A 72,089-nucleotide genomic window follows, 5' to 3' on the forward strand; every position below is an offset into this window, starting at 1 on the left:
AACATGCTACAGCACCCCAACATGAAAACAAAAGGCTTGGACATGATGTACAGGTAAAGCACAACAAAACATGAACACTAAGCTATCTCCAGAAATCACTAGAACATGCTCAAAAGGACATGGCAAGATTGCAATAATAACAGGTTCACAGACTATGCAGAAATTACTGGACATGGTAGAAATAACATCAGGTTGCAAAGTTCAGAGCACGAAATCAACATGCTACAGGAACTTAACATGGCAAAACAAGGCATGGTATGAATCTACTCAAAGCATATAACAAAAGTCCCTTACTGACCATAAGTCAAAAAGGACCAGAAGATATGATGGCAACCATGTGAACATAGCAAGTTTCGTTAACAGGTTTCAGACTTAAACAGAAAACAGAGCATGGCAGATATAATAATATGAAGGCATGTTGGTGAGCCTGATGCACTCACCACAAAGCAATGCATGATAAAACAAGCATATCTACAGCAAGATGGAATGTTTATGAAGCTATCCATGACAAGAACAAAAGCATAGCATGTATGGATCAACTACAACAAGCTTGGCAAAATTGAATAACACGTAAACAATCTGCCAGGAACATTTTATAGCAACAGTAGAGCAAGATTAAGACATGCTATGGCACTCCATAATTGCAAACAAGGGCAGGAATGGATCAATTACAACAATATCTACAAAACATTCTTACTGAACATCTCCAAAATATGCATGGATCTCTCTGTAGCATCAAGTTTACATGGTAACAAAATAACAGCAGACAAAGACTTAGAGAAATTACTAAGTCTCTGAAATCAGAAACATTACGCGGCCTAGTTTGCATGCTTGTGCTAGTCACCACAGAGATCACAAAAATACATGGCATACACCACTGGAAATATGGCATGGCATACAACAAAACACATGTAGAGCTCATGCCCATATGCACAGATTAAATGATACAAAAATAACAAATCACCAAGTTCTGATAAGTAACAGCAGATAATAGCAACTAGCACTCTTGCAACGATGATTTGGGCATCAAGATGGACTCTAATGAACATGGTGCAATGGAATAAAATGAAGAGCATCACGAGACGAACATTTCAATATATTGCACGCGCAAAACGGAGCTATATGCGTGAAGTTATGATAGGTCAAACATGCTCACATAATGCAAGAAACTGGGGACTTGGGGAAAATAACGACCTCGAGGGGGGGCGAAGTCAACCCGGGGTGTTGACCCGACCGGGATCCGGCGCGGCTTGCCCTCGAGCTCGGGCCCGATGCTCGCCGGAGGGAGGAGAGCTCGGGGAGGCGCGGTGGTCGGCGGGAAGAGAGGGCGGCGCCGGAGGGAGGCAACGCCGTGGTGCGCGGCGGCAGCGGCGAGGTACGGCGGTGAGGCGGCGGCGGCCATGGCGCGGGGCGGCACCGGCGGGCGGCGGCGCGGCGGTCGACGCGGCGGCGGGGCACGGCGACCGGCGGCGGGGCGAAGGGCGCAGGGCGGCGCGGAGCTCGGGCAGGACAGGGGCGCTTGGGCCCGGCGCGGGGACGGGCGGGCCGACCTCGGGCCTCGCGGGCCCGCGGCGGCGCTTGCCACGCGGCGGCTGCTGATTGGCGCGGGGGCGGCGGCTAAGGGCGGCGGACATGTCCGACGGCGAGAGGGGAATTTTTAGGGTTTCATCCGCAAAATCGGGGGAGGGGGACTAATTTATAGGTAGAGGAAGCTAGGAGAGTCCAAACGGGGTGCGGTTTTCGCCCACGCGATCGTGATCGAACGACCGGGAGCATGGCGGAGACTTAGAGGGGTTTTGGGGCTGTTTGAAGGGGGGGTTTGCTGCAACACACAAACGGACTTTGTGGTTACCCGGTTAACCGTTGGAGTACCAAACGACCTCCAAATGGAACGAAACTTGACCGGTGGTCTACCGGTGGTATACCAAGGCCACTTGACAAGACTCGGTCCATTCCGAGAACGTTCAACACCCGCTCACGAAAAAGAAACAAGAAAGGAGCGCCGGAGGAGTCGGGAGTGCCGGATTGCAAAACGGACAACGGGGAAAATGCTCGGATGCATGAGACGAACACGTATGCAAATGCAATGCACATGATGACATGATATGGGATGCATGAAATGAACAAAAATGCAACACGTGAGCAGATGACAAGGCAAGGACGGGGAATAACTGGGTGACACCTGGCACATCGGACCCGGGGCGTTACAATATGCCCCACCAATAACAAGCCGTAGCACTTTTGGCTTTTACCAAAGACAAGAAAAAACAACAGAAGGCCCTCACTTCCCAGCCTGCATACCAGCGCGCACGACAAACAGAATATAGCGAGCCTAAAAAACCACATGGCCATACCGGCATACATCTAGCCCTAAAATAAGATTGAAAAGTATGTGGAGAAGAGGGGTTGACCTGCAGATGACCCAAAGGTCCGTGAACAAAGATGCAATCGGCACGGATCCCATGCCCTTCTCCTCCATCACAACACAGCATGTTCGTCTCCTGCAGTTCCATGATGATGGGTGGACCAGTGGTCAGAGAGAGAGAGAGAGAGAGAGAGAGAGAGAGAGAGAAGGGGGGCTGTAGTAGAACTGCAGCCGAGCCCCTCCTGACAATGGAGAGGGAGGAGCGACGGGGGAGCACCTGTAGCGAACGTAGAAGGAGGAGTGACGGGGGAGCGCCGCATCGAGTGCCTGCTGCTCGCGCTCCTCGGCCGCGCGCACCGTCTAGCCTCAGACTTGGCCGGGCCCCTTGAGCATGTCAGGGTCGCCCAGGGCGCAGCCGGTGGCGAAGGTGCGCCTCCGCCTGTTGGCCTCCTCGCGCCGATCCGCCTGGCCTCCTCCCATCGACGGCGCGGCGGCGTGCTCCTCCGGGAAGAGAAGCACCGGATTCCTCTCGCCCAGACAACGCGACGCGCGAGCTCGAGGTACCCCTGGATCTACTAGTCATCGCCTTTGAGCTGGGAAAAGCATCCAACTCCCGGCGTACCTGATAGCTATGCTCATATACGTCAATTCATGGAAGATGCTCAGGGGAACGAATCCATATAGGAAACCCCTCTAGGGGAAGGGACAACTGGTTAGTTTGTGTTAACATATCAAGGGATACCAATCATTGCCAGGTATGGTGGGAAAAAAAGCAACCTATTGTATTTTCCTTACTCCAGTGGGCTTTAACTAGACCTGTTTACTTAGCTTGATCTTTGTGCTCTCGGCATAGGTAGGATGTATCTCTGGATTATCCATGGTATGCTTCCATTGTTGCACCTTAGCCCGGTATAGTAGAAGGCGATCCATGCTATTCATGAGTTGATAAGCTCCATTCCATCGATAGGGATCAACCCAGCTGCATAGCTTTAAGATCCTAAGCTACACCACAGCTAAATCAACCAACGTCAGGGATTCTAGCTCAAGATCAGGAAAGAGCTTCATTCCCTCCCGCCTGCTGGCTAGAGTTATACCATCCACTCTTGCTGCTGACTGTGAAGTAGCGTAAAACCCTCTATCGCGTCTGTTTGTTTGCCGTTGTACGAAAGTCTATCGATTCAAGAATTTGCAAATCCCTTGGGTTCTTTGCCGAGGTTAGCCTAGCATTGGAAGCCCTGGTGGATAGCCTTGCTTTGAAGATGAGGATTATGATGTAATCACTACAAACAATATGGTAGCAACCACTTTCCATTTCACCAGAAAATTACAGTACTGCTTTAACATTCTTTAAAGAGAATTTGGAGAACCAACCCTTTCCCCAGATACGAATAAAGGAGACTGCTTTTTGTATAATTGTGCGTGCTCTTACCTACCGTAGGACCTCCGTCCCCGAAGCGAAGAAGGAGGAGCAGGAACAACAGGTTGTCCTCTCTTGGCCCAGTAGTTCCGCAACTACTACCGTGGTTATTGCCAACGGGGATCCCCCATTCCGAAAGGTAACCGGACCAGCCCTTAGGTCCAAGGGTTGTTTTTAGGTGCTGTCCTCGGCAGACCACCACAAAAGGTCCGAATCAGGCGAAACTTCTTTTGGTGCCAGCGAGAAGTAGTAACAAGAACTCCTCCTCTGTTCAATATCAGCCTGGTTTAGGTCTAGGTCATAATGAATTTTCTGATACCTTCCTTCGTCCATAGATCAGCGTTATGCGGATTCCGACAATACGAGCAAAAGCTATGAAAGCATTAGGAAAGGGACACCCGCCTCCATTTTGGATTCGGTCTGTTCCATCTTTTACCTTTGGAAAAATAAAGGGATTGGAGCCGCAAATCCTTGTTGAAGAGGATATCGAGCACAAGAGTGAAGAGTAGAGGGCGCATTGGATAGGCAAAGATTGACCTTTGTAGAAAGACTGATTCATTCGGATCGATATGAGGACCCAACTCCGTTGCATTGCCAGAATCCATGTTCCATATTTGAAGCGGGTTGACCGGGGTAGCTCAGTAATTCTGATTCTTTTCTCTTCCAGCCCCCGGGCGGGCCCCTCTTTCTTTTCTCTTCCAGCCCGGGCAGCTGGCGGCGATGGCGTGGCGGCGGACGGGAAGGATGGAGGGAGGGGAGCGGCGGCTAGGGTTCAATCGGGGTGGCGGCGTGAGGCGCGGGAGGAAGAGAGAGGGGAGTCGGGGTGAGGACTGAGGAGTGGGAAAGGAGAGAGGCGGCTAGGGTTTTCACCACGGGCGTGCTGCTTTTATATGGATGTGTGCGAAATGACGAGAATGCCCTCGGTGGCCACCCAATTTTATAGGCGGTGGCATGAACGAGCAGGACTATTCATTGTAGCAGTGTCACCGGGTCGATCCGACGGCCGATGTCATCCGAAGGCGAGATCGGACGGTCCAAAACGCATCAAACAAGAGATCTGACGGCCAAGAATCGCTAAGCTCTGAGAAGCCTCATGTTCTCCCTAGATACTTATATCAGGATTTATCTTCTTCACCAGTCACCACAAACCAAAGCTATCTGGACTAAGATGCTAGCGCTACTTACACCAGCAGATTTTTAGCCAATTAAGAAAAGATTGATGACCGGTACATCACCACCGAAACAAATCACCACAAATACCACCTTGAGCTCGTCTACCTGCAGCTAGTACTGCTATCTATACTGTGCCGCAGACGTCATGATTGACTCCCCTACCAACATGGACGGTGCAGAATTAAGCTCGAGCATTACTTGTGTTCACTAGGAAAAGCTTGAGCATTACTTGCATGTCGTCGATCGAGCAACCACTCCTCGCTAGTCCATGATAGCTCCATTGCTCCTACAGCTTTGACATCGACAAGATATTCTCAAGCCAATCCGCTATATGCTCGTATTTTCCTATCCATCCGGCCGGCTGTAGTTGTTGATCCGATGCTTTCGCGGGATGAAAGCATGGTAAAACTTTGACGATTTTTTGTGTCCAGTAGTTTATTTGCACGCCAACTATGCGGACGCCTCCCGTCGCCCCCGACGGCCCCTCTCGTCCTCCTCCTTCCTCGCCCCGCCCGAGGGCGCGGCCGGGCAAAGCCTTGCCGTCGCCGGCGGCGGCGGGGACTAGGTGCCCTCCCGCTCGTGAGGAGCTGGCGCGGGCCGGCGCCCCCAGGGCCGGAGCGTGGCGTGCGGCCGGACGTCATGATGGGGGCTGGCGGCACTCCGGCGATCCCATTCCCTATGGCAGGCGGCTTCAAGATCTGGGGCGCCACGGTCGTCAGGCGGCGGCGGCTTGACCAGATCGGCGGCGGCGCGGCCGATCTGGGCTCAGGCGTGAGCTTGGTCTCCGGGTCACGGTCGGCGCGATGGCGAGTGCGACACGTCGGCATCTGGCCCTTGACAACCCGGGCAACTCCGGGGGAAACCCTAGATCTCTATGGGATCGAGCGATGGCAGTGCTCTTGCGCCGTAGTCCCACTTCAGGGCATCGTTTTGGAGTTTGCTACGGTCGAAGGAACCAGCGAGGCGGGCGGCGTACGCCTGGTGGCGCAACTGCCGATGAAAATCGCGACGACTACGGTCATGGCGGACGATGGCGGCGTCTTTGATGTTGTTTCCTTGTCGAGGCATCGTTGTTGCAGTTGGCGTCATCAGGCTCGGGATGCTCCGGGGGAAACCCTCGATCTGGGTCTCCTGGATCAGACGATGATGGCGTTCTTAGTAGCGCCTTCCCTCATGGGTGCATCGTTTTGGAGCAAGTGTGGCTGGAGGTGACAAGAGGAGGAGCGGTGCTTCATCACATACATTGATGGTGTCGGATCTCGATGGCATGGCGCTCTGGAGATTAGGCGTCTGATGTGCGATGATGGACTCGCGCAGGAGGTCGACGCTGTCTGGCGTCGTGGTGGCGTCGGCGGCAGCTAGACCGGGCAACGTTCATGTAGCAGTACAGCTCTGAAGATGGATTGGTGACAGGTGGCTGCGGTGGGCTCATACCCGGCAGGCGTCCTGGTTGAGGAGCATGCCGGACTGGTGGGTGCCCATACCCGGCAGGCGTCCTGGTTGGGACCTCAGGTCTTAGATGTTAGGTTTGGCTGTGAGGTCTGTTTGGCTAGGCTCAGACTATCAGCATCCCTTCATCAATTGGATTGGAGTAACGACACTTTTGTTGTCTAGACGGTGATTTCAGTCTTACTGTTATATGATTTTGTAAGGTCTTGTACGAATAATTAATAAAGTGGCTGCATGCATCGTCCAGATGCAGAGGCCGAAAGTCCTCCTCCATTTCTAAAAACAAAATATGCGGACGCGTGAGGTACCAAAAGATGAAAGAAACACAGCATGGTGTCCCGTCGATAGCATCACTATTTCACCTCCTCGTGTTCCACATGAAAATTTGGCCGCTTCTTCTTTTCAACTAACGGAATCTAAATTAAGACTTCAGGACATGTGCATTGTTGGACTGGTCTAGTTAGAGCATCCCTATTGATTGTCACTGAGGTAGATAGATTTATAGAATTATATTCCTTTTATGTAAAAGAAGGATAGACATCACACATCACTCTTGCTACGATGTTCTTATAATTGGAGCCTTGTCAGCTCCGAATCCTTCTTCAGATCTGATCGTTTCTGTGGTACTGAAACCGCAGCGTCACCACTCTGATATTTTCGTTACATTGCACAAAACATTATTTTGGAAGAGAGCAGCGATTCGGTGCCCAGACTCATCTGTATCCGCGATGATGGAAAAATTCAAAACAAATACTAAAAAAATTAAAAAACTACTTTTTGCATGGTAGATAATTTGATTCGGGAGGCGCGCTTCAAATTTCAGATCATTTGGACATCTGAGTAGCTCTCGGCGAAAAAGATAAATTTGGGATCTGTAAAAAAGTTTACTGTACATGTATTATTCTGACCCAATTTGTCTTTTTTTGCTGAGAGCTACTCATATGTTCAAATGATCTGAAATTTGGAACGCACTTCATGCATCAAATTACCTGCCATTAAAAAATTGGGTTTTTTTATTTCTTTTGTATTTTCATGAATTTTTTCTTGATCGGGTGCAGATGAGGCTGAGCTCAAAAATGGATATCCGATTTTGGAAGCATATTTGTAACATAAATAAATAGCTTTATTTTGTGTGAACAAATCCAACAATTTGGGTTACGTCGACACTTAGCGTATGGCAAAAGCTTAAGAGACATCAGATCTGTAACCAAATCTTTTTGTGTAGTTTCACCGAAGCGAGCTATCTGTTTAAAGGAATAAATTAACAATGCAATGTAGATTCAATTTCAACATATCATTTATTAGCCAAATCCAAAATTGCAAACAATGGCTACATATCATGTTAGAAATGAGGTCCACGGCAAACATCAGGAACCGTTAATGTTATGTCTGCACCTCAATGCCTTCGTTGACGAAACAAAAACATGTGGTGACAGAATAACACCAATTAGGATCGAGTGGTGTTTCTCGTGCATGTAGTTGGGAACCTAACTATATTTTGTACAGATGCAAACTGTGGTTTATCACATAGACAAGTTCTAACTTATGCATACCATGGTTAGCTATTACTGTATTTTTTAAAAGAAAAGAAAAAAGTTCCGAACCATGGTATGCAAAACAACATGAGACAACATGATTTATTTGGCTTATAAATCTTCAACTTGCTATTGTAGTGTTAGTAAATGACGGAGATAATATTAAAAGATTGTGATATGTCATGGACGTTGGTCCTGCTCGGCGGAGGTGTTCAGTTGTCGGCGTGCAAGGCTCTAGAGCATGGCGTCTCATGTGCTAGTGGGGGATATCAGGTTGGGAGGTGGCGTGCCTTAGAGGGGTCTGTTCTTGGCCGGATCCGGAGGGCCGGATTGGCTCAGTGGAGGTCTACTACCTCGGCTGCACGACATGTGACTAGGGAAGGTAGCCCGTGACGTGGTGTTGCCTACCGCCAATGATCCCCATCCTTGGCGAGATTTGGTGTGGAGGCTGGATCCAGAGGTGATCTAGGTCTTGGACCAGGTATTTCTCTAATCATGGGCCGACACTGGTGATGTTTGATCCTGGCCAATGTTGTGTTGCAAAGTCGGCCTTGGATGCCCGGCGACAGCCCCGGTAGCTGAGGCTGAACGGTTAGCTCTGCGGTGAGTAGCGCTGCAATGGTGGTGTCATCTCTCCTTGGTTGTGTGGATGGCGAGGAGTGGGGTGGAGGGTGATCCAAGTGTTGTCGGCGCTTTGGCGGTGGTGGCTCCATGGTCTTGTTATGGAGTCCTTGTTCAGTGGTCCTTCCCTTGGGTTGGGTTCGTGAGCTTGGTACCTTGGTGTGACTCCAAGTGAAAGCTCCGTACGGCACCGCCGACAATGCTTGTGGGTGTCGTGTCCCTCTTGAAGGTGTCGTCATGGTTCCCCTCCTCGTGGCAGGGCTCCGGTTGAAAACCCAATCCTTCTTTGCAGCCTCCGCGGTAGCGGAACGTTGCATCGCAATCCTCTTGGGGTAACGTGGAGCTCAGGTAACTTTAGGTTGCAACGTGCCGGCATCTTCCGGGCATGGATCATGAAATGAGGTTTCTTCGATTCTGGCATGCGGCTGTCTTGTTGGTCTCCTACCTTTAAAACATATCAGTTGTTACCGTTCTCAGTCATCGCTATCCGCATGTAGGTTGGCGCTCCACGACTCGAACCGGGAGGGCGCGGCATCACTCTCGGGCGGTTTGCTTGGTGTGTGCGTGTGGCGTAACAGTTTAGTGGTTTCCCAAGGAGGAGCATTTTTCGTTCCTAGCTGATGGTCTCGCATACTTATTGTTGGGTGTGACTTCTCATGTTTTCTTGCTTGGCTTTGAGTTTGTGGCTTCTTCGCTCCTCTCTCAGATGTCGATTTTATTTTAACCTGCTTTCTAAGAGAATTTTCTCATCACCTTGTATCGGCTCGGACGTTTGGGCTTTATTTATAAAACGGGGCGAAAATTGTTCCGACAATATGTTACTTATCAAGTTTTGAAGGAAGAAAGGAAATAATTTAGGTATGTGTGAAGATGAAGTGGGAGTGAACAAAGAACGAGAGAAAGTTACTGGACTAATTTAGACCTGAAATAACAGATTGTGTACAATATGAGTAGATGATGTGCGAGCTTTAGCCACATGAATTAAGAAAGAAATTAATCCTCAACACTTACAGCTAAAGCTAGGCACACCATTAATGTGGGAAAAGGTATAAGTACCATCGCTGGTTTATAACAATAGCATCTTATCTTATGAGTGCGGCGTTTTGGTGGGCAGACTCATCTGCATCCGGTCAGGAAAGAAAAACAAATACTGAAAAATTCAAAAAAAATCAATTTTTTTGTGTGGTAGATAATTTAATGCGTGAGGTTTGCTCAAATTTTTAGATTATTTGGACATATGAGCAGCTCATAGCAAAAAAGACAAATCGGGTCAGAACAGTGCGTGAACAGTAAACATTTTTACAGATCCCAAATTTGTCCTTTTTGCCGAGAGCTACTCAAATGTCCAAATGATTTGAAAATTGGGCGAACCTCACGCATTAAATTGTCTACCACACAAAAAATATGGAATTTTTTAAATTTTTCTAGTATTTATTTTGAATTTTTTTCGTCAGAGCGGGTGCAGCTGAGCCTGGGCTCAGAAGTGGATTACTGCTTATTTTCTTTTTTTTTAAATAAGGAACAATAGCATCTTATCATTTAGCAAAACAGTAGCGACACTGCATATTATTATTTATTTATTTTGCGGGTGGACACTGCATATTATGGCATAGATTCTTTTCCTTACATATATGCTACCAAAGTGACGCCATGGTCCATCTCCATAGTGTTGTTCGATGGCTTTATTATAATTAACGATGGCCATCACCACGACACTGCCTTTTCCTGCACGTACATAATTACCATTCCTTTCCTAGAAAATGGAAATATATCGTCATCAACTAATGAGAATTGCTACCACTACCAGTTGGCACGGTAGCACCGTCTGCGTCCTATATAACTCCTCGCTGTTTTTCCCGCAACTCATCTCAGTAGATCGTTCGCCACTTGTACTAGTTAACATATACAAGTACTACGTACTCGGACGTGATGGCTAACTCGACCGCCTTGATCCTTCTGATCTCATCGGTCCTGCTAGCCGCAGCTGCCTACATCCGCCGTGAGCCAGGCCACGCGGACGGAAGCTTCGCCGACGCACACCTCCACTTCTACATGCACGACGCCTACGGCGGCCCGCGCCCCACGGCCGCGCTCATCGTCACTGGAAGGGAGCCGCTCCCACTACCGTCTGACGACGGCGCCACCGACCAGGAGACAACCTCCTCCTCCCCGCGGAGGTTCGGCGACATCGCCGTGATGAACAACGCGCTCACGGAGGGGCCCGAGCGCGGCAGCGCACGAGTCGGCACGGCGCAGGGGTTCACCGTGCGCGTCGCGGAGCACGGCGCCGTGAACGACCTAAGCCTGCACCTCGTGCTCGAGGCCGGCGGGTACGGGGGGAGCTCGCTGGCGGTGAAGGGCAGGGTGGACACGGGCGCCGCGGTGCGGGAGTCCATAATCGTCGGCGGCACCGGCCGCTTCCGCTTCGCGACGGGCTACGCGCTGAGCAGGAGCTACGACTACGACGTCGCCAGCGGAGGAGTCGTGGAGATCGATGTGTACGTGCAGCTTCGACGAGTTTAATTATACTACTCCCTCCGTTCCTAAATATAAGTCTTTTAAAGAGTTAAATACACCACCGGTGTCTTAACTTGTTTGGTGCGGTTACTTTGATGCCTAAACTTGTAAAATACATTAAACTGGTGCCGTAACTTGTTCGAGCGTGCAAATACGGTGCCTCCGTCCGTATCCGGCATATGCACTGCCCACATGGCATGGCAACGTCGCGTTGGCCCACGTGCCAGTGTCTCTGTGAGGAGCGTGCTGGTTGTTTTACAGAAAACTCCATGTACTTTAATTAAATTTTGCAAAAGCCCCTCACATTTTATTTAAATATGCTGAACTGCATTGATCCCACCTGTCAGGTCTGGGTCCCACATGCCATCACGTTGGATGAAATAGTAAAAAGAAAGAAAAGGGCGTGTTGGCAGGATTCGAGCCCAGTGCACAACACCAAGAATAGATGTATGTGCAACATGGAGATGCACTCCTATTTATAATAAGGCTACTGGGCGGAATAATAAAGAAAACGTTGATTCGTGGGAATTCAAACTCAGGAGTTCAATTTTTTTGTTCTTTTAACGGTACCAGGAGCTCTTTTTTTTTAGGTTTTCGGTTTTCTTTTAGGGTAGAACACTGTAGCGAGTTAGCCGATAAACCAAACAAGGGGGGCGTATCTGGCGCACCGGGGTATTTGTTGCTGCCTATGCACCGGACCCCCGTTGCACATTCAAATTTTTTGAAAAAAAACAAAAATAATTTTAGCGCCATTCGGAAATAATTTAGTGCATTAACATAACCTTAATGTATGTTGTCACAAATAATCAAATAAAAACAACATTGGTCGAGATACAAACACTCCAACCAGACAAGACAGCCCGCCCAAGCTGACAACGCTCTCAGCCTCTCCGAAGTGAACAATTATGAGCTAGATGTATATATATCGTGTTGCTCTTTACCTCTTCAAGCATTTCTATTTTTTATTTTACTATATGTGGCACTTTTATGGGCCCGCACAATTGTTTTTCAATTTCATGTTTAATTTTTTGATATTATTTTCCCTGTTTAAAAAAAATATGTAAGAAAATATTACCACTGTATATGGACGGAGGTACCGTATATGCACTATGCGACAAGTTATAGCACTACTTTTATGTATTTTGCAAGTTTGGGCACTAAACTGATCGCAGCGGACAAGTTAAGGCAGCTATGGGGTATTTAACTCTCTTTTAAAAGATTTCACTATAGACTACATACGGAGCAAAATGAATGAATCAATACTCTAAAAGGCGTCTATATACATCCGAATGTAGTTTCTATAGTGGAATCTTTAAAAGACTTACATTTAGGAACGGAGGAAGTATGCTGCATGCATGTCTGGCCGGCGTATGCGTCGAGTGAGCATACTGAATTTCAACCGATGACATCTAGGGGACAAAATGAAAAAAAGAGATAATTGCGTGAGCAACCTCACAGTTTCAAGTATGTGTGTTTTAGACACATGTGTTGCAAAAATATGCACCTTTATGGCCTTTGGTTTTTTGTTTTCGAGAAGATATCCAAAGTGCTGATATGTATCCTATACCCGATATTTATCAAGGAAAACAAGAGTTCATACAAAGGAATGACAACTCATCACAAAACGACTTGTAGAAAGTAAAGTTACCTCGAAAATCACATTTGTCGTCTTCCTTTGATTGTTATCCGCCTACCAGAGCATGAAACTTACTAAACAAATAGCAAGGAAAGGGACATCTGCTACACTCCCACCATACAAGACTTTGAAGACGCTATAGTCACTCACTGCGAATAACGAGATCTGGTAACCGTTGAACGAACATCAGCTGGACAAGCACCCCAAGCAGCACATGCTTGCAATTCTTCACCATCAATCCAAAGGGTTGGAGAAACCGAATCTTGCCGCTGAACAAAACAAAAGAAGAATTCGAAGTCGCAACACTAAAATCCAGCCAACTACTTCTCCTGATGGGCACACCAACTACCAAGATCCAAATAGAGCCAATAAATCTGGCAGCATCTACCCTCACTTGCCCTTTGGCAGGGTTGAGATACTCTGCAGTACTGTACCGTGCTGTAGTGCGGATGACACATGGGACCGGGTCCACATGACAGCGACCGTACTGCACGCTGCGCTACAGCAGAGGATCCTAACCCCCTTTGGCGGGTGCGGATCAAACATCATTGATGTAGGAAGAAACCGAAGAGACTTTAGTCCAACATGCCATCGTCGCCACCATCTAGTTGATGCCACCACAGGAACAAAGTTTAAGAGAAACACGAGGACATGCAAGGACTAAAATCTACGAAAAAGCGGGTACCCACTCCCCTAGCTTTAACGAGGCTGCCAGACATGAGATAAGAGGGGGACCAAGGCGGTGGTATGGAGGGAACCCTATGGTCTCCGATGTTGATGGAGCTTGCACTCGCAATCCATAAACATGTGGTGCCATGGATGACACTAGCCCACCACATTATTCATCGTCTTTTTTTCATCGAACAACTATTCTGGTTAAATGAAGTTATACACATGCCGGAAGATAACCGAACATAACAGTTTTAGCTTGTCGGAGCATATACAACCATGGCACATACATACACCCATAAAACTCACACCAAGTGACTTCAACACTTTATTGAAACTAAAGTTACATATATATGCCCTGATGTGGCCAAGCCGGCATATCGCTTTAGCTAGTTATGTTCCCTTAGATTTTTCGTTACAAACTTAGGCATTGCCCTTATTTACTTATAGCACACCATCAATATCAAACTCACAACATTAAGCATAGCCCACACCATCGAGGCACTTGGCACACAATCTTATGGATATACCTCGATGACACCTCGAGGTCCCAGTTTCTTGATGATTTTATAGTCGCTAAATCCTGCTTTTGTAAAGATTGTGCTCCAGTCATTTTCATCGCGTTGCCGTCCTCTTGTACATACCAACATGAGCATATCCACCAACAGTTGGGTTTCTAACATTTCTTTGGATGATGAGCCGACTACTATATCTATGACAATAACCTTTCCCCCCATTTCGCGGGACGGAATGGCCTTCTTGCATTGAGCCAGGATATTGATGCAATCTTCATCGCTCCAGAAGTGCAGAACAAGCTAGCATGAAAAAATAATGGTCAAGCAATTATTAATAATTTTGGACATTAAATGTATTTGTGCATACATCTTAATAAGTAGTTATTACATAGCTGAACAAAGTTACTCTCAAAATAATGAGAAAATGAGACTAGTCCTACAGTTAGTTCCCCAAGAGTGAAAAATTGTTTTGGAAAAGTTTACAAAGACAACACTTCATACCTTAAGCATCACAGCTTGAGCAGGTGGAATGGTATGGAATAGGTCACCAGCGACATAGTTAACTATACCATCACTTGGGACTTTCTCGATCACCTTCCGAAGGTCCAACACATTGCACTTGATATGCGGGAAGGCCTTGACAATAGCCCTAGCTGTCGTTCCATCACCACCACAACAGTCTGTGAGTGACTGCACCCCCTTGAATAAGTCATGGCATTCCCGCAATATGGTGTTGATCCCCAAATGGTCATGGGCAGCCAAAGCTTCATGGAACACCTTGTCTGACTCTGGGTCTAGGAGCGCCATACTCTCCTCGAAGAGTGTGGCACCATGCACATCTTCAAATGGTGATGGCGGTGGTGCAATGTCCTTCTTGAACCAGTCAGCTAGCCCCAAGGCCGCATCTATGTAATGTCTTGAGGTCGTGGCAAGCACAATGGCCTTCTGGCTGGCCTCACCATCAATGAATACACCATCCACCAGGAGGTATGATAGCGGGATGAGGGTGTAGGTCCCCTCCTCAGGGGACGCTAAGGCGCCTGATGTGGCCAACAACCGCAAGACATGGCCAAGGTATGGCGTCTTAGATGGTGGGAGGGACAGTGCAGTGACAAGATCAGGCAACTTGTGACGCCGAGTCGGTGAATCGCAGTAGGGATACCGAGCTGGACGGCGCACCTGAGTGCTATGGCTGTGAGGTGGCACAGGCTATGGCGCCATAGGCCAGCCTGCGCCTGAATCAGCTGGGTGTCCGTAGGGACTGCCATTGTCGGGGCTTGAGCTGCCATTGTGTTGTATATCTCTGAAGGCGGTGTTGTGTGTTTGTTAACTGCTTGAGCCAGAGCACCAATATATATGAACACCATGCATTTATTATTTTTAGGTAGTACATCTCTACTAGCAACCAACTGCATTGAAAACACGTGGTGTGCCCGTTTTGACGCTATCGATTGGGTCATATGTCTTGTTGTTTTAATTAGGAGATCTATCCATAAGTCCCCATTTGGCAATCTTGCTCAAACCCTTGAAGGACCGTATCCAAGATGTCCCATCTTGCATTTACTGTGATTATTTCTAAGGGGATCCTTCAAAATAAAAATCTGAGGTACCATTCAAATTGGAATTGTTTTGTTATTTGAGTTAAATTTATTTTGAAATATAGCTTTCTTTATAAAACTGAAAAATAAAAGAAAATGTTGGTACGTATATAACCCTTAATTATGTATCATATAATATGAGTATTCTTGTTGTTTAGTTGGCTTTGTAGTTTTAAATTCTCAAATTGAAATTAAGGACCAATTTGAACTCATATAATAGAAGAATATGGAAACAGTAACCCATCCCTTATTGGTAACCCCGTTTGGCCCACTACCGCCAAAACATATGGCATAGTTTTAAATAGTGCGCTATTTCAATGCTACACCGTCGCTATAGCATTTGGACGGACCTCGCACTACACGCGTCATGTACAATTTAGCGTTAATTTAGCACGCTATAGCGTTAATTCAGCGCCAAACCTAGGTTGCTGTAGCCCATTATTTAAACCAATGACATATGGTGAGAAATTATGTTAGTCTGGTTAACCCTCTTATGCCGACAGTAAAGACTCCAGCATAGAATGTAGTTAGCATATAACCGTAATTATATAACCAACTCTATATCCTTTCTATACGCGCAGTGTCTATTCTTTTATTGTAATTTCATCTGACCATCTGAACTTGATGGTCTTCTCCATGTATGTAGATACGATACAAAGAGCTCTCGCTGTTATGCATGTGTTTGTTACTTTGAGGGAAATTAAGCACTACAGTTCTGTTGGTTGGGGCGTTGAGTGGAACACAAACGCCCTAGCTGTCATAACAGAAATCCGCAGACATCATCATAAACGTAAACAGCATAGATGACCCGAAAACATTAATGCTCGGACAGAGAGTTACTACCTACAACAAAAAAATTTGATGAAGTCCTTTTTTTTAGAAAGGGAGGATGATCCCCGGCCTCTTCATCTGGACTATGCATGGTGGGTTGTTTCATCTGGACGATTTGGTAAAGATATCGATGAGAGGCCATGTAGGAGTACATGGTGGGTTGTTTCATTGAAGCCGTCCTTAGGAACTGAGTTCTGTATTTGTGATCCATGATCAGCTACTACCACACATTGGGATCCTTAATTGACTCTCTCAGCTTCTTAACTACCATTGTCCTCTGTCCAGGAATTGCAAGTAGTTTCTGGTGTTTTTAATATGCTGGAGGCCATGCGGAGCGCTGACCCGACGGGTGGGCTGTGATGCGGTAGGCACGTGGCCGGGCATGCCGGGCGCCCGTTTGGTGTCTCGGAACCCTGTACACATCGTTCGGGGCCGTATGTGGAAACCTCGGCCGGACTCCCTGCGGATGGAACCTGAATAGGCGATAAACCTGGACTAGAGACTTGAGTGTTTAGGTAGGCCGTGGCCGACACCCTCGCTGGGCTTCCGCTTGAAGGTTGCCGAGTACATGTCGTGCAAATGGCGATAAGTGGTGAGAGCGTGTGTGAGGAAGTACACCCCTGCAGGGTTAACATCATCTATTTGAATAGCCGTGTCCGCGGTAAAGGACTTCTGGTTTGCCTTTACAGTTCATAGACAAGTGAAAGTGGATACTCTAAAACTCGCAAGATAAGCGTGAGTGCTATGGATGGCCTTCTCGTAGGGAGACGGGAGCGGATCCATAGTGGTGTATTGATATGGTGAATATGTGGACTCGTGTGCGCCACCTCAAAAGAGTTACTTGCAATCATACTTTAGGTTAGCCACTGAGTCAAAGCTGGCTTGCTAAAGTTAAACTCCACTACCCCCTTTGTTGATACCGATGCATATGTAGTTAGTTCTGATGTAAGTCTTGATGGGTACATTTGTACTCACGTTTGCCTATTTTATGTTTTTGCAGAGAGACGTCAGTCTCGCTAGTAGTTCCGCGTGGACTTCGACGTTTAGCTTGTTACCTCAGCTACGATCTTGTGCCCTCGGCAGGGTCTTATAGATAGTCAGGCTTCTCAGCCTTCTTCATTTATAGTTGTCTGTACTTAGACAAGTTAAGCTTCCGCATGTGCTTGTTGCTTGTATGCTCTGTATGTTGGGGTCATGAGACCCATGTTTGTAATACTTGGCTCCTCGAAGCCTAATGAATAAATACTTGAGTCGTAGAGTTATGTTGTGATGCCATATTGTATTTACATATATCGAGCATATTGTGTGTATGATTGAAATGCTTGGTATGTGTGGGATCCGACAACCTAGTTGTTTATCCTTGGTAGCCTCTCTTATAGGGAAATGTAGTCTTGTGCTTCCATTAGCCATAGTAGTCCGCTACAGCCCGGTTCATAGGAGTCCTGCTAGCCCAGCGCTACTGCTCCGGAACACTTGACTGGCCGGCATGTGATTCACTTCGTTCCTGTGTCTGTCCCTTCGGGGAAATGTCACGCGGTGACATCCGGAGTCCTGCCTAGCCTGCTACAGCCCGGGTTCCCGGAGTCCTGTTAGCCCAGTGCTACAGCCCGGATTCGCACGCTGCTGACCAACATGCTCGATGTTGATTCATGTATGCCTGTCTCCGTAAGTTAGTGCCACTTTGGGTTCACGACTAGTCATGTCGGCACGGGTTCTCTGTCATATGGATGCTAGCGACACTATCATATACGTGAGCCAAAAGGCGCAAACGGTCCCGGGCCATGGTAAGGCGACACCCGTGGGAATACCGTGTGTGAGGCCGCAAAGTGATATGAGGTGTTACAGGCTAGATCGGTGTGACTTAGAATCGGGGTCCTGACAGCTTTGGTATCAAAGCCTGACTGCCTGTAGGATTACCAAGCCAAACTGGTCGAAGTTGAGTCTAGAAATGCTTTAGTTATATAAGGGAATTGATTGTGGAAGGGAACGTAAGGCTCTTTTTACTCCTTTACCTTATGCCCTTCTGATCTGAGTCATCCTCTTCTTTTCTACGGTGTTTAAGAACTAGGCTTCTCATCTTTCTATCAGGATCACGTGTTGCTAATCCGTAGAATCTTAGGATTGTTGGTTCCAGGCCTCAGTTCAGTTTCTACTACTTTTAGTATGTTGTCAGTTGAACCAGAACCTTGATATGATGTTGTTAAGTGACTATGCAAATCCTCGTGAATGTTTCGAATCTTTTTCTGAGCATTTACAGTCGTTATGCTGTCCGAGTCATCCCATGTTTCTAAACAATCTGATGCATTTGCAAATCCTTTCCATGTTCCTGATGTCCATTTGGGCCAGATTAATCGCACTAATCGGTGAGTTGAGGTACTCTGTTGCCTCGACATATATGTTGGAGCTATTATTATGACCCTAGGTGTTTTAGGGAGTCACCTAGTAATCTGGCCATGTTTTGTGTTCCCGGTGTGATGATTCTGGCCACCATTCTTGAAAGCATCCCATGATGCCATTTAGTAGTAGGTATTCTATTCCTGGGTTCTTGAACCCGAGATTCACCCTACTTACCTCATGTTGATAGTGTTGCTAGTTCCTTTAGGATATTAGTAACCTTTGCGATAGTCCTCGAGGTTCGTGGTACATCCTTCTTCCAATTACCATGAATCATTCTTGGCAGGAGTTCTTTTAAACCAAAAGGTCACGACCAGAGTGCTCTTGATGAGTTCTCCATTCTATATTGTGAATCTGCCAGTTCTGCCCTTTCCGCATGGGTTATCCGGAAGAAATGTTGAGCTTCGCTCGACATACTAATCTATGCATCCACAACTCAGAAAAACTTATGTTCCTTTGAGTTGTCCCTCTTTAGTTGTATCCTGATCTTCGCCTATCAATTTGTAGTCAGGAGTAATCGTGCACTCGCGTTATCGATGCCTATTACTCTTGTGGTTCGTCAAGCCATTCTATTCCAGAATGACTACGAGAAACAAACTCCAGTACCTCATCCATATCTAGAATTGGGTCAAAGCAGTTGTATTCCGCAGATCAAATGCCAATCCAGCTTTTGATTCTGTTCTACCCTGAAGTATTGCCCTCTTGATGTAGGAATGTCATGATAATTGCACCAACTCTTATGAATTCTTGATGCAGTGATACTTCTCGCCATCATCATTCTCTCCTCGGTTCCGTGTTGTTGCAACCGGAATACCGACAAGTGAACCGTGATGTGTGAAATCAATACTCCTAGCAACTAGTTGCTTGGTAGTAAATGGACAATATTCTCATTCTTAGCGTGTTGGTTATTGACTCATCATTCTAAGATAGATTGTGCTACCTAGTCCTTATTTCCAGTGCACTCTTCGACCAATGAGTTAGGATTATTCAATCCCTTGCTTATTTGTTCATATCGTCTTGCTCTGAAAAGCAAGATTGTTCTCGAGCTTAGTAACATATCGGTGGTTCGTGATGTTCCGAATATCTTCTCAGAAGTATTACCAGGTTGTCACTTGACCGCTATGTTGAGTTCGTGATCATGCTGGTTTTCCTCCAAACCACCCATTCTCCAAGAATCTGTGTTGGATACCCCTGAGCTAGTTGGTTAAGCCAAACAACAACTTGGAGAGTTGGAAGATAAAAGCTTGTCTGACTTAGTTCATGTTAAGGGATATCTTTTTGTGTGTGTGTGTGTGTGTGTGTTGAAGAAAGATGATATCTCCATCGATTGGTCCTCGTGATCAGTTGTTGGATCTATTGCCTTGTCAAAACTTTGACTTGAGTATGGGCTATCGTCAAGTCAAATCAGAACCAACGATGTCCGTAATGTTGTCTTACTCGTGGTTGTCCCTCGAGCATACACCATTACATCTTTTGGTCTGACCAATACTATCACCGTGTTCACATGATGGTGGAAGTCCAGTGATATGGAAATTCCGATGAGTTGCTGTTGAGCCCATCAGCAGCATTTTGTCTCCCCCATGATTCATGTTGAACATCAACCTAGTGTTGGGAAACTTTGTAAGCAATGCCTTCGTGTTCCGTTCATGAAGCTTATGCTTGGATGGAAGAAGTGACTTCCTCGAATTCATGTGCATTTGGTGCAAGTGGCCGCCGTGAGTTCGAGAAAGATTGTTTTTGTTTCTGGTACCATCCCAAGTCAGTTATGCATGTGCGAATGTATTCTATGGTTTGGTAGATTAATTACCTCCACTCCATATGTATCCCCTAGCACACCAAGCCACGGATTGATTTGTTCAAGGAAAAGAAGCTCCTTCTTAAGAGCAAGACTTATACAAGGACTTCGATATCCTCGATGATGGTTCCCCACCTGAACTCGGTAGTGTTTTGTTGTAAGACTTCTACGTGATCATGCTTGTCTTGGACATCATGTTCACATGTATGTAGCAGAATCAGCTCATGTTTTGGAGCTTGCTATCGTAGTTCATTTCCTGAGAATTTCGCAACATCATCCCGTCGGTTTGTGTTGCAAAATTTCTTTTCCAGACATGATGTCTGAAATATCCTGTTACCAACCAGATCTGAATCTCGGGCAGATATGATGGTTGAAAAACTCCCAACATTTGCATTTTGTTCCCAGCTTGCACCGCCTTGTGCCAATCTCCCTTGGACTGCCCTTCTCAGCAATTGTTGTTCAGGATCATCTTCAGAAGTGGTCCTACCATGGGTCCCATCCATTTCCGATGATAAGCAAATCATCCATCGCGTTGTCTTCAACAGGGTAGTCCACATCATCCATTCTAGCCCGAGTATGTCGTTCTCTCGAACTCCGTCAAACGATCGTTTGTGAATTGCCTTAGGTTGGTATAAAGAGTTTCAATGATCTCTGAATCAAAAGTAATTCTTTTGCCACTTAAGGGGATATTTCTACGAGTCACCCCTCCCAAGGTGCCCCGTTATGGAATCATGGCAAATTTTCCTCGCTACCTTGAAACCCTTGTCCAATTGTTTCTTCCGTCCCTCCTGATGCATGTTTTGCCTCTTAGCTCCAGAGGTGTTTCTATGTCTCATTCCGTGAATTGATCTTGTGACCATTAAGATGGTCCTAAGCTGCTCGAACCTTAGGAAGATCGATTCTTCTAAAATTCTCCCTTTCTACTCGTTGTCATGTTGGATGTAGTTCTCAAAGCAAGACGTCGAGATCAACATGATGCAATGAATCAACATCCTCGAGAAAGACATCTGGATCGTGAAGATGGTGTTAGCTGGTGTCCCTCTGTCGTCTTACCCTACGCCTGAATCTCGGGACGAGATTCTTGTTTAGTAGGGGTGAGTTGTCACATCCCTAGTTCTGGTATGCACTAGGCTAGCCCTTCATGTGTGCATCATGTTTACTTTTCACAAAAAGTTGAAATGGGGATGACAGAACCCCCGGCACCTCCTCTGAAACCAACTAGGGTTTACTAAAATCATTTTCAATGAACCTGAAATGCCCTTCTAAAATGTCCATCATTTTTGTCTTGGGTTAGAACCTCAAAATTGGTTCACAATTTTCTAGGTCATCTTAAGGTCACTGAATTAAATCATATGCTATTTGCATTTGGGCATTTAAATGCTATATAATAATTTAAATGTCCAAATATTCATGAACTACAATGTTTACTGTTGGAATTATTCCAAACAGTAGCCTTGAGCAGTTTCATGAATTTTGAGATTGTTCTGGTATTTTTATTAAAGCCCTAAAAGTATAGAATAATAGAAAACAGAAACAAATAAAAAGAGAGAGAGACTCACCCGGCCTTACCTGGCAGCCCACTAGCAGCCCAGTAGATAGCCGGCCTGCTAGGCCCAGCCCAGCCCCTCGCGCGTCGTCTTCCTCACGCCTACTGGCGTTGCGCGTGGCGCGCGCATAGCCGAGCCACGGCCACCTCCTGCTAGCCACGCAGCTGCTCCCCCTCGCCCTGGACATCGCCACGCGACCCCCTCGATCCCCTCTCACTTTCCCCTCTCTTCCTGGACTTCCTCCCCTTCTCTACCTCTCGTTCCCAAGCGAGACAGAGAGCCGTCGTCGCCGCCGCTCGCCGCTGTCGTGCCCTGAGCCTCCCCCTCACCTCTTCGACATGCCCAGGGGCTCCGCCACCGTCGCCTACGCCTCTCTGTTGACTCACGCGACTCCAAACGCCGCCGAACGCCGTCTTCGCCTTCGTCTTCAACCTCGGGTACTCGAGCCCGTCTCCGGTCGATTCGGCGCCGCCAGGACCTCCCCGAGCTCGCTGACCCCCTCTTCGGCATCGCTGTGAGCTCCTGCTCCCAACCCTTCTCTCCCCACCGTCGAATCCCTCCTCTAGCCCCCCCTGCCCACCGCGGCCGCAGCCCATCGCCGCCGTGCCCCGTCGCCGTCGTGGCTAGAGCCACTGTCGCTCGAAGCTGAGCACACCACCGTGCTCAGCGTGTCTTCGCGCACCCGTAGCCACCACCAGCTCCTCCTCCCGAACACCCTAGCGAGGAACTCGAGCACGGCCGAACCACGGCCACCGCAAACCTCGTCGCCGACGTCGATTCCGACGACCATCTAGTCCAGCTGCACCACCCACAGACGTGGCTCAGCCCCAGCTCTCCATAAAACCCAACCACGCCCCAAACTGTGGCCTGTAGCGCAATCCCGACGCGGACGCCGCCGCGATCTGAGGTCGCCGGCGGTTAAACGCCGGCAGCTGACGTGACGCCATTAGCTTAGGCGCTAAACTCGTTTAGTTAGTGCCTGTGTCGATGACATGTGGGTCCCCGAGCCCAATTAGTTTAGTCTAACTTCCTGTTTAGATTAGTGCTAATCTGTGTGGACCCCACGTGTCAGCTTTGACTTTGGTCAAGTCAACGTTGACCAGTCCCACCTGTCATCCACCCAAACCAGTCTGAGACACTGACGTATGGGTCCCACAGGTCAGGTTTGACCTGGCCGACCCAGTTGACCTGCTGATGTCACACCTATGTCATGCTGACGCAGTAAAGCATTTTCTGGATTTAAGTTTATCCAGGAAATTCCAGAAAATAGTGCTAACTTCTAAAAATCATAGAAATTCAACCGTAGCTCAGAATAAAATAATTTATATATGAAAAATTATCAGAAAAATCCAATCTATCCATTTGTACTAGTTTCATGCATGTTTAAACAAGTTAACTTGTTGTTTAGTGCAAAACATGATAAAGCACTATTTAAGATCACAAATGAGTTTGAACTTTGAATCTTTGGTTCAAAATAGCTCAAACCCATCTGGTTGTAGTTGCATTAGCCCAACACACTCATTTTACCATGTCATGATCATGCATCATATTGTGCATTGCATTGATTGTGTTTCTTTCTCTGTTGTCGGTGTTTGTCCCCTCTCAGTAAATGTGGTTCCGACGATTATTCGATGACACTGATGGAGAACTATATTATCTTCAGAAGTGTCAGGCAAGCAAAACCCCCTTGTTCATTCCGATACAATCCCACTTTCTCGCTCCTGCTCTCTTTTACTGCATTAGGACAACAACGATTCAACTGTTACATGCTGCAGTAGTTGAACCCCTTTTTCCTCGGCATGACCTATCATTGCCACAGTAAATAGATGAAACCCACTAGCATGAGTAGGAGTTGTTTGAGCCCTGATGTGCCTACTCATTCATGCTTGTTTGTCATGCCTGCTACTGCTTAGAGTTGAGTCAGGTCTGATTCATCAGGGATGAATTGGAGGTGTGTGAACATGTATTACTGTTGAGAGCTAAGTGTGTGAACACGATTTGGTAAAGGTATCGACGAGAGGCCATGTAGGAGTACATGGTGGGTTGTTTCATTGAAGTCGTCCTTAGGAACTGAGTTCTGTATTTGTGATCCATGATCAGCTACTACCACACATTGGGATCCTTAATTGACTCTCTCGGCTTCTTAACCACCCTTGTCCTCTGACCAGGGGTTGCAAGTAGTTTCTGGTGTTTGTAGTATGCTGGAGGCCGTGCGCAGCGCTGACCCGAGGGGTGGGCTGTGATGCGGTAGGCACGTGGCCGGGCATGCCGGGCGCCCGTTTGGTGTCTCGGAACCCTGTACACATCGTTCGGGGCCGTATGTGGACCTTGGCCGGACTCCCTGCGGATGGAACCTGAATAGGCGATAAACCTGGACTAAAGACTTGAGTGTTTAGGTAGGCCGTGGCCGACACCCTCGCTGGGCTTCCGCTTGAAGGTTACCGAGTACATGTCGTGTAAACGGAGATAAGTGGTGAGAGCGTGTGTGAGGAAGTACACACCAGCAGGGTTAACATCATCTATTCGAATAGCCGTGTCCGCGGTAAAGGACTTCTGGTTTGCCTGTACAGTTCATAGACAAGTGAAAGTAGATACTCTAAAACTCGCAAGATAAGCGTGAGTGCTATGGATGGCCTTCTCGTAGGGAGACGGGAGCGGATCCATAGTGGTGTATTGATATGGTGAATATGTGGACTCATGTGCGCCACCTCAAAAGAGTTACTTGCAATCATAGTTTAGGTTAGCCACTGAGTCAAAGCTGGCTTGCTGCAGTTAAACTCCACTACCCCCTTTATTGATACCGATGCATATGTAGTTAGTTCTGATGTAAGTCTTACTGGGTACATTTGTACTCACGTTTGCCTATTTTATGTTTTTGCAGAGACGTCAGTCTCACTAGTAGTTCCGCGTGGACTTCGACGTTTAGCTTGTTACCTCAGCTACGATCTTGTGCCCTCGACAAGGTCTTGTAGATAGTCAGGCTTTTCAGCCTTCTTCATTTGTAATTGTCTGTCCTCAGACAAGTTAAGCTTCCGCATGTGCTTGTTGCTTGTATGCTTTGTATGTTGGGGTCATGAGACCCATGTTTGTAATACTTGGCTCCTCGAAGCCTAATGAATAAATACTTGAGTCGTAGAGTTATGTTGTGATGCCATGTTGTATTTACACATATCGAGCATATTGTGTGTATGATTGAAATACTTGGTATGTGTGGATCCAACAACCTAGTTGTTTATCCTTGGTAGCCTCTCTTATGGGGAAATGTAGTCTTGTACTTCCATGAGCCATAGTAGTCTGCTACAGCCCGGTTCACAGGAGTCCTGCTAGCCCAGCGCTACTGCTCCGGAACACTTGACTGGCCGGCATGTGATTCACTTCGTTCCTGTATCTGTCCTTTCGGAAAATGTCACGCGATGACATCCGGAGTCCTGCCTAGCCTGCTACAGCCCGGATTCGCACGCTGCTGACCGACATGCTCGATGTTGATTCATGTATGCCTTTTCCCGTAAGTTAGTGCCACTTTGGGTTCACGACTAGTCATGTCGGCACGGGTTCTCTGTCATATGGATGCTAGCGACACTATCATATACGTGAGCCAAAAGGCGCAAACAGTCCCGGGCCATGATAAGGCGACACCCGTGAGAATACCGTACGTGAGGCCGCAAAGTGATATGAGGTGTTACAGGCTAGATCGGTGTGACTTAGAATCGAGGTCCTGACATGGTACTTCTCTCCTCGGTGTCTTGCCACTCTGGGCCCAAGGTTGGCAGTAACTTGTCACCGCCGTGTGCATCTACCGGAAGCACAACACATGCATGTCAAGGAAAGTTTTAACACATCACACATCATGAAACGTAGAAAGGGAATTACTTGTAAATCTGATAAATCAAGCTCATCAGTCAAACGGTCATATTATTATCTTCACTTAGCACATCACAACACATGAGAATAGGTCAAGTTCTTATCAGGAACACTCGATAAAAGATCAAGTGAAGAATATCTCTTCTCGCCCAAACCTATTAAACAAGACCTAGGATCACCTAAGCGGGAAATATAAATAATCGTAGACCGTGACCCATTAGTTACTATACCAAGCTATCTGGACCAAGTGTTTATTCATCTTGAGGTGAGCAGCAACAGTGTCATTCACCAGTCACCACAAACCAAAGCTATCCGGACTAAGATGCTACCGCTACTTACACCAGCAGATTTTTAGCCAATTAAGAAAAGATTGATGACCGGTACATCAACACCGAAACAAATCACCACAAACACCTCCTTGAGCTCGTTGGCCAGCACAGAGGCTGTCATAACTCAAAGGCAAGGTACAGAGCACAGTAGAGGACTTACCGTCGGAGTTATAGCCGATGCCGAACATCACACGACTGCAGATGCTGATGCCAGGACGACATAGTTCATGTTCTTGCCGGTCGACACGCCTGCAGATGCGGACGTCGTTTAACCGGCTCTAATGTTCACGTCGCCTGCTCCAGGGCTTGGGGTGGACGGAGCTTGCTCTCCTGTGCTGGGACCCTGCAGGAATCTACAGAAACTCTCGTCAGTTTCACGACCCACGCAGAACACAGATGCTAGTGCATCTCAGCTTATGAAGCTACAACATAGGTATCCATTGGGCATATAATGTAATAAGGATGCTAATTTGCTGCACAGAACATCACGAGAATCTACTTCTGTTGTCAGTTTTCATGACGCACACAGAACATAGTAGTTTATTTCAACCTAGAAAGCCAAAACATATACATCCATTGGAAATTTATAATATTGTGTCAAAGGATGCTAATTTGTTGTGTGCGGCATCACGGGCAGAGAAAGAAACAAGACGCAATTTCAAACCTACAGAGAAATCGTTTAAAAAAAAGAAACCTAAGAAGAAATTGTATCTAGCACAGTATTGTAGGCCGGAAGAATAACAACAGCCTTGAACGTTGGGGCGCGAAAACATTTGCTAGTAAATATATTGGAAGTAACATCAATTGTACTACAAGTCAAAAGAAATCAGTTCAACAGTAACATCAATTGCACATATTGGAATTTGCGCTCCTTGTAAAGAATGCGCTTTGAGTAGATAAAATTACAGATAAATAAGATGTTGGCGAGGATGCCTACAATGACCTGAAGGTCACGAAGCTAGAGCATCTTGGCAACTAGTGATGTAGGCAACAGGGAAAAAGAGGAAACCAAACTATTCGTTGGAAACCTCGGCAAAGTTGCCGCATAACCACATGAACAACTTAAATAATACTTCAACTAACAAAAAGTACTCCAAAACATTTTATGCTTGCCTCAAGACTCATGGGGGAAGATGTTGGCAAGGATGCCTTCCATAAACCAAATAAGTCAATGAGCTCAAACAACCAAGCAACTAATGATATAGGCAACAGGGAAAAGGAGGAAACCAAACTATATCTTGGAAACCTCAGCAAAGTTGCCTCACTGGATCCCAATGATCAATCAGATCTAGTGATCATAACTTTTGGAACTGCAGAATACATATACTTCATTGCAGCATATAAGCAGTATAGAACTACCGAGTATGTTCACAAGTATGCATACCATATACTCCCTCCGTAAACTAATATAAGAGCGTTTAGAATACTAAAGTAGTGATCTAAACGCTCTTATATTAGTTTACAGAGGGAGTACCTAAGAAGGGCAATGAGCTTGAGCACACAATTGACAATGTTATAGGGAAAGTTGCCGCACCAGATCCCAACGGTAAATTAGATCCAGTGACCAGAGCTCACATATATCAACAGAGTTTGGAGAATACACATACTTCGCTGCAGTATATAGGCAGTGTGGAACTAGGACTACCAAGTATGTTGGCAAGTATGCATACCATACTACACCTAATAAGGTCAATGAGCTTGAGCAGACAATCAACAAATGATATAGGCAACATGGAAAAAGAGGAAATCAAACTGTATCTTGGCAGCCTTGGCAAAGTTGCCCCCAAAATCATGAGATTATGATCCAAAAACTATGATTGGGAGTATAGCAAGCGACCATAAAAAATTAAATATGAACTTATTTTACAAGTGTTGGCATGGAAGCTCATTCATTAAACCATCAGCTTGATAAATATGAAAAATTAAAAATCCAACAGCAAGCATGATTTTGGCAACAAGGAAAAGAGGGAACCAAACTAACTGTTGGTAACCTCGGCAAAGTTGCCATGCTAACTACCGGAACCGGTGTATTGATGTTCAAAAGCAAAGCATCTCCTACAAAAGCAACTAAAAGATATGACCATATGAAGGAATAATATAACTGCTGATAGCAACTTGGCTACTTAAGACACAGTATGAAAAAATATTAAAAAATGCCCAATTATGCAAATCAATGAGACGTAGCACATATGTATGAGAAGGTACATTCCAGAAATTAAAAAAAAAAGATTCAACTCTCCATCTGATTCAGTAAGGGGGAATTCACCAAGTGTTGTCAAACCCATAAAGGCCACTGTATGGAACTGCTATCTAGCATTAAGAAACAATATGTTGCATATAGATAATGGTAAACTAGCAATACTTCATAATGGATGGGCTTACAGGTTATGGACGTATGACTTGGATAAAATGAACAAGTTTGGCCTTGAGGCCTTGAAGGTCGTCTTCAGCTTCCTGGTTGGCTGCCCGGCCTTCTGGTAGACCAGCGGGAACCTGGTGTCTGACTTGTGAAACTGCTTAGTGCTATCACGCTTGCAGATGCTGAAGTGGACAGTGGCAGTCTTGATGATCTGGGTGCAGGGGGATCTGGCAGTGACGGGAAGCCATCTCTGTACATCTCCTTGACGACGGTACTCCTTGTACATGTTGTGGTATCCAGTCCTGCTTTGGTAACATAACCAGATAGCATTCTTGCTGAAATAAACAGGGCGCCACAAGTAGATCAAATAGATTAAATGATAGGGGTAGAAAGGATGAGCATAGTACTGTGCAAGCAATATTGCCACTGAGATGAATATTTTGTTGTTGAAAGCTACAACTAAAAGCAACTAACAAGGTAATAGATCCAGCTCAATGATTATATATTTTAAGACAAGCATTATCTAAAGCAATGGGTGCTCCATCAAGCGCAGGTTTTCTATTAATGTGCTGCAGAAAGAAGGAAATGTTGATTACATCCTACCCATACAATTGTTATCGAGGACTAGTAGTTGAATTTTCACTTCTGAAGTCTAGTGCTTCATCTGTCAACTCAATAAAGGATAACAGGCCATAACACCATATACATGAACATAGTACATTCCACACGATGTGATTGCTGAGTATAAACAATTTATGGTTGAAACTTCAACTGAAAACTACTAATAAGGTAACAGATCCAGTTCAATGATTAGATATGTTAGGGTAAGCTCTATTTCAACCAATGAGGTATTGTATCAAGCACATGCTTTCTATTGATGTTCTGTAGAACAAAAGACGGTTTTCAGGAGACTAAACAAGAATTAGTTAAATCCTAGTACACTCAAGTTGCAGAAGATCCAAGGCTAGTAGCACAGAAATCTCTATCTAGGATCACCTTAAATAAGGTCCAACTCGCCGTGGAGGACCAAGACGACCAAATTCCTGCAGGAAGCAGCAGGGCCCTTTATGTAACCATGCATTTGCCTACAATCAAGAGAAGCAACTCATCAACTTTAAAATCTTAAAAAATGCCATTTTGTGATACGGTTGTGGTTTACATGCCTATATCAAAGAAAGAAATACTCCCTCCGTCCCATAACATAAGAACATTTTTCAAGCTAACGTAGTTTCAAAAACGTTCTTATATTATGAGACGGAGGGAGTAGCATTTAAAAGGGTGGTGGTGTTTTTAACTTGATGTTCAGCAGGCTATAATTGACATAATGTGCTCTGAAACAACCACGTGGTGTTTACCTAGTGCTGTGCTCAGAGAAAAATCCAGAAGTACCTCTAACCAAGTAAATGTAGAGTAGCATTTCATTTCATAGAACAAAAAACCAACTATATCTATAAGTATAATATGAATTTAAAGAAGACTGGCTAAAGTAGCAGTTTAGATGTTCACAAGCCAAGATATTCACTGTTCATGGGTCTAAATATCCACAATTTATAAATCGCCAACATATGGCCTAAATGGCTCGGGCAGACATGAATAAAACAAACATGCTTCTAAAAAGGAGCAAAACATCATTAGGATTACTCTTACAAACTAGAGATCACATACAGTGGAGATATTGATTGATTACAGTGAATAAATAACACTTCCTTTGTCCGGAAATACTTGTCGGAGGAATGGATGTACCTAGATGTATTTTAGTTCTAGATACATCAATTTTTATCCATTTCTCCAACAAGCATTTCCGGACGGAGGGAGTATTTACTGAACATCAAGATAAAACATAAGGTGCCTCAGCAGCAAAGGAAACATGGTAGTACACGCGCAAGCACACACTAATCAATAATAATCATCCCAAGGCAAAGATAATTCATAGCTCTTTTAACTAACCAGGGCTTAGCATGCCAATACAATGATATATGTCATAACTCAAGCACATTCGTGTAGGCAGAATAGGACCATGCATAGGCAGCGCAACACAGAATCTTGCAAGGCACAAAATATTGTGACATTTCATCGAAGAGAAACAAGATTGTGGTGGCCAGAAGACCACCGCCACAGATCCACACTAGATCATCGGCTTGGCCAGCATAACAGTTGGCTACAAGCCAGACCAGAGAGAGAGAGAGAGAGAGACCAAGGACTCACCTGAAACGAGGAAGAGGCGGCCACCACTGTCGATGTTGTATAAAGCTGGATGACCTCAAAGAATCAGCTCCATTTTCTGGAAAAAAAGAGAGGATGAAACAAAACAAGTAGTACAAAAAACAAAGCTCAAGAAACTCCATATGCCCTAGAATACTAGCACTGCATACCCATATAGATTTATGCCGAATAATATCAACACGTTGATCCTACAGAACAAAGGCATCATGCATACCCATATAGATGTTGGATTGAACAAATACACGAAAATAGCAACTTAAGCAACTCAACATTGGCAATTCACGATGATAACAAATCACATTTAATATAACCACTAACACTTGAGCATCTAGATGATTCCACCCTTATACACAATATATATGACAAGATTAAATAAATATCGGAACACCAAAGTCAAGTATAGTGCCTACTCTGTTCATATACAATCCTACAAACAAAAACCTTCAGATCATAGCATGTCAGCATTATATTCTATCTGATAGCTACCCTGGCATATAAATCCTCAGAAATTAGACACAGCTCATTACCAAACCCTAGTGCAAGTGCAGTGAAGGATTTGTTCCTTTCATATCAAGTTCTACACCAACAAACAGCATATACAGTAGCACAATGGCCAAAAACCATCAGCAAAGCCCAAAACCCAGGAAGTTGCCATGGTGTAATGGCCAGCATCAAATTGATCACGGCTTGATGGCCTTTGGCACACAGAGCATGAAAGGAAGCAGAGGAGAGAAACCGATTGGCTTACCTATGCCGGAGTCGAAGAAGAAGCAGCCATCGGGGACGCAGAGGAAGCAGGGAGGGGGTCGTGTGTCGATGTGAGCTGGGCCGCAAAAGGGAGCTCTCACTCCTTAACCAGCTCTTCCACAACTAGGTGACATGCCTTTGAGCACGCTTGTGCAGGACCTGCGGTGGGGTGGTGAAGATCAAGGTGTGAGCCTGCTGAGAGTATCAAAGTTTGAATTAAAAATGTATGTGGCTGACTAGACAAGGGGTCATGCGTTGCTGTTTACTTTGCTGAGTATTCAGTTGTCCATATATGGAACAACCCATTGGTAAAAGAAACAACTTTTCCTGGTAAAATGGTTCATCCAACGAGCTTCCAATATATTAAGTTATTAACCATGTAAAATTCATGATACCGTGTATGCTTTAAACAATACTGCGACACAAACTCCAGAAAGAACAGGAGCAGATTAATTGTGTGTTGCTCTGGTCAAAATGTTCCTTGGGATTCCAGACCATCAATTATGTATGTACAAACTAGTAGATAATGGATCTTGCAGAACCTAATATGCAGACTACATCCATCAAAATACCTTTTAAAGGGGGTGAATCTAGAAAGACGAACATACATGAACCATAGAATCTGGACCTGCCAGATATACAACTCGTGATTCTAATAGAGATCTTGGTGTGGCATGACAACCCTGAAAAATAGTACTGCCTCGGTTTGAAAATATAAGACGTTTTGCCAAAACGTCTTGTATTTAAAAACAGAGGTGGCACGAAGCAATCCTAGCGCCAAATGAGGCAATCCCTTCATTTCTTTTGTATACGTTTTGACTAGTTAGCCCAATTAGAAGAGGCTGGATGCTTTATTCCCTTGAGCTAGCAAGTAGCAGCAGCACACGGTGCTCACACTCCCACATCCAGTCATCCACGGCAGCCAAGCATGAGCACATTAGCAGTACGGCCAGAGTAATACAACCACGCACAACAGCGCCAACAAAATAGAAACTTGGCACTTGGGCAGCAACGACAGCAACAACAGAGAGAAAGGGAGAGGGAGCGAGCAGGGGAAGAACGACCTGAGGGATGAAAAGCTCGCGGCGGGTGGGGTTTCCTTGGCCCGGCGGCGAGGTCGGGTAAGACCGTAAGAGCACCTCCGCGTCAGACGAGGAGAAGGCGAAAAGGCTCGAGGTCGCCCACGGCGGCGCCGTCGATGTACGCGGTGGAGCACAGGAGGAAGAGGACGACCGTGGCGGAGACGCCGGCCGGCCGGCCGTGGCGCAAAACCGCACGGCGGGCGGCGCGCGACCTCCGGCGCTCCTCCACGGATCTGGAAGCGCCATGGCCTGCCCGTTCTGGTGCCCTGCCTAGGTTAGGGAGAGAAGGTGAGGGGATGGGGAGAGGGTGGGGGGCGGTGGCGGTGGGGCACCGAGGTCAACGGCGGCGGCGGCCATGTGGGTGGGAGGCAGGCAGGCAGACAAGGGAGAGGGAGAGAATTGCATCGGGGCTGGAGGTGAGGTGCGGGTTAGGTTGCCCTTCTTCTTTTTGGTCAATTTTGCGCGCGTACCGTCAATTTTGGCACTACTGAACTAGCATCTGCCTAAAAATATAGTACTACCTCCTTTCCGGTTTATAGGCCTTAATTCAAAACTCTCACCAACTAAAGTAGATGGTGAATGATAGAACAATTTTTGTAGTTTGCAAAACCACTCAATTAATACGCTTGTTTTTCTCAAAAATTGTGTTTACCAATGCATTAATTGCAATGCATGCATGCATAAAGTACATGCATTGGTCAATTTTCTCTTAATACTTGCATACAATGATTTATTCACTAGTAGAAAAAGGATCATATATCCCGGTTGGTAAGGGTCTTTTGTCCCGGTTGTTGAACCGGGACTAAAGGGTCGTTACTAATGCTCTAGCCCTTTACCGGTTCTTACACTAACCGGGACAGATGGGCCTCCACGTGGCCGCTGTGGCCAGCCCAGGCAGGAGGGCCTTTGGTCCCGGTCGGTGACACCAACCGGGACCAAAAGGCATCCACGCGTCAGCATTTCAGTGGCTGGGGTTTTTGTTTTTTTTTAAAGGGGAGGGTTTAGGGGGTAATTTAGGGTGTGTAAGCTAGCTAACAGAGACAACTGTCCTCTCTTATTTCCGTGCTTGATTTACCAATGCTACTGCTATGCCTAAACATGGTTTAGATTAAAGTGAAGGCAACATGTGGTGCATGTCGAAAGTAATATTAATCCTAACTTGATCAAGTTTGGATTAGTACTACTTTCGACATGCACCACATGCTTGTTGCCTTCACTTCATTCCAATCCATGTTCGTTTCACCCACTGACATATAATAACTCTTCATGACCGCATCATGCATCATCATAATAACAAGTCCTACTAATCATCATCATACAAATTTTACTCGTTATTAATAACAAGTCATACGATCATCATCCTCATAGTCATCGAACCAACCATACTTAATTGTTCTTAGCACATGATCATCAGTATTAGGTAGGACCTAAATACCCTCTTTCAGATAAAATAGCATAAAACAATATAGACCCCGACTCTCCATTATGGAGAATGGAGATCATCATGTCTCCAATTTTTGCGCTTCGCTTCCTTTTGCTTCCAAGAACCTCCTTGCGACTGTCCATACATTTTTTCCATTCTTTGATTTTCATGTCTCCACTTCTTTTAGAAATCCGGTATGGACAGTTGAGATTCGTAGGATGACCTGGTTGTATGTTCAAAACATCAAGGCTACCATTCTGATACATTAAATGAGGCACACAATCCTCTGGGATTATCTGTTGAAAAACATAGTAATAACTTCATAGTTAGCAATGATGTACTAGTTTTAGAAGTATGCAAAAGATGCACGGATGTCGTAATAGTAAGAAATCTTACCAGGGTATCTCCATAGTAGTTACCGTAGTTCAACACGTGCACTAGTGGCACGTATTGACCATAATGTGGAGGAGTTTTACAATAGATATTGTAATTTTCAAGATCAGTACAAAATCCGACCAGATGAGTTTTCTCCTTATAAGTTAACTCAGAGCCATCGGTGTAGTAGATTCTGTCTACCATGTTCCGCACATTGTTTGAACAATCAAAATAAGCTGTCAATGAAAATAAGCTGTCAACTATTTTGAAATGAACAATATAAATTAGCTAATAACTATGTTTGAGAAACTCACATAGCGGTAGAATTGGAGGCGTATCAACAAGGACCCAAATGTCCATATTGTCTTGCTCGATGTCAGGATCACCAAGATCCATGGTGACAAGCATACCCTCGTCAAAACCATACATCTTGCACAATGCTTCCCAATTTTTACAACCAAAATGGGTTACGCTCTCAGAATTATACAAATTTACTTCAAAATCTATATCATGATGGGTCCTTAGGTGAATTTTCTTTGTTTCCATACTTTCATGGTCTTCAAAACACATCCTCTCCAAGACGTAGCGTCTTGCATGGCATGGGATAAGCTGGTCGAATTGTAAAAGATGAAAAGTACACGTTGAAATAGTTGAAGTCGTGCTTAATTACGAAAAAATAACACTTGTCGTCGTTGCGTACCATTTCAACATCGAAGGTCTCCTCCAGCTTAATACTGAAGCGCCGATCTTCGTCCAGGTGAGGCCTGTCGCACAGACCTCGGTCGTCGTGGCACTAGTCGCACTCCCCCGGGAGATTTTCGTCGTCCGAGTACGACATTTCCTATGTTCATAATTCAAATATTAAACGTCTACAATTAAATATATGTACTAAAAAACCTAAGTTAGATCATTATTATTCATCACGGGTTGACTATCGGTTTGTCGAGTTTTTTCTTGAAAACTCTCAGCTCACGTGGTGTATACATTCGACCGTTGGTGATGGTCGCTCCTCCTTTCATCCCCGAATGCATTACACCAAAATGTCTAGAACACGGGAATGAAGGAGAAGCGACCCCCACGACAACAGTCGGGATTCTTTGTCCTCTCATATATGGTGGAGACTCAATAGACTTAAAGTCAACCCGAAATATCGTTTAATTATCTTTCTAAAACCGGTTCGTGGCTGGTGTCACCTCGAGGTCGGAGGGGGTCGGTGACGGGGACGACGGCGGGGATGATGGAGGGGGCTCCTAGATTTATGCGAAAACAAAACCCTATAAGCTATCAACTAATCATATGCATACGCCTTGCATAGTGCTCTCTAATTTTAGCATTCAAAGTAGGAGTAGTTTTCCAATTTGAGCATTCAATAAGCAAAATCAAATCACAAAATAAAGTAGTATTCAAATTAGGATGCATTCAATTATAAGCAAAACTACATCATCTCCATGCGTCCGTACATCGTCGAATATTATCACTAATACACCTCGAATACTATCATACATATCGCCAGTACAGCTAGAACCGTAGCGCCCGACGGGTATCGGCGCGGGCGGTGGACACCCAAAGGGAAGGAACCATCACAGGATCATAGCTCCAGTGAGATCCCTGAAGAACCTGCCAGGTATTGTTGAACCTGCCCTCCAACGCAACCATGTAGCGACGGACATGTTGGTCCTCCTCGCTGACACGGTGACGTACCACCTCCGCGGTGTCCGGAAGCCTCGGCACCATCACTGGCCCACGCGACCGCCACCAAAAAAGGATCGGGTCAACGACGGGCTGGCTCCTCACCAACCTACGCCCCCGGAAGGTAGCACCTCCCAAAACCAGCCCGGCGGAGCCCAGTCCCGGACATGGCCCCTCTGATCAAGCCGGCCTCCTCCGCCGAGTCGACGACGAGGATGCGGGATTGGCATCGTCGACGTTGATGCGGGAATAATTGCTTTAACTAAAAAAATAAACTAGTTCTATTAAATTTCTTGCTAAAAATAAACTACTTCTATATATAGTAAAATAAAGTAGTTTTATTAAATTAACTGGTTCAACTAGCTACTAAGCACTTACTATAAATAAAATAAAGTAGTACTTACTAAAAACAAACCACTTCAACATATAGTAAAATAAAGTAGTTTTATTAAATAAACTAGTTCAACTACTAAGCACTTACTATAAATAAAATAAAGTAGTACTTACTAAAAATAAACTACTTCTATATATAGTAAAATAAAGTAGTTTTATTAAATCAACTAGTTTAACTACTAAGCGCTAACCTAAAATCAAGTAGTACTTAGTAATTTTACTTTTTCCTCTACAGTAACCTAAAATGCACTAACCTAAAATCGATATCTACTAACAACCTAAATAAAAAATTAATACATATATGAAAAAAACATATATAAACAAAAAAATGCTATGAACATTATATTCATACATACATAGCCACATCCATTCATCATATAGCTACCACATACATATATACATTATATATATATATATGAAAAAAATGCAATGAACAAAACAAATACACATTATATGAAAAAAAGCACTGAACAGAGTCGGGGGCGGCCGGCGAGGGCGTCGGCGACGGCCACGATGGGGGGCGCGGGCCGGGGCAGGGGCGTGGCCGGCGACGACGGCGACGTTGGGGGCGGGTCGTGGCGCAGGGGCGCGGCTGGGCGTGCTCGGGGGCGGCAGAGGGCGACGGCGTGGGTGGCGGACGACGTCGGCGTGGGCTCGGGGGCGGTGGGCGGCTTCGGCGTGGGCTCGGGGGCACGGGCGACGGCGACGGCGGCGGGGCAGCCTTGCGGCGTCAAGGAGGTCGGCGTCGTCGGGGGCAACTGGCGATGAAATTCTGAATTTTCGCCAAGTGTTTCTTATATAGGAAAGGCTTTGGTCCCGGTTCGTCGCACCAACCGGGACCAACGCCACCTTTAGTCCCGGTTGGTGCCACCAACCGGGACAAACGGCCTCTTTTCAGTAGCCCAAAGGGCGGGAAGCGGCGGCCTTTGGTCCCGGTTGGTGGCACCAACCGGGACTAAAGGGGTGGCATTGGTACCGGTTGGCGCCACGAACCGGTACCAATGCACCCCTTTAGTCTCGGTTGGTGCCACCAACCGGGACCAAAGGCCTTGTGCTGCTGCGCCCGCGTCGAAAGTTTAGTCCCACCTCGCTAGTTGAGAGGGGCGCGCAGTGGTTTATAAGCCCCACTGCTGCACCCCTCTCGAGCTCCTCTCCATTGCAGGCTTACGGGCCTAATTGTCACTGCTATGCCTGATGGGCTTACTAGGCCTTCTGCGGGCCTGAATCCTCGCCCATCGATGGGTTTCTAGTCGTATTCAGGCTATGGTGGCCCAGTAGGTGGCATATTTTTTATTTTTTGCCTGTTTTTTTGTTTTATTTTTTGCTTTATTTATTTTGTTTTGTTTCTACTTACAACAAAAAACTTATTTGTTTTATTTTATTTTGTTTCTAATTACTTATTTATTTTACTTTATAATAATTCTTTTTGCTATTAAAGTTTCTATAAAAAAGTTCTTTATGAAAATTATTTTTGCTTTTAATGATTTTGAACAGAAAATACTTCGATAATTTCAGTTGCATCAATTTTATATGATTTTAGTTTCAATAATACTAGAGGTTTCTTATAATGTTTTGAACAGAAAATACTTTGTTAATTTTAGTTTAATAAATTTTATTAAAGTTTATTTTATTTTGTTTCTACTTATATATTTTTAATAAAGTTTATATTATTTTGTTTCTAATTACTTATTTATTTTATTTGTTATTTTTCATGCATTTACTAATTATTTTGAGCTATAAGACCCTAAAATTGAAAAGCATTTCAAATGAACTCTGAAAAGGTTGAAAGTTGGCATGATATCATCATTTCATCCACATAGCATGTGCAAGAAAGTTGAGAGGGTTACGGCAAAAACTGGATGCACTTCGTGTACAAAACGGACAATCCCTTTCAAAGTATCACGATTTCATACGGAAACTCGTCTGTTACAAAGAGATTTCATTTTTTAAAACTTATTTGAACTCCTGACTTTTTGTGTGTTCAAAATGCACCATTCAAAGCCACATCATCATTTTTCAATCCTTCCTGACTTCATTTGTTATTTTTCATGCATTTACTAATTATTTTGAGCTATAAGACCCTAAAATTGAAAAGCATTTCAAATGAACTCTAAAAAGGTTGAAAGTTGGCATGGTATCATCATTTCATCCTGTAGCGACCCGACCTCAGACGGTCAAGTCTCTGTGTATCTGTGCCATCCCTGGATCAGTATGCTGGCACACACAGTACATCAATGTAAATATCAAAGTGCAATCACATGTATAAATAACGTAAAACTGATATATACCTCATAAGTCTCAGCGGAAACAAACAATCGGGTGTGGAGTCCCATCAACGCCATCGGCAGGTTGAGTGTAGACCGTAACCCAATCAATGAAACTCACTCGTCGTAGAAATAATCCTGCAACATGATACATTGCAGCCGTGTAGGTCAGTACATTGAATGTACCGGCAAGATCACTGTAATAAAAACAGATGATAAACTATACTATATGCAATATGGCTTTGTGGCTCTGTATCTGAGTTTTGTTTGCGTAAAAGCTGGTTTTATTTTCCTATAACAAAGGAACATCAGGAGTCTGTACTACGGAGTTTTCTATCATGACATGGTTCCGCCAACCGATGTCTCATTGCCCGAATCATCATAACTTGCCCACAATTATGTTATCAGTCCGGTGTTGAGAGTTCCGAGATAGATCCAAGTCCAGAGGCTCAAATTGTCCATTACCGGGGACACGGCTAATCGATTAGGTTTTAACCCTCTGCAGAGGTTTGTACACTTTACCCACAAGATTCGATCCCTCTTTTTACGTTCTCGCACTTCAGGGTGTTTGAGAACAAGATGACCGAAACATGGTCTTCCAAAGAGTTCCCCTGACCACTGTCCGGTGCTCATCCAATCCTACCGTCGTTCTACATCTGCTAGCACCGTCCCAGCCAGAGTCACAACTAAGGTCAACCAAGCCAGAGCCCATAGTGACTTGCGGTTGCACAGGTAAGCTTCCAGGCATGAAGTATTCTTCCGTCTCTTTGAGTCTGGGTGAAGCTTTCCGCAAGATGTCATGGAGCTTCTCCATGCATCCCGGCCATCCACTGGTTTCTCCAGGGTGCCCGTCAACCGTCCTTCACCCAGTAGTGTGTATTGAATTCTTGTCTCGAGTCTCAAAATCTTGAGGTCTTGGAGTCCTGAAGATGCAGTCCTTGCCAATACCATCATGAAGTTGTCGCCATTGACGTAGAGTCCTCCTTCTTCACACCACTCTCATGCACTCATACCAAACCCCGTCTACTATAGCGTAGCATTAAAACTATATAACGTCCCGGGCTTGGTAATCAGGGAGATGGGTTCCTACCTCATGCATTCTACTCAACTACAAGATTCAATAACACTACTGGAGGGATTGTTGAAAGGGTGCTACTACATGCAAATAAAACATAGGTATGAAAAACATGGTCAAAGTGAACTTGACTGGTAAGTTGATGAAGATAATAACGCTCTCGAAAATAGCTTGGTAGAACTATTCGTCACTCCGTTGAAAATCTATATAGTCCAACATAGCATTCATATAAGCAAACATACTAGCAAGCAATTCTAACACTCATCAACAAATAAAATGCAAACCAACAAGGGATACCAAATAAAAACCAAGGAAAACTACACGACGAAGACATAACACAAAATAGTTTTGTCCTAAGTAAAAACTTAACAACAATTAAAACACTAAACTAACTATCAGAAAAGAAATATAGTGTTTATTAAAATAACAAAAGGTATTTTTCATAAACTTTTACCAGCAAAAGGAAACACATAAAAAGCTAAATTAAAACTCTAACTATGCTTAAAACAAAACTAGTAAGAAAAATAAATAAAACATTTTATTTTTCTGTAAATAAAAGCTCACCCTCTATAACTACAGAAACAAAACTAAATTTGTCAAAAGTGACAAAAAATAATAATTTAAAACTAATAAAAACAATAAAGAAAAGACTAAAACAAAACTATAACTATAACAGTACTTTTTTGCTAAAAACTTAATTTAAAATAAACTAAAAATAAATCACTATATGCTACTGGATAGACAAAACTATAACAAAATCGTAGCAAAAAGAATCAATCAAAAATATTTTATAAAACTCAACATACGGCCAAATTAGTGATTTGAACAAATTTCATCAAATTCAATTTTAAACTACTCAAATTTGAAATCCAATTGCAGAAACAGAAACTTTAACAAATTTGTGACACAATGCAAAAAGAACCACTGAATTTCACACAATCAGTCACACAACAATCAAACAAACAATCATAAATATTTATTAATATAACATTCCAAAATTTAGAATTTTGGGATGTTACACATCCACATAGCATGTGCAAGAAAGTTGAGAGGGTTACGGCAAAAACTGGATGCACTTCGTGTACAAAACGAACAATCTCTTTCAAAGTATCAGGATTTCATACGGAAACTTGTCTGTTACAAAGGGATTTCATTTTTTAAAACTTATTTGAACTCCTGACTTTTTGTGTGTTCAAAATGCACCATTCAAAGCCACATCATCATTTTTCAATCCTTTCTGACTTCATTTGTTATTTTTCATGCATTTACTAATTATTTTGAGCTATAAGACCCTAAAATTGAAAAGCATTTCAAATGAACTCTGAAAAGGTTAAAAGTTGGCATGGTATCATTATTTCATCGACATAGCATGTGCAAGAACGTTGAGAGGGTTACGGCAAAAACTGGATGCACTTCGTGTACAAAACGGACAATCTCTTTCAAAGTATCAGGATTTCATACGAAAACTCGTCTGTTACAAAGGAATTTCATTTTTTAAAACTTATTTGAACTCCTGACTTTTTGTGTGTTCAAAATGCACCATTCAAAGCCACATCATCATTTTTCAATCCTTTCTGACTTCATTTGTTATTTTTCATGCATTTACTAATTATTTTGAGCTATAAGACCCTAAAATTGAAAAGCATTTCAAATGAACTCTGAAAAGGTTGAAAGTTGGCATGGTATCATCATTTCATCGACATAGCATGTGCAAGAAAGTTGAGAGGGTTACAACAAAAACTGGATGCACTTCGTGTACAAAACGGACAATCTCTTTCAAAGTATCAGGATTTCATACGGAAACTCATCTGTTACAAAGGGATTTCATTTTCTTGAACTTATTCGAACTCCATACTTTTTGTGTGTTCAAAATGAACCATTCAAAGCAGAGACTGATTTTGAATGGTGCATATTCAACACACAAAAAGTCTGTAAAGATCGCCAACCCCAACATAAAAAACTGAGCATAGATGCGCCTATAGAGAGAATTCAACCTAAATTCATAATAAATTTCTATGAATTTCAGAGAAATTCACTCTGAATTTAGGTCAAATTCCCTGTATAAGGGCATCTATTTTCATTTTGAGAGGAGCTCAACAAGGCAGAGAGGGACGGGCTTATAAACCGGTGTGAGCGCCCTTCGGTTGGCGAGGTGGGATTAAACTCTGACCGCAACGAGGACCAACCCTTTAGTCCCGGTTTGTGGCACAAACCGGGACTAATGGTCATGGGCCAGGGGCGAGGCGCATTGGTCCCGGTTCGTGCGTGGAACCGGGACCAAAAGGTCCAGACGAACCGGGGCCAGTGGCCCACGTGGCCCGGCCGCCCCCTGGGCTCATGAACCGGGACAGTTGCCTCCTTTGGTCCCGGTTCGTGAGCGAACCGGGATTAATGGTATTACGAGGGCCGAACCAATGCCCTGTTTTCTACTAGTGATTGCACCTTGAAATCTAAACATGTGATAGGAAACAACCAAATTGAGACTTATAAAATGGAAAAACTAAAATTTTGAGATAAGCCCTATAAACCGGAAAGGATGGAGTACTCAAATGACAAGTGTCACGCGTATGGCACGAAACAACATGGTCCAAATATCCTCATTATCATCTATTTTGTCACATCAAACAGATGTCCTCAAGGTAATATTTTTGGTTTTTCGGACTTAAAAATGTTTTATCTTTTAAATAAGAGAGCCGATTAAAAATCTGTTTTCATCTTTAAATCCATCTCGACGAGATCTTCAAAACTACTCCCTTCGTCCGGAAATACTTGTCGGAGAAACGGATGTATTTAGACGTATTTTAGTTATAGATACATCCAATTTCATCCATCTCTCCGGCAAGTATTTCGGGACGGAGGGAGTATATCCCATATTAATATGTTTCGACGATTTTTTTGGTGGGCAAAAGTTGTCATGATGTTACACTGAATTTGTCATAGTGTTTACACTAAAGTTGTCATTATATCTTTCATCTATTTTTTTCTTCTAGATTTAAAACTATTATTGTATTTCAACTACTTTTCATGGCAAATTTTATTAATTGACCATGGCAATTATTAGTAATTAACCATGGTAAATTTAATTCATGTATCATGGCAATTTTTAGTATTCATGATGGCAATTTTAGTTTATAGATGATGGCATTTTTTGTATTTTGACCAAGGCAATTCTAGTATTTTGACCACGGAAATTATTTTTTGTATGTACTATGGCAAATTTTTGTGCATGTAGCATGGCAAATTTAAGTAATTCACCATGGCAATTCTAGTTTCTGGTTCGTTGCAAATTTGAGTCATTGACCATGCATTTTTAAAGTAATTGACGGCAGACTTTCTTTTTAATTATGAACCATGTCAAAATTATTTCATGGAACATGGCAAATTTTAGTAATTCATCATGGCAAGTTTAGTTTCTTAATATCTTTTTTTATAACATGTCAAAATTTACTTTAAACGTAGAAGAAAAAGTAGTTGGAACTATCATGGCAACTTCCATGTAAACAGAATGGCAATTTATGTGTAATAGACATGGCAACTTTTGACCGCCAAAAAATATCATCGAAACGTATCGATATGGGATTTAATTTTGAAGTTCTCTTTGTGGCGGATTTAGTGATGAAAACGGATTTTTAATCGGACTTTTCATTTAAAAGATAAAACATTTTAAAATTTGAAAAACTCAAAAGATTCCTGCTGATATCATTAATTTTATTTCCTGTTTGCATGCATGAAACAAAAAAGCTGACGTGTCACAATAGGTGGCTAGAAGGCGTGTGGCCCGACCTCCTTTTTTGCATGGTAATACATATCTCATTCGTATCATAAAGAACAAAGTACAAGTTACGTAAAGATCGACATGACAAAACTGAAAAGATAGCAGAACATCTCTGAGCTTGACACCAACGCTCGTCACCTGCCTCCGGCACCACCATAGCAGCCACCGAAGAAAAGAATGACCAATCACCACCTCACCCGGCTCCATCGCTGATAGTGCCACACGTGTGGCCCGACCTCCTTCAGCCCACACGTGTGGCACTATTAGGGTCAAAAATATATAGTACTACTACTTTTTTAACACAATATAGTACTACTACTTAACTAGTATGATTCTCTATTTTTATATCCACCACATGGAAGCTGCTCTAACTATATTCAAAATAAAAAATATTTTGTATATCTATTTTCACCTATTTCACTAAAGGAAATGTTTACAGCCGGTAGACCGGCAAGTTTTCAGCCGGGCGAGCGCGCTGTGTTGGATCGCGGGTGATCTTGCGACCGTGCGTACACCGCGAAGGCGCCCCGCGCTTCTCCATGCAAGTATGGGGCTGACACCAACGCTTTCCTCTCTTTTCTTCTCTTCTCTGATGCAACCCAGCAAAATCCCCACTCCGTGCTCCGTCGACTCGGGCACCATGGCCATCAATCCGGCGAGCCACGCCGCTGCACCCCCAACTCCCGACGAGATCCACCCCACATGCCCTCCCCACCTCTCTTCGTTTCTTCAGCACACCTCCTTCTCCTCATGGAGCACCGCACACGCCTTTCCCACCTCTCTTCGTTTCTTCAGCACACCTCCTTCTCCTCCTCATGGAGCACCTCGCCGCTACTCACATGCAGCGCTACGACGCCCTCGAGGTGCTGGAACAGCTAGGGGGATGCGCTGCAACTAGTGATGATGGGTAGGAGGAGACAACCGCACGACCGGAGAGGGAGTTGGAACCGTGGGGTGGCGCGACAGCGATGCAAAACCAATGGTTGTTTTTTCTTCTTTTTTTGGAACCGACCGGGTGAGAGCTGGAACCAGCGGCCTTTTTTGCTGCAACCGACCGTCACTGGAGCTAGAACCATCACTGTTTTGCTGGAACCAACAGTTATTTTTGCTGCATCCGGCAACAACAATTTTTTTCCGGCAAGGAGTTGCAACCCACGACGGCAGTTATGATGATGTTACAACCACAGATAGTGAAGGTTACAAACGGCGACTAGATGCTACAACCATGGGGACCGCGAGCTGCAGCCTACAGCTGGCGAGGCTGCATCCAACAGGCGACGGTGACTGCGGCAAGCTGCGATGGTGCTTGCGATTTTGCTGGAACCCTCACCATAGCGAGCTGGGATAGTGCCCGCGGGGTGCTACAACCACAAGCGACCGATCTGCAACCCGGTGGGTGATGGTGGAGCTGCAACTAGCCACCGTGGATGCTCGGCGGGGCAACCCGACATGGAATTGCTGGAACCAACACTTTTTTTGCTGGAACCAGTGATGGAAAAAGCTAGCGAGGGCGGCACCAAAAAATGCGAGACGGCGCAAAGCTGCAACCATCGTGGGCCGGAGCTGCAACCTGTTGGGAAACGTAGCATGCAATTTCAAAAAAATTCCTATGCTCACGCAAGATCTATCTAGGAGATGCATAGCAATGAGAGGGGGAGAGTGTGTCTACGTACCCTCGTAGACCGAAAGCGGAAGCGTTTGACAACACGGTTGATGTAGTCGAACTTCTTCTTGTTCCGACCGATCAAGCACCGAACGTACGACACGTCCTCTGCACACGTTCAACTCGATGATGTCCCTCGAACTCTTGATCTAGCAAAGTGTCAAGGGAGAGTTCCGTCAGCACGATGGCGTGGTGACGGTGATGGTGAAGTGATCCGTGCAGGGCTTCGCCTAAGCACTACGAGAATATGACCGGAGGCGTAAACTGTGGAGGGGGGCACCCCACATGGCTAACAATTGTTGGTGTGTGTTCTAGGCGCCCCCTCCCCATGTATATATCGGTGGGAGGGGGAGGGGAGCTGCCTTGGGCGCCGCAAGTAGGAGGAATCCTACTTGGGGGCCCTATTCCAATTCCCCCCTTCCTTTTACCGGAGGAGGAAAAAGGGAAGAGAGGGAGGAGGAAGGAAAGGGGGGGCCGAACCCCCTCCTCCTTCTCCTACTCGGCCTCCTTCCTTAGGGGGGGCGCGCCACCCCTTGTGGGCTGGTGTGCTCCCCTCCTATGGCCCATAAGGCCCATTATTCCCCCGGGGGGTTCCGGTAACCCCTCGGTACTCCGATATGTACCCGATACACCCCGAAACACTTCCGGTGTCCAAATACTATCGTCCTATTATTAATCATTACCTCTCAACCATTTTGAGACTCCTCGTCATGTCCGTGATCTCATCCGGGACTCCGAACAACATTCGATCACCAAATCACATAACTCGTATAATACAAAATCGTCATCGAACGTTAAGCGTGCGGACTCTACGGGTTCGAGAACTATGTAGACATGACCGAGACACCTCTCCGGTCAATTACCAACAGCGGAACCTGGATGCTCATATTGGTTCCTACATATTCTACGAAGATCTTTATCGGTCGTACCGTAATGACAACATACATTATTCCCTTTGTTATCGATATGTTACTTGCACGAGATTCGATCGTCGGTATCTTCATACCTAGTTCAATCTCGTTACCGGCAAGTCTCTTTACTCGTTCCGTAATGCATCATCCCGCAACTAACTCATTAGTCACATTGCTTGCAAGGCTTCTTATGATGTGCATTACCGAGAGGGCCCAGAGATACCTCTCCGATATTCGGAGTGACAAATCCTAATCTTGATCTATGCCAACCCAACAAACACCTACAGAGATACCTGTAGAGCATCTTTATAATCACCCAGTTACGTTCTGACGTTTGATAGCACACAAGGCATTCCTCCGGTATCCGGGAGTTGCATAATCTCATAGTCGAAGGAATATGTACTTGACATGAAGAAAGCAATAGCAATAAAACTGAATGATCAATATGCTAAGCTAACGAATGGGTCTTGTCCATCACATCATTCTCCTAATGATCTGATCCCGTTCATCAAATGACAACACATGTCATAGGAAACTTAACCATCTTTGATTAACGAGCTAGTCTAGTAGAGGCTTAGTAGGGACACGGTGTTTTGTCTATGTATCCACACATGTATCAAGTTTCCGGTTAATACAATTCTAGCATGAATAATAAACATTTATCATGATATAAGGAAATATAAAATAACAACTTTATTATTGCCTCTCAGGCATATTACCTTCAGTCTCCCACTTGCACTAGAGTCAATAATCTAGATTACATAGTAATGATTCTAACACCCATGGAGTCTTGGTGTTGATCATGTTTTGCTCGTGGAAGAGGCTTAGTCAATGGGTCTGCAACATTCAGATCCGTATTTGCAAATCTCTATGTCTCCCTCCTTGACTTGACCACGGATGGAGTTGAAGAGTCTCTTGATGTGTTTGGTTCTTTTGTGAAATCTGGATTCCTTCGCCAAGGCAATTGTTCCAGTATTGTCACAAAAGATTTTCATTGGACCCGATGCACTAGGTATTACACCGAGATCAGATATGAACTCCTTCATCCAGACTCCTTCATTTGCTGCTTCCGAAGCAGCTATGTACTCCGCTTCACACATAGATCCCGCCACGACGCTCTGCTTGGAACTGCACCAACTGACAGCTCCACCATTCAATATAAATATGTAGCGACCCGACCCGAATGGATCAAGTCTCTGTGCTTAAGTGTCATCCCTGGATCGGTATGCTGACACACACAGTACTCGAGGATTTATAACAGAGGTAAATCACATGTATAAAGTAACGTAAATACCATTACCTCAATCCAAATAGCGGAAGTAACAAGGTTGTGGATTCCCATCAACACCAACGGCAAAGTTGAGTGTAGAAATCGTAACCCTAACGAATCACTTACTCGTCGTAAGATATCCTGCAACATGAAACGTTGCAGCCCGAAAACGGGTCAGCACATGGAATATGCTGGCAAATTCACACCATAGAGAAATGATGAACAAAGGCTATCACTACATGCATATATGGCTGGTGGAAAAGCTCTATGGTTATAATGTTTTTGCGAAAGCCAATTTTTCCCTACTTCAAAGGAATAAATTTTATTTAACTATCATGGTGGTTGTGAAACATTGAGATGGTTGACAGCATCTCAATCCCAATTAAGTATCATCATTAACCCAACAATATTGATTAAAGTAACATGATGAGATCAACGGGATAATCCAAGAACTAGATACTCAAGATGTCCATAACCGGGGACACGGCTAACCATGATTAGTTTGTACACTCTGCAGAGATTTGTGCACTTTTCCCCACAAGACTCGATCGCCTCCGCTTGATTCTCGCACTACATGATGTTTGAGAAACGGATGACCGAGACACAGTCTTTCAGAAACAATCACTCTTTACTCTGGATGGATCGGTACACCTACTTTCCCCTACATCTGCTAGCCCACCTCTTCAAGAGATCTTGTAACCTACTCAACTATGCTAGAGCCCATAATAGCTTGTGGCTGCACACGGAAGTTTCTAGCATGAATAATCTTATGATCCCTTTGAGCCTGGGTGGCGGACCTTATACAAACAGGCAACACTGGGTTCTCCAGGTGCCTCAATCCACCCAGATGTGAGTTTTAGTTGCCACCTTAAGTAAACCATTATTAACAATCTCACATCTGTCATGAAATTCTCTCAAACCCAATCCACGTCTACGAGCATAGCATGGCAATAATAAAAGCAACGTAGAAGTAACTCCCAAGGGTTTTATAAGAGAACAGGTAATAGGTACTACCTCAACTACTTCCCAATACCCACATGTTATCAATCCTACTCATGCAATGTTTGAGGGTTGAATCTAATGCATAAAAACTGGGTATGAAAGGGGGTATGATCAAAGTGTGAACTTGCCTGCAATGATGATGAAGATGATTCGCACTCAAAACTCTTGATAGATCTACTCGTCACTCTCCGGTCAATCTATCGCAAGCAAGCAATAGTAACCACACATAAGCAATCACTCAGAAGATCGAGAAGAACGAAGAAGACACTTCGTAAAAACATCAAAACCAAGCGAATCTTGCAACATAAAACAATTTCCAACAGTACCAAAATTATGTGAGTTTGGCCTTATCAGAAAGTTTAGGTCAAGAGCTTCGATTTGCAAAAAGAATCAACTCAAACGGGGCTACGAAACTCAAGTTATGATCAAAAGAAGTTTGAATACAAATCAGTTTGAATTCAAATTTTAAAACTTTCAAAAACATGTTTAAGTTGTTTTACTGGATAGAGGAGATCATAACGAGGAAGTGGGCGTTGGTTTCGTTGGATTTGGACAAACGGGTGAAAAGTTATGAGTGTTGGAAAACCAGGGGCTATTATGTAAGAAAAACAAATTGCTACTAGGTCCTTGGCCGAAAATAACAGAAAAAGAAAAAAAACTAAATAGTGAACGTGCGTTAACTAGTTCTAAACAGTGGACGTTCGTTGTTTAGAAAAACCAAAAAAAAAACAGATCTAGTCCAGGGTTTTTTTTAACAAAACCGAAACGAATAAAAAAAATAAACCGGGGCGGTCCACGGTTTATACCGGTTCGCGGCGGTCCGGCGGCGGCGGCGGTTCCGGCGAGATGGCGCAGGGCTCCGGCGAGGGCGGCGAGGTGGCTCCGGTCGTCGAGGAGGGCAACGGAGAGGTCGGGGAGGGGCGGCGCGTCGCGGCGAGGAGGAAGGCGGCGTCGTCGGCGGTCCTCGGCAACGGGACGAAGCGCGGCGGCGGCGACGGATCTCGTCGGGGCGGGCTCCGGCGAGAGCGGCGGTTGCAGCGGGGAGGAGGAGAGAGAGAGGGGTCGGGGCGGAGCTATTTAAGAGGGGGGGCGAGGAGGAGGCGTGGGGAAGGGGGCAGAGGAGTCCGAGGCGGGGACGGCGGCCATGGCGGCGCGGCGGCGTGCGGGAGGCGGAGTCCCGCCCGGGAGGTCGGGGACGCGCGGGCGTTGGGCTGGGCCGTGGCCTGGCTGGGTGCTGGGCCGGCCCAGTTCGGCGGAGGTTTTTTAAAAAAAAAACAGAGAAAGAAATAATAAAAACAAAAGAAAAAGAAAATATTATATAGGCATATAATATATCAAAATTTTTAGAAAAAGATTTCCTACAACGTGAACATTTTTGTGAAGTCAAATAAAATCCTCACAAATTTTAATAAATCCAATAGTGCTACTGCCTTAATAAAATCCAATAAAAATCATTTTAAAAATACCGAAATGATTTCAAAATTATTTTTCTCCAATTTTCTGTTGTAGGGAATCATGTTACCCTAATTTCTTTATATTTTATTTTTGGAGAAAAATAATTTGAATAAAACCCAAATAACTCCAAATTAAAATAATTTCCAAAAGGACTTGAATTTGATCCTTTGAAACTCCCAACTCATATTTCATATGTTTTGAAGAAGTCATTTTATCTTCGCTCGTGAAAATCATATAGTTGCATAAAGTTTCAGGATTGGAAATATTCTCAGATGAAATTCAATTATTTTCAACACCCCTTGTCATTTAAATAAATGGAAGAAGTCATGTCATCTTCTCTCCAGGGTTTTGTGGTGAAAAGAATTTGAATTCATGGAGATCATGAATACAAAAATGAAAGTTTGGGAAAGTCCTTTTATTCCCTCTCATTTAACTTTCAAAAAGCTACGAATTCCACTCAATTTCACTCAATCAATCAAACAATCAATCCAATCTATCTGTTTATTATAACATTCCAAAATTTAGAATTTTGGGATGTTACAAAATACGTATCATGTTTGTGACTTAGAGTCATCTGGATCAGTGTCAAAGCTAGCATCGACGTAACCATTTACGACGAGCTCTTTGTCACCTCCATAAACGAGAAACATATCCTTAGTTCTTTTCAGATACTTTAGGATGTTCTTGACCGCTGTCCAGTGATCCACTCCTGGATTACTTTTGTTGGGGAACGCAGTAATTAAAAAAAAATCTTGCGCACACGCAAGATCCATCTAGGTGATGCATAGCAACGAGCGGGGAGAGTGTGTCCACGTACCCTCGTAGACCGAAAGCGGAAGCGTTTTAGTAACGCGGTTGATGTAGTCGAACGTCTTCACGATCCAACCAATCCTAGTATCGAACGCACGGCACCTCCACGATCTGCACACGTTCAGCTCGGTGGCGTCCCTCGTACTCTTGATCCAGCTGAGGTCGAGGGAGAGTTCCGTCAGCATGACGGCGTGGTGATGGTGTTGATGAAATTACCGACGCAGGGCTTCGCCTAAGCACTACAACGATATGACCGAGGTGGAAATCTGTGGAGGGGGGCACCGCACACGCCTAAGACAACTGTCAACTTGTGTGTTCTAGGGTGCCCCCTGCCCCCGTATATAAAGGAGCAAGGGGGAGGCCAGCCGGCCCCTAGGGCGCGCCCCTAAGAGGGGAATCCTACTAGGACTCCAAGTCCTAGTAGGAATCCACTAAGAGGGAGAGATGGGTAAGGAAGGAAGAGGGGGAAGGGGAGGAAAGGGGGGCGCCGCCCCCTTCCCCTAGTCCAATTAGGAACCAAGGGGGGGGGGGCAGCCCCTCCTGGCCCTTCCTCTTTTCCCACTAAGGCCCATAGAGGCCCATTAGTTCCCCTGGGGGTTCCAATAACCCCCCGGCACTCCGATATTTATCCGGTGACCCCCGGAACTCATCCGGTGTCCGTATAACATCGTCCAATATATCAATCTTTATGTCTCGACCATTTCGAGACTCCTCGTCATGTCCGTGATCACATACGGGACTCCGAACAACCTTCGGTACATCAAAACACATAAACTCATAATACCGATCGTCATCGAACGTTAAGCGTGCGGACCCTACGGGTTCGAGAACTATGTAGACATGATCGAGACTCATCTCCGGTCAATAACCAATAGTGGAACCTCGATGCTCATATTGGTTCCTACATATTCTACGAAGATCTTTATCGGTCAAACCGCATAACAACATACGTTGTTCCTTTGTCATCGGTATGTTACTTGCCCGAGATTTGATCGTCGGTATCATCATACCTGGTTCAATCTCGTTACCGACAAGTCTCTTTACTCGTTCCATAATGCATCATCTCATAACTAATTCATTAGTCACATTGCTTGCAAGGCTTATAGTGATGTGCATTACCGAGAAGGCCCAGAGATACCTCTCCGACAATCGGAGTGACAAATCCTAATCTCGATCTATGCCAACTCAACAAACACCATCGGAGACACCTGTAGAGCATCTTTATAGTCACCCAGTTACGTTGTGACATTTGATAGCACACTAAGTGTCGTGGAATTGTCACGGCAGATGTCCTAGTGTGAGGACTTAGTCATGGAGCCATCGCAACAGGGTTAGCTTAAAGGGGTTAAACGAGACAAAGGACACAAGGAGTTTATACTGGTTCGGCCCCTTGCGGTGAAGGTAAAGGCCTAATCCAGTTTGAGGTGGTATTGCTTATCTCTTGATTACCAGGGAGCGAATATGCTTAACCTATCTTTCGATCTGTTGTCTCTTCCCTAAGTCGTCGCCGGGTCGTCCCTTTATATACACAGGTTGACGCCCGGTGGCTCACGGAGTCCCGGCCGGCTCATAACAACGTGTCCGGCTCGGTGACTAACTATACATGCCTTATAATACAAGTCATACATATACAACGGTTTACACTTGTTTGGGCCGTAAGTCGCCTTTGGGCTTCAGGCCCTCGATGAGTCTGCATAATGAACCACCGTCTTAAGCATCTTCGTGGGCTTTGTCTTGATGAACCGCCAGAGGCTTAACCTGGCCCCTCCTGGGCGGGTTAACCCAATAGTTATATCCCCAACATTAGGCCCCAGGTTGGTTTGAACTTGTTCATATCAATCTTCAATACTTAGAAAAAAATTCCTTCCTCATTACTCTGGCGACACCTTGTAACTCGCCGTGACGTCATCTTATAGGATCATGGTAACCCACCGTGACATCACTTGTCATTAATATTGCACAAAGCTTAGTCTTAATAAATCTTCTTTTTAATGAACCTCCAAAAATCGAGGCGTTTGCGCCGTCACATATCCATTTTTGGTCTCCTCGATTCCCGCACATGACACTTATCCTTTCAGCCTTATAAATAGGGCCAGGGGTTCCTTTCACTTTCCCCCTCGCCTCTTCATCTCCGTCTTCTACCTCGCGACGCCCTAGCGCTCGAGCTCTACCGCCGCCGTCGACCTTCGCCTCTGCTCCAACAACGGCCGCTCCATCAACCTATTTGGACCAGATTCCATCCGCGCACCTCCGCTGTCCAACAGCCCTGGTACACTTTTCCTTCTCTCCTTTCTCATAGATCCCATTAGGGTTTCCCGAAGTTCATCAAAGTTCGTCCTCGTTCTTGGCTGTAGCACTCATTTTTGATTCAAACTTGGTATCTTTCCTGCGCGGTAATATTCATAGCACTTAGTTTCACTATCAGGGAATCCACTTTTGAACAGAAAGCTCGATCTGGATCTTATGAACTGTCCAAGCACCGTAATTTAGGTCTAGATATTTTTCATTATCTGACGCGCCGTAGATCCAAAATTATGATATCAATCTGTGAAACCTGTTTTCCATCACTTAGCAATTTTTCCTTTGTTCTGTTCTTTCAATATCTGTATAGGCGGCTTAACTCAGAAATAGTAATCTACCAGCTATCATTAGTCCCCTCTTAAGCCGCCAATGGTTCCTTGTAACCTTGTAATGCCAATCTCCGGCTCAATACCTATGCATGCTTCTTATTGTTTTCCTTTTAACCATAAGCCGACTTAACCATGTAATCTTGAACCGGCATAACCTTTCTTTCAGATCGTTGAGGAAAATGGCTAAGACATACACGTCTTGCAATTGGGTCAAATCCCGGGTTACTGAAGAAGAATTGAACAACTTTGTCGCCATTGGCGCCTTAGCCAAGAAAGAGATCATCCATTGGAGAGCTCCTGGTGAAGAAATTCCTCCTCAACCAAAAGATGGAGAAGTAATTGTTTTTGCTGACTGAGGGAATCCTGGATAAGGGGGGTCCTCGGACAGCCGGACTATATCCTTTAGCCGGACTGTTGGACTATGAAGATACAAGTTTGAAGACTTCGTCCCGTGTCCGGGTGGGACTCTCCTTTGCGTGGAAGGCAAGCTTGGCAATTCGGATATGTAGATCTCCTCCCTTGTAACCGACTCTGTGTAACCCTAGCCCCCTCCGGTGTCTAAATAAACCGGAGGGTTTAGTCCGTAGGACAACAACAATCATAATCATAGGCTAGCTTCTAGGGTTTAGCCTCTACGATCTCGTGGTAGATCAACTCTTGTAATACTCATATCATCAAGATCAATCAAGCTGGAAGTAGGGTATTACCTCCATCGAGAGGGCCCGAACCTGGGTAAACATTGTGTCCCCCGCCTCCTGTTACCATCCGCCTTAGACGCACAGTCCGGAACCCCCTACCCGAGATCCGCCGGTTTTGACACCGACATTGGTGCTTTCATTGAGAGTTCCACTGTGTCGTCGCAATAAAGGCTTGATGGCTCCTTCGATCATCGACAACGATGCGATCCAGGGTGAGACTTTCCTCCCCGGATAGATCTTCGTATTCGGCGGCTTCATACTGCGGGCCAACTCGCTTGGCCATCTGGAGCAGATCGAAAGCTACGCCCCTGGCCATCGGGTCAGGTTTGGAAGCTTGAACTATACTATCGACATCCGCGGAGACTTGATCTTCGACGGATTCGAGCCCATGTCAGGTGCGCCGCACAGTCACGGCGAGCATGACTTAGCTCTGCCGTCGGATAGTGTTTAATCACACCTGCGGCTACTCCGGCCCTCGATCCGGAGCAGATCGTGCCATCCGAGGAAGGGTGGATAGACCCCGCCACGGAGGCCGCGCACTCAGCGGCGATAGAGCCGAATGCTGACTTCACCCCCTATGAGACCTGTGCTGCCGGACACTTGGATTCGTCCCCGGCCACGGGCTCCGAACCGCCTGCGTCCATGCCTATCGAATCTGATTGGGCACCGATCATGGAGTTTTCCTCTGCAGATATCTTTCAGCACTCACCCCTGGGCGACGTGCTAAATTCATTAAGGTCTCTCTCCTTGTCAGGAGACCCTTGGCCAAACTATGTCCGGCTGGAGTGGGAAGCGGACGACGAAGAAATTCGTTCCCCACCCACCACCCACTTAATAGCCACTGCATGCTCGATTTCGGCTCCGAAGACATCGACAGTATGGACGACGATGCAGGACACGAACAGGAACCACCGCCCACAGGGCGCTGGACCGCCACCTCATCATATGATATATACATGGTGGACACCCCCAAAGAAAGCAATGGCGACAAGGCAACGAAGGATAATCCCCCCGAAAAGCAATCTAAGCACCGGCGTCAGCGGCGCCGCTCTAAGCCTCGCCATAGCAAAAGCAGCAATACCGGCATAAGAGACAACAACGCTGCGGATAGTGCCGAAGACAAAGACAATCCCCTCCAGCCAGATTTCGAGCCGGAGGATGGGCAAGCTAGCCCTAAGGAACAGGCAACAGACGGAGAATTAGAGGATGACAATTACATGCCTCTCTCCGAAGACGAGGTGAGCCTCGGCGACGAAGAATTTATCGTGCCTGAGGATCCCGTCGAGCAGGAGCGCTTCAAGCGCCGGCTTATCGCCACAGCAAAAAGCCTGAAGAAAAAGCAACAACAGCTTCAAGCTGATCAAGATCTGCTAGCAGATAGATGGATTGAGGTCCTGGCGGCCGAGGAATACGAACTCAAACGCCCAACCAAAAGTTACCAAAAGCGCATGTTGCTACCCCAACTCAAGGAGGAAGCATTAAAGCCTACGCTTCCAGCGTATGATGCGGCTGACCAGCCACCTCGTGGCCGAGACAAAGCGGCATATCAGGCCGAAGTCCAGCCCGCACCTCGTCGCCAGTCAAACAAAAATACCAAGGCCCGGGGTAACACGCAGGACCTGCGAGACGTATTGGAAAACAAAGCAGGACATACAAGACCGATCTACAGATCACCGGGGCACGCCCCAACGCGTGACGACGATCGTCACGCCGGATACACTAAAAGCAAATCCGGCCGGGCCGAATACATGTCACGCCCACGATGCGGCTATATCTCCCACGTGTCGAGGCACGACTTAGAGGCATAACCGCATAGTGGTTTTGTCGCAAGAAGGGTCATCTTCACACAATCCCATGTAATGAACAAGAATGGGATAAAGAGTTGGCTTACAATCGCCACTTCACACAATACATAAATATCATCATACATCATCCAAAATACAAACATATAGACCGACTACGGTCAAAATCCAGATGAAAATAAGACAACCCCAAATGCTAGATCCCCGATCGTCCCAACTGGGCTCCACTACTGATCATCAGGAAAAGACACATAGTAACGACCACGTTCCTCGTCGAACTCCCACTTGAGATCGACGCCATCGTCTGCACTGGCATCGTCGGCACCTGCAACTGGTGTTGGAAGTATCTGTGAGTCACGGGGACTCAGCAATCTCACACCCGCGAGATCAAGACTATTTAAGCTTGTAGGCCAAGAGGTGCAAAGAGGTGGAGCTGCAGCGGCAAAACATATATGGTGGCTAACTTACGCAAATGAGAGCGAGAAGAGAAGCAAAGGAACGGACGCCATCTAGCAATGACCAAGAAGAGGTCCTGAACACTTACTTACGTCAAACATAACACAGACCGTGTTCACTTCCCGGATTCCGCCGAGAAGAGACCATCACGGCTACACACGCACTTGGTGTATTTTAATTGGGTCAAGTGACAAGTTATCTAAAACCGGACATTAACAAATTCCCATCTGCCTCATAACCGCGGGCACGGCTTTCGAAAGATATTACCCTGCAGGGGTGTCCCAACTTAGCCCATTATAAGCTCTCACGGTCAACGAAGGTTAAACCTTCTCCCGGAAAGACCCGATCAGTCTCGGAATCCCGGTTTACAAGACATCTCAAAAATGGTAAAACAAGACCAGCAAAGCCGCCCGAATGTGCCGACAAATCCCGATAGGAGCTGCACATATCTCGTTCTCAGGGCACACCGGATAAGTCAAGCTACGAGTAAAACCAGACCTCGAGTTTCCCCGAGGTGGCCCCGCAGGCTGCTCGGTTCGGACCAACACTCGAAGGAGCACTGGCCCGGGGGGGTTAAAATAAGATGACCCTCGGGCTCGCGAAAACCCGGGGGAAAAAGGCTTAGGTAGCAACTGGTAAAACCAAGGTTGGGCCATGCTGGAGGAGTTTTATTCAAGGCGAACTGTCAAGGGGGTCCCATAATCACCCGACCGTGTAAGGAACGCAAACTCAAGGAACATAATCCCGGTATAACAGTAACTAGGGCGGCAAGAGTGGAACAAAACACCAGGCATAAGGCCGAGCCTTCCACCCTTTACCAAAATATATAGATGCATTAATTAAATAAGAGATATTGTGATGTCCCAACATATCCGTGTTCCGACATGGAACAAACTTCAACTTCACCTGCAACTAGCAACGCTATAAGAGGGGCTGAGCAAAAGCGGTAACATAGCCAAACAACGGTTTGCTAGGAAAGGATGGTTAGGGGCTGACATGGCTGAAATAGGAGACATGATATAGCAAGAGATAGGTAGCGGAGCATGGCAATAGAGCGAACAACTAGCATAGCAAAGATAGAAGTGATTTCGAGGGGTGGTCATCTTGCCTGCAAGGTTCTCAGAGTTGTCGAAAGCTTGATCCTCGTAAGCGTACTCGACAGGTTCCTCGTTCACGAACTCGTCTCCCGGCTCTACCCAAGACAAGAGCACAAATAAACGGAACCACAATCAACAACGAGAAATGCGCAAGCAACATGATGCAAGACATGTATGATATGCAAGTTATGATATGCGATGCATATGCGTGCTCCGGAAGGAAGATGATGAACATGGCAGTAACTTGACAAACCAAGCATGCCACTGGAAAGATGAGATGATTTCGGTCGAAATCGATATAAAGATCACCGGAATCGGATGCACGGTTTGCAAATGGCAAGCAAAACAAGAATGACAATAATCTGCGATAAACAGCAAGATAGCACTTAAAATGCAACAAGTAGCAATGCTACAGCATCCCAACATAGCAACAAAGCATATGGCAGTAATCTACAGGAGATGCTTGACAAAAGATGAACACTGAGCTACTGCTAGTTCATAACATATCAAGCTCAAACAAGCATGGCAAAAGTGCAAAAGATTACAGGTTCACAGACTTGGTGGAAAACTGGACATGGCAGAAAACAGCATCAGGTAGCAATGTTCAGAGCACGAAATCAACATGCTACAGGAACTTAACATAGCAAAACAAGGCACGGTAGTGTTCTACTAAATGCACATTACAAAAGTCCCTTACTGACCATAAGCCAAAAAGGACCAGAAGATATGATGGCAAGCATGTAAACATAGCAAGTTTCGTTATCAGGTTTCAGACTTAGCAGAAAAACAGAGCATGGCAGAAATGTTAATATGTAGGCCTCTTTGTGAGCTTGATGCACTCACTACAGAGCAATGCATGAAAAACCAAGCATACCTACAGCAAGATGGCATGTTTATGAAGCTATCCATGGTAAGAACAATTGCATAGCATATATGGATCAACCACAATAAGCTTGGCAAGATTGAAAATCATGTTAAGAATCTGCCAGAAATATTTTATAGCAAAAGTAGAGCAAGATTGAGTCATGCTATGGTACTCTAAAATTGCAAAAAATTGCAGGAATGGATCAATTACAACTATAGCTACAAAACATCCTTACTGAACATCTCCAAAATATGCATGGATCTCTCTCTAGCATCAAGTTTACATGGCGACAAAATTACAGCAGACAAGGACTTGAAGAAATCACTAAGTCCCTGAAATCAGAAATATTACGGGGCCTACTTTGCATGCTTGTGCTAGTCACCAAAAAGATCACAAAAATACATGGACTATACCAATGGAAAGATGGCATGGCATACTTCAAAACACATGTAGAGCTCATGCTCAAAAGATGCACAGAATAAATGATACAAAAATGACAAATCTCCAAGTTCTGATAAGAACCAGAGATTAACAGCAACTAGCCCTCTTCCAACGAAGATTTGGGCATCAAGATCACCTCTAATGAAAATGATGCAATTGAACAAAATGAAGAGCATCATGAGGCGAACAATTTGACATATTATACGCGCGAATCGGAGCTACATGCAAGAAGTTACGGCATCGGGAACATAGGCACTTGCTGAGAATAAATGAGGACTTAGGAGAATTTTGAGACGAGAAAAGTCAACGGGAGGGCGCCCTTACCAGATCCGATCGGGTCTCGAGGAGCTCGGGCCGCCGGCGGGAAGAAGAGGAGCCGGCGGTGGCGGGCGGCGCCGGTGGAGGAGGGCCCGGAGGGCGGCGGCGGGCGGCGCCGGATGGGAGGCCGGCGGCGGGCGGCGGCGGCGGGCCCGCGTCGGGCGGCGGCGGAGGCGGCTGGGCCGGCCGGCGGCGAGGCTGGCGGCGGCGGGCAGGCGCGGAGGCGGGCGCGGGAGGAGACGGGCCGGAGGGCCGGGGACGGGCCGGCGGGCCTCGGTGGCGGCGCTGGTGACGTGGCGCGCCCCGGTTGGCCGGGCGCGCGGCGGACGTTGTCCGGCCGGAGCGGACGCGTCCGGCGGCGCGGAGGGAGAGGGTTAGGGTTTCGTCTGAGATTTCGTTTTTCGGGATGCCCACTCATTTATAGGTAGAGGGAGCTAGGAGACTCCAAATGAGGTGCGGTTTTCGCCCACACGATCGTGATCGAACGACCTAGAGCATGGAAGAGAGTTTGGTGGGCTTTGGGCTGGTTTTGGAGGGGTTTTTTGCTGGATACTCAAATGGACATTGCGGAGGCCCGGTTAACCGTTGGAGCACCAAACGACCTCCGAATGGAACGAAACTTGACCGGTAGTCTCCGGGTGGTATAATAAAACCACTTGACAAGCCTCGGTCCATTCCGAGAAAGTTTGACACACGCACGCGAAAGAGAACTAGAGGGGTGCACCGGAGGAGATAGGAGCGCCGGATTGGAAAACGGACAACGGGGAAAATGCTCGGATGCATGAGACGAACACGTATGCGAATGCAATGCACATGATGACATGATATGAAAATGCATGACATGACAAAATACAAAACGAAAGACAAAAACCCGACAACGGAGGGAAAAACAAAACACATAGCCGGAAATGGCAAGCGTCGGAGTTACAAATATGGTAAGTTACATGCGGGGTGTTACAACACTCCACCACTACGAGAGGATCTCGTCCCGAGATCTAGGACTGAAAGAACTCCGGATATTCGGAACGGAGATGGTCCTCGCGTTCCCATGTGGCTTCCCGGTCGGAATGGTGCGACCACTTCACTTTCAGGAATTTGATAGACTTGTTGCAAGTCTTGCGCTCAGTCTCTTCAAGAATAGCAACGGGGTGCTCATGATAAGACAGATCTTCTTGAAGGTCAATCTCTTCGAAGTTGATAGTGCGCTCAGGCGTCTTGAAGCACTTGCGGAGCTGTGACACGTGGAACACATCGTGCACGTTCGCAAAGTTGGAAGGAAGTTCAAGTTGATAGGCGAGGTCGCCTCTTTTGCCAATGATCTTGAAAGGACCCACGTATCTAGGGGCAAGCTTCCCTTTGATACCGAAACGACGAGTGCCTTTCATTGGAGAGACGCGGAGGTAGACATGGTCTCCGATCTCGAAAGCCAAATCGCGATGCTTACTATCATAGTAACTCTTTTGACGCGATTGCGCGGCTTTGAGATTATCACGGATGACTTTACACATTTCTTCAGCTTCAGTGATTAAGTCATTGCCAAGAAGTTGGCGTTCACCAGTCTCTGACCAATTGAGAGGAGTACGACACTTTCTGCCATATAGAATCTCGAATGGGGCTTTGCCCGAACTCGCTTGGAAGCTGTTGTTGTAGGAGAATTCAGCATATGGGAGACAATCTTCCCATTTCATGCCAAAGGAAATGACACAAGCCCTGAGCATATCTTCAAGAATTTGATTGACTCGCTCGACTTGGCCACTAGTTTGAGGATGAAAAGCTGTGCTGAAGCGAATGTTTGTGCCCATGGCCTTCTGGAAGGAATCCCAGAACTTAGAGGTGAAGATGCTTCCACGATCCGAAGAAATCAATTGTGGAATGCCGTGCAAGGAGACAATTCTGGAGGTGTAGAGCTCTGCCAGCTGAGCTGCTGTGATGGATTCTTTGATAGGAAGGAAATGAGCCACTTTAGAGAGCTTGTCAATGACAACGAAGATAGCGTCATTTCCACGCTTGGACTTTGGAAATCCAGTCACGAAGTCCATTTCGATATGATCAAACTTCCATTCTGGGATAGCGAGAGGTTGGAGGAGACCAGCTGGTCGTTGGTGTTCTGCTTTCACTCTTCGGCAGACATCACATTCATTCACGAATTGAGCAATTTGTCGCTTCATTCGAGTCCACCAATACGACTGCTTGAGGTCATGATACATCTTCGTACTTCCAGGATGAATGGAAAGGAGGGAATTGTGCGCTTCGTTCATTATGGCTTTCCTTAGATCACCTTTCGGAACCACAATCCGGTCCTCGAAGAACAAAGTGTCTCTGTCATCAATGCGATAGCACTTGTATTTGGAAAGACCCTTGTCGATACCACGTTTCACCTTCTTCACCATGGCATCAAGGAGTTGTGCCTCACGAATTTGATCTTCCAGAGTAGGAGATACTATGAGGTTGGCAAGAACGCCTTGAGGAACAACTTGGAGATTGAGCTTGCGGAAAGCTTCACAAAGATCCGGTTGGGAAGGCTTGAGAATTAAGCTGTTGCAATAAGCTTTCCTGCTTAAAGCATCTGCAATGACATTAGCCTTGCCTGGAGTATATTCGATACTCGGATTGTACTCTTGAATCATTTCGACCCATCGAGTTTGCCTGAGATTGAGGTTGGGCTGAGTGAAGATATACTTGAGGCTCTTGTGATCAGTGAAAATGTCCACTTGTCTTCCCAACAAGAGATGTCTCCATGTAACCAATGCATGGACAACTGCCGCCAACTCAAGATCGTGAGTGGGGTAGTTCTTTTCGTTGGGCTTCAACTGCCGAGAGGTATAGGCCACAACTTTCTTCTCTTGCATTAACACAGCTCCGAGACCTTGGAGAGAAGCATCACAGAAAACTTCAAACGGCTTGGATTCATCAGGAGGAGTCAAGACAGGAGCTGTGACTAGTTTCTGTTTGAGAGTGTTGAAAGCAACTTCACACTCAGGAGACCAGACATATTTCACATGCTTCTGTAGGAGGTTGGAAAGAGGCTTTGCAATCTTGGAAAAATTCTCAACGAATCTTCGGCAATAGCTTGCGAGACCCAGAAAACTGCGGAGCTGCTTGACATTTTGAGGAGGTTCCCAATCCAGAACTGCGGACACCTTCTCGGGGTTAACAGCGATGCCTTTGGCGGAGATGATGTGACCAAGGAAAAGAACTTCATCGAGCCAAAACTCACATTTGGAGAACTTCGCATAGAATTGATACTCTCTGAGCTTGTCGAGCACCAATCGCAAATGTTTGGCATGATCCTGCTTATTCTTGGAGAAGACCAAGATATCATCGAGATACACCAGAACGAATTCATTGGTATAGGGGTTGAAGATGAAATTCATCATCCGAGAAAACACTGGAGGAGCATTGACAAGGCCGAAAGACACGACAGTATATTCATAAGAACCAAAGCTTGTTCTGAATGCTGTCTTGGGAATATCTTCTTCACGAATGCGAATCTGATGATAACCCATACGAAGGTCAAGCTTCGAGAATACTTTAGCACCTTTGAGTTGCTCAAATAGCTCATTGATGTTGGGAAGTGGATACTTGTTCTTGATTGTCTTCTTGTTCAATGGACGGTAGTCGACACAAAGTCGGTCCGTGCCATCCTTCTTCTTGACAAAAAGAACACCACAACCCCATGGAGAAGAACTCGGTCTGATCAAACCCAGACGTTCTTGTTCATCGAGCTGCTTCTTCAATTCCTTCAGCTCGTTAGGTCCAAGCTTGTATGGACGCTTGCAAACGGGTACACTACCAGGCTCTAGTTCGATAACGAACTCAACTAGCCGGTGCGGAGGCATACCCGGAAGCTCTTCTGGAAAGACATCTTGATACTCGCAAACGACTGGAATTTGAGAGATGGCATCCAATTCGCCCTTCTCATTGAGAGAGAAAAACCGAATGGTTTCATCACGAGCGGCAAAAATAATCACATCCTCAGACGAGTGTGTCAATTGAATTTCTCTGGCAGCACAATCGAGTTGAGCCTTGTGCTTAGAAAGCCAGTCCATCCCGAGAATAAGATCAATATCCGAGTCACCAAGGACAATTGGAGAAGACTGAAATCTATAGTCGCCCATCTTGATGGAAACATCGGGAGCCATCATGCTAGAACTCAAACGTTTACCCGGAGAAACGACATCCATGGGTTTACTCAGATGAGAACAAGTGAATTCATGCTTGGCGAAGAACGGTCTTGACATGAAACAAAGCGATGCACCAGTATCAAAAAGAACTTTTGCAGGAATATCATTAACTGAGAGATTACCCATTATCACATCAGTAGATTCCTCCGCTTGAGCTGCATTCATCATGTTCACCTTGGCAGACTTTGGATTATGCTTGACCACTGCATTGCTGGAAGATCTGACAGGAGGAGGAGGAGGAAGACGCCTCTGGTTGAAGCACTTGTTAGCATAGTGACCTTTCTGCTGACATTTGTTGCAAGTCACCTCTGAGAGAGGACGGTGATAAGGAGCATTGGACTTGGGAGCTTGATTCTGAGACTTGTTCTGATAGCCAGAGTTGGAAGAGTTGGAAGAACTATGGCCACCTTTGTTCTTCTGCTGGTAAGGCTGACGAAACGGAGGAGGAGGCAACCAGAACTTCTGTTGCTTAGCTGACACAAGTGAGGAAGAAGAAGACTGAACTGCATCCCTGACTCTCTTCTTAGAAGCCTCACACTTGAGCTGAGCAGCCTCTTGCTTCAGTGCCATATTGTAGAATTGATCAAACTGAGTAGGCTCAACAAGAACGAGAGCTAACTGCAGATCCTCTTTAAGGCCACCTCGGAAGTGATAGATCATGCTCTTCTCATCAGGAACGTCTTGTTTAGCGAAGCGAGCAAGTTTCTGAAACTGAATGTTGTATTGATACACAGACATGTTTCCTTGCTTGAGATTGCGGAACTCCTCACGCTTGCTCTCAACAACACTTTGTGGAATGTGGTGCGCTTTGAAGTCCCGACAGAAGTCAGTCCAAGTGATCACACGACCTCCTCTGGAATCTTTGTATTGTTGAAACCAATCAGCAGCTTGGTCCTTGAGCTGGAAAGAAGCGAACTTGACAAAGTCCTCAGGCCTGACATTGCTACATTCAAAATGCTTGTTGATGTCCACGAGCCAATCATCGGCATCCGTGGCCTCGGCACAGTAGCTGAAAGACTTGGGCTGATTTGCGAGAAACTGGTTGAGAGTGGCAAAGTGAAACTGATTGTTGCCTTGACCTTGATTGCCTTGCCCTTGAGTACGTTCTTGCAAGAGTTGCAGAATCATCTGAGCATTGGCGTTGGTGGCTGCCATGATTGATTGCCATGCCTCCGGAGGTGGAGGTGGTGGCGGAGGGATCGCTTGACTCCCTTCATTGCGATCCGGATTCTGACGCGTTGGCGGAGCCATCCTGAAGAGGGTGACATCCGTTAGCATCTCGAAAGACAAAAGATAAGTAGAATCAACGGATAGAAATTGCAACATATAGTCTTCACAATAAACATTCGCACGAAGATTTACGAATGAATTCCGTAGTAAAACATCACACCTCCATAAGTTGAGAAGCCACTTGCAAAAGATATGGAATGAACATATGAATTCGAAGGGAACTCGAATACCACAAAACAAAATAAAACCAAGTATTGGCTTGCAGAATAAGCCGGAACAAACATATGATAGAAATTTCGTCCGAAGTTTTCGTGGTGGGGCCCACACGGGCTCGATCGTACAGCACCATCATGTACAAGGCTGTGCACATGACATACGAAGCGTCCCCGAGTCGGCAAAGCCATGGACTCTTTAAGACACAACGAGACCACTGTAAAATCAACCGTATACAGGCGGACCACTAGACGTCGAACCCCAATCTCATATCATGCGTCTGTCGGAAAGAAATCCTAAGGCTACTTGAATTCCCACTTATAAACTCCCGAAACTTTCCGGTTATGCAATCTGGTGTAGGGGATACAGGGGACACAAATATATATCACCCAAACTAACAATCCCTAGATCCAGCTGTATCCATCCGTCAACACATAACCAAGAAACCTTCGGAAATCGTTTACCTCAACCTTTGAAAAACATCCGTTATACAAGTTATGGCAATACTCCCGAACTCCCGCCCCAGTACTGGGTGGCGTCGAGGTGATCTCACCAACAACTGCATAAAAGAGATTTCGATGTCGGCGAAACTCAGGTATTCCAGAACTGCAACGATAAAATTGTGACGACAACACCTCGGAGCTCAACTCCCCGGGACACTGCCACAACCCCTAAATGACAGGAGGCACCAAGAACAATGTTCTCATCACAAATCGATCGGAACAATTCCAAGATACCCGCGTGATCCAAAAAAATTTTTTTTAGTGAAATTTGAGGAGAGAGTAGTCAAAACTTCTACGTCAGGAGACCTCACCAGAGCGACGAAGGGACTGAGGAGTAAAAAGAATCCTACTCTCCGATATATATAATCCTAAGACTCAAAACATTTTTGTTCTAGACTCAACAACGTCAGCGATTCGATCAAGCAGGGGGCTCCTAAGTCGGGGATGGCTCTGATACCAACTTGTCACGCCCACGATGCGGCTATATCTCCCACGTGTCGAGGCACGACTTAGAGGCATAACCGCATAGTGGTTTTGTCGCAAGAAGGGTCATCTTCACACAATCCCATGTAATGAACAAGAATGGGATAAAGAGTTGGCTTACAATCGCCACTTCACACAATACATAAATATCATCATACATCATCCAAAATACAAACATATAGACCGACTACGGTCAAAATCCAGATGAAAATAAGACAACCCCAAATGCTAGATCCCCGATCGTCCCAACTGGGCTCCACTACTGATCATCAGGAAAAGACACATAGTAACGACCACGTTCCTCGTCGAACTCCCACTTGAGATCGACGCCATCGTCTGCACTGGCATCGTCGGCACCTGCAACTGGTGTTGGAAGTATCTGTGAGTCACGGGGACTCAGCAATCTCACACCCGCGAGATCAAGACTATTTAAGCTTGTAGGCCAAGAGGTGCAAAGAGGTGGAGCTGCAGCGGCAAAACATATATGGTGGCTAACTTACGCAAATGAGAGCGAGAAGAGAAGCAAAGGAACGGATGCCATCTAGCAATGACCAAGAAGAGGTCCTGAACACTTACTTACGTCAAACATAACACAGACCGTGTTCACTTCCCGGATTCCGCCGAGAAGAGACCATCACGGCTACACACGCACTTGGTGTATTTTAATTGGGTCAAGTGACAAGTTATCTAAAACCGGACATTAACAAATTCCCATCTGCCTCATAACCGCGGGCACGGCTTTCGAAAGATATTACCCTGCAGGGGTGTCCCAACTTAGCCCATTATAAGCTCTCACAGTCAACGAAGGTTAAACCTTCTCCCGGAAAGACCCGATCAGTCTCGGAATCCCGGTTTACAAGACATCTCAAAAATGGTAAAACAAGACCAGCAAAGCCGCCCGAATGTGCCGACAAATCCCGATAGGAGCTGCACATATCTCGTTCTCAGGGCACACCGGATAAGTCAAGCTACGAGTAAAACCAGACCTCGAGTTTCCCTGAGGTGGCCCCGCAGGCTGCTCGGTTCGGACCAACACTCGAAGGAGCACTGGCCCGGGGGGGGTTAAAATAAGATGACCCTCGGGCTCGCGAAAACCCGGGGGAAAAAGGCTTAGGTAGCAACTGGTAAAACCAAGGTTGGGCCATGCTGGAGGAGTTTTATTCAAGGCGAACTGTCAAGGGGGTCCCATAATCACCCGACCGTGTAAGGAACGCAAACTCAAGGAACATAATCCCGGTATAACAGTAACTAGGGCGGCAAGAGTGGAACAAAACACCAGGCATAAGGCCGAGCCTTCCACCCTTTACCAAAATATATAGATGCATTAATTAAATAAGAGATATTGTGATGTCCCAACATATCCGTGTTCCGACATGGAACAAACTTCAACTTCACCTGCAACTAGCAACGCTATAAGAGGGGCTGAGCAAAAGCGGTAACATAGCCAAACAACGGTTTGCTAGGAAAGGATGGTTAGGGGCTGACATGGCTGAAATAGGAGACATGATATAGCAAGAGATAGGTAGCGGAGCATGGCAATAGAGCGAACAACTAGCATAGCAAAGATAGAAGTGATTTCGAGGGGTGGTCATCTTGCCTGCAAGGTTCTCAGAGTTGTCGAAAGCTTGATCCTCGTAAGCGTACTCGACAGGTTCCTCGTTCACGAACTCGTCTCCCGGCTCTACCCAAGACAAGAGCACAAATAAACGGAACCACAATCAACAACGAGAAATGCGCAAGCAACATGATGCAAGACATGTATGATATGCAAGTTATGATATGCGATGCATATGCGTGCTCCGGAAGGAAGATGATGAACATGGCAGTAACTTGACAAACCAAGCATGCCACTGGAAAGATGAGATGATTTCGGTCGAAATCGATATAAAGATCACCGGAATCGGATGCACGGTTTGCAAATGGCAAGCAAAACAAGAATGACAATAATCTGCGATAAACAGCAAGATAGCACTTAAAATGCAACAAGTAGCAATGCTACAGCATCCCAACATAGCAACAAAGCATATGGAAGTAATCTACAGGAGATGCTTGACAAAAGATGAACACTGAGCTACTGCTAGTTCATAACATATCAAGCTCAAACAAGCATGGCAAAAGTGCAAAAGATTACAGGTTCACAGACTCGGTGGAAAACTGGACATGGCAGAAAACAGCATCAGGTAGCAATGTTCAGAGCACGAAATCAACATGCTACAGGAACTTAACATAGCAAAACAAGGCACGGTAGTGTTCTACTAAATGCACATTACAAAAGTCCCTTACTGACCATAAGCCAAAAAGGACCAGAAAATATGATGGCAAGCATGTAAACATAGCAAGTTTCGTTATCAGGTTTCAGACTTAGCAGAAAAACAGAGCATGGCAGAAATGTTAATATGTAGGCCTCTTTGTGAGCTTGATGCACTCACTACAGAGAAATGCATGAAAAACCAAGCGTACCTACAGCAAGATGGCATGTTTATGAAGCTATCCATGGTAAGAACAATTGCATAGCATATATGGATCAACCACAATAAGCTTGGCAAGATTGAAAATCATGTTAAGAATCTGCCAGAAATATTTTATAGCAAAAGTAGAGCAAGATTGAGTCATGCTATGGTACTCTAAAATTGCAAACAATTGCAGGAATGGATCAATTACAACTATAGATACAAAACATCCTTACTGAACATCTCCAAAATATGCATGGATCTCTCTCTAGCATCAAGTTTACATGGCGACAAAATTACAGCAGACAAGGACTTAAAGAAATCACTAAGTCCCTGAAATCAGAAATATTACGGGGCCTACTTTGCATGCTTGTGCTAGTCACCAAAAAGATCACAAAAATACATGGACTATACTAATGGAAAGATGGCATGGCATACTTCAAAACACATGTAGAGCTCATGCTCAAAAGATGCACAGAATAAATGATACAAAAATGACAAATCTCCAAGTTCTGATAAGAACCAGAGATTAACAGCAACTAGCCCTCTTCCAACGAAGATTTGGGCATCAAGATGACCTCTAATGAAAATGATGCAATTGAACAAAATGAAGAGCATCATGAGGTGAACAATTTGACATATTATACGCGCGAATCGGAGCTACATGCAAGAAGTTACGGCATCGGGAACATAGACACTTGCTGAGAATAAATGAGGACTTGGGAGAATTTTGAGACGAGAAAAGTCAACGGGAGGGCGCCCTTACCAGATCCGATCGGGTCTCGAGGAGCTCGGGCCGCCGGCGGGAAGAAGAGGAGCCGGCGGTGGCGGGCGGCGCCGGTGGAGGAGGGCCCGGAGGGCGGCGGCGGGCGGCGCCGGAGGGGAGGCCGCGGGCGGCGCCGGAGGGGAGGCCGGCGGCGGGCGGCGGCGGCGGGCCCGCGTCGGGCGGCGGCGGAGGCGGCTGGGCCGGCCGGCGGCGAGGCTGGCGGCGGCGGGCAGGCGCGGAGGCGGGCGCGGGAGGAGACGGGCCGGAGGGCCGGGGACGGGCCGGCGGGCCTCGGCGGCGGCGCTGGTGACGTGGCGCGCCCCGGTTGGCCGGGCGCGCGGCGGACGTTGTCCGGCCGGAGCGGACGCGTCCGGCGGCGCGGAGGGAGAGGGTTAGGGTTCGTCTGAGATTTCGTTTTTCGGGATGCCCACTCATTTATAGGTAGAGGGAGCTAGGAGACTCCAAATGAGGTGCGGTTTTCGCCCACACGATCGTGATCGAACGACCTAGAGCATGGAAGAGAGTTTGGTGGGCTTTGGGCTGGTTTTGGAGGGGTTTTTTGCTGGATACTCAAATGGACATTGCGGAGGCCCGGTTAACCGTTGGAGCACCAAACGACCTCCGAATGGAACGAAACTTGACCGGTAGTCTCCGGGTGGTATAATAAAACCACTTGACAAGCCTCGGTCCATTCCGAGAAAGTTTGACACACGCACGCGAAAGAGAACTAGAGGGGTGCACCGGAGGAGATAGGAGCGCCGGATTGGAAAACGGACAACGGGGAAAATGCTCGGATGCATGAGACGAACACGTATGCGAATGCAATGCACATGATGACATGATATGAAAATGCATGACATGACAAAATACAAAACGAAAGACAAAAACCCGACAACGGAGGGAAAAACAAAACACATAGCCGGAAATGGCAAGCGTCGGAGTTACAAATATGGCAAGTTACATGCGGGGTGTTACAATACAGCAGGCAAGACTCGAATGAACTGCGTCGTGACATAGCCCGGCACAGAGGCGCCGCACACCCCCTATGCTTCACTGATGAAGTGATGGATCACGAATTCCCTGAAGGATTTAAACCCGTGAACATTGAGTCATATGATGGTACAACAGACCCCGCGGTATGGACCGAGGATTTCCTCCTCCACATCCACATGGCCCGCGGTGATGATCTACATGCCATCAAGTACCTCCCACTAAAACTCAAAGGACCAGCTCGGCATTGGCTAAATAGCCTGCCAGCAAACTCCATTGGCAGTTGGGAGCATTTGGAAGATGCATTCCTTGACAACTTCCAGGGCACTTATGTGCGACCACTGGATGCTGATGAGTTGAGCCACATAACCCAACAGCCAGGGGAATCGGCCAGGAAATTCTGGACTCGGTTCCTAACTAAAAAGAACCAAATTGTCGACTGTCCGGATGCCGAGACCTTAGCGGCATTTAAATATAGCATGCGTGACGAGTGGCTTGCCTGACACCTCGGCCAAGAGAAGCCAAAGTCCATGGCAGCCCTCACGACACTCATGACCCGCTTTTGCGCGGGCGAGGACAGCTGGCTGGCTCGCAGCAACAACACATCAAGAAATCCTGGCAATTCAGATGCCAAAGATACTAACGGCAGACCACGTCGCAACAAACACAAGCGCCGCAACAACGGCGACAACGCCGAAGACACGGCAGTCAATGCCGAATTCAGTGGCTCTAAATCCAGTGAGCGGAAAAAGCCGTTCAAAAGAAGCAATCCGGGCCCGTCCTGTTTGGACCACATACTCGATCGCTCGTGTCAAATTCACGGCACCCCCGATGAGCCAGCCAACCACACCAACAGAGAATGCTGGGTGTTCAAACAGGTCGGCAAGTTGAATACCGAAAACAAGGAAAAGGGGCTGCATAGCGACGATGAGGAGGAGCCCTGGCCGCCGAACACAGGAGGATAGAAGAAATTTCCTCCCCAAGTGAAAACGGTGAACATGATATACGCAACCCATATTCCCAAGAGGTAATGGAAGCGTGCACTGAGGGACGTCTATGCGATGGAGCTAGTCGCCCCAAAGTTCAACCCATGGTCTTCTTGTCCGATCACCTTCGATCGTAGGGACCACCCCACTAGTATCCGTCATGGCGGTTCTGCCGCATTGGTTCTTGATCCCATCATTGACGGATTTCACCTCACTCGAGTCCTTATGGACGGTGGCAGCAGCCTGAACCTGCTCTATCAGGATACAGTGCGCAAAATGGGTATAGACCCCTCGAGGATCAAACCCACAAAAACCACCTTCAAGGGTGTCATACCAGGTGTAGAGGCCTGTTGCACAGGCTCAATCACACTCGAAGTGGTCTTCGGATCTCCGGACAATTTCCGAAGTGAGGAGTTAATCTTCGATATCGTCCCCTTCCGTAGTGGCTATCACGCACTACTCGGGCGAACCGCATTTGCTAGATTCAATGCGGTACCGCATTATGCATACCTCAAGCTCAAAATGCCAGGACCTCGCGGAGTTATAATAGTTAATGGAAACACAGAGCGCTCGCTCCGCACGGAGGAGCACACTGCAGCCCTCGCAGCGGAAGCGCAAAGCAGCCTTCTGAGGCCAACCGCCAATTCGGTGAAAAGGCCCCCAGACACCTTCAAGCGAGTCCAGAGTAACCTGCAACAGGATCTCCAGGCACGTTCAGAGCTCGGGTAGCAATTCGGCCTCCGTCATAGTCCCAGTCAAGCGGCGAAATTTGTGCCGCGCGTACATAACTACCCACTCAAGATACCATGGGCATAGGCGGAGGCACGCCTATGGCACGACCCACAATGCGGCTCAACTGCCCCAGGGCCCATATACCTTTATCATTTTTTCTCTTTCAGGATCTTACCCTCTGGAAGCCCTCTCCGGCAGTCTGATTGTTGACTCATTACGAGAAGGAAATACCAAGGAAGCAAGAAGCTCTGACGTACACGGGAATTCCCACGTGGTCTCTGATAACGATTGATGTACCTGTTTTTACATACCCATACGCAGCTTGACCTTGGATAGGACATGTCAAATAGTCCTATTTTTTGCTTATTGCACTACTTGTATACGTACGCTTTGACGTACTATTTAAATAACAATGTATAGCGTTAGCCTATTATTGCATTTCTCTTTTTTTCCTTGTCTGCTTATTTACGACAATTG

General features: G+C 45.9%; 2 protein-coding genes and 1 long non-coding RNA gene across 6 annotated transcripts; 1 reads left to right on the forward strand and 2 right to left on the reverse strand.

The window, feature by feature from the left end:
- Nucleotides 1-10,083: 10,083 nt before the first annotated feature.
- Nucleotides 10,084-17,588, forward strand: LOC109737731 (dirigent protein 1). Of its 3 annotated transcripts, none has more exons than XM_073496971.1 (2): nucleotides 10,084-11,058; nucleotides 17,327-17,588. In XM_073496971.1, the coding sequence occupies exons 1-2, from the start codon at nucleotides 10,490-10,492 to the stop codon at nucleotides 17,421-17,423; spliced, it is 666 nt and encodes a 221-aa protein (XP_073353072.1). In that variant the 5' UTR covers nucleotides 10,084-10,489; the 3' UTR covers nucleotides 17,424-17,588. The 3 variants fall into 3 exon arrangements, with proteins under 3 accessions (XP_073353072.1, XP_040243429.1, XP_040243430.1); XM_040387495.3 differs by lacking the exon at nucleotides 17,327-17,588 and adding an exon at nucleotides 11,425-11,784 and having other exon boundaries at nucleotides 10,089-11,058; XM_040387496.3 differs by lacking the exon at nucleotides 17,327-17,588 and having other exon boundaries at nucleotides 10,105-11,229.
- Nucleotides 12,079-17,316, reverse strand: LOC109737732 (daphnetin O-methyltransferase 1). The gene is given in 3 exon segments (XM_020296860.4): nucleotides 12,079-14,197; nucleotides 14,399-15,024; nucleotides 15,027-17,316. Coding segments are annotated over 3 exon segments (1,254 nt in total). The 5' UTR covers nucleotides 15,358-17,316; the 3' UTR covers nucleotides 12,079-13,900.
- Nucleotides 17,589-25,957: 8,369 nt separating the features above from the next.
- LOC109737730 (uncharacterized) lies at nucleotides 25,958-33,112 on the reverse strand. Of its 2 annotated transcripts, none has more exons than XR_005754978.3 (6): nucleotides 32,646-33,112; nucleotides 31,583-31,773; nucleotides 30,817-30,892; nucleotides 29,608-29,696; nucleotides 28,635-28,946; nucleotides 25,958-26,595 (listed from the first exon to the last, which is right to left on the reverse strand). It is a non-coding gene; the product is annotated as an uncharacterized lncRNA (long non-coding RNA). The 2 variants fall into 2 exon arrangements; XR_002226667.4 differs by having other exon boundaries at nucleotides 31,583-31,740; nucleotides 32,646-33,108.
- Between the last annotated feature and the right edge of the window lie 38,977 nt (nucleotides 33,113-72,089).

Source organism: Aegilops tauschii, chromosome 4, assembly GCF_002575655.3.
Source record: "Aegilops tauschii subsp. strangulata cultivar AL8/78 chromosome 4, Aet v6.0, whole genome shotgun sequence".
Taxonomy (NCBI): domain Eukaryota; kingdom Viridiplantae; phylum Streptophyta; class Magnoliopsida; order Poales; family Poaceae; genus Aegilops; species Aegilops tauschii.

Excerpts from the sequence above, each read along its gene's own strand:
- LOC109737731 (XM_073496971.1), top strand. The coding sequence starts at position 10,490 with ATGGCTAACTCGACCGCCTTGATCCTTCTGATCTCATCGGTCCTGCTA. Across the intron at positions 11,059-17,326 it reads GGAGTCGTGGAGATCGATGT|AGAGACGTCAGTCTCGCTAG; the intron begins GTACGTGCAGCT and ends ATGTTTTTGCAG.